This window comes from Mastacembelus armatus, chromosome 14 (assembly GCF_900324485.2).
Source record: "Mastacembelus armatus chromosome 14, fMasArm1.2, whole genome shotgun sequence".
NCBI classification, from domain to species: Eukaryota; Metazoa; Chordata; class Actinopteri; order Synbranchiformes; family Mastacembelidae; genus Mastacembelus; species Mastacembelus armatus.
In genome coordinates, this window is record NC_046646.1 from 20,981,395 (window position 1) to 21,053,483 (window position 72,089).

The window sequence follows — 72,089 nt, forward strand, 5'->3', positions numbered from 1 at the left end:
CCTTTCAGTCTTTATTTGTAATCACTCAGTATTTCACCATTGGAATGAAAAGCGAATTTAGAAATGTTATTAACTAAATGACCAATATAAGGTTCAGAGGAAGTTCCAGTTTTGAGCCACCTACACAGTATCTGTTCTGTAAAAGTTGGTCTTCTTTGTATAAATAGCTGATATCCCTTAAAGGCCACTTGGAATGGCGTCAAGTGTTGGTCTCACTACGTTCCAGTAGCTCTTGAGCTTTGAAACCTGCAGGTGGCATGGTGGAACGATGACGCCAGGGGCCAATAACTGTGTCATCATCCTGGTCACAGTCTATATAATCACTTCTGATGCCAAGGCTCCAAAAGAGGGGCTTTTGGCAGAAGTCATCAGATAATCCACCTATCCTTCCCTCCTCCCACGACTCCCTCCATCCTTCCACCCGTTCCAACTGTGGCTAAATCTGACACTCACCCTGGACTCCTGTCAGCAGTTCTGGCAGTGATGACCAACTTCTGTCAGGGGCAGAGTAAAAGAGAGAGATAAAGACAGCATTGGTGGCAGTAGCCAAGGAATTTGCTGTCTATCTGCTGTTTTGGTGCTAGCTAGGCATGGAAGGACATTGCGACCTTGAAGAGGTAGCAGGTGGCACCTCCTCTGGTAGAGTGAGGCTAATGAGGCATAAAGGTTGGCTGATGGACTTCGTTTGTCCTGCTTATCTACATTACAGAGGTTAAAACCATCACTATGATATTTTGGCTGCAACAGGTAAAGATCCTGGCCAGGTAGCCTTCTGGGGTTGCCAGGGCCTGAGTAGAAACCCTGCAGTTAGAGAAACCTCCAGGGCCATTTCAAAGTAATGGTGTTGGGCTATTTTACCTTCAGCTGAAGTGAACAGTGATGCAACCACTGTAAATAGTGTGAACTGTGACATTAGATGACATTTATATCACATTTTACATCTAGGAAAAATGTATGCCAAATTTTCTGAATTTTTGTATTTAATGGTGTTTTTTAACTTTAACTTTGAATGTTGTTTATTTGAATATTTAATGTTCTCCAGAAAGATTTTTAAGATTTGAAACCAAATTTTCATGGGCTTTAAAGGAAAACTACAGTTTATTACAACTTGGGTTTTTACTTCCAACACTGTGATTCTCTAGCTTATAAAAATGACTTTCCAAAGACAGATCTCAGAATGCATCAAAAATTATCCAATGGATGAACAGTCAGACATGTAAACTAAGAAAGAGAAAAAAAATATGAGGTAACTGATTAGTTATTTACGTGAGGTTGTGAATACAATTGTCTCATTGTAATTGTTACTGAGTCAAGGAGCTGAATATTTCCTTCACCACTGCATAACTGTAAGGAAGTAATTGGGTGTTTTTTTCTGTCCATAAAAAAAGTACTTTGAGCAAAACCTTCCACTGAATCAATTCATTCCCAATAACACTACACGTTACTGGCCACTGTTTTTTTTTTTTTCATTTATTTATTTATTGACTGATTGATTTATCCGTTCTACTTGTATCATTGACCTAAATACTTACCTTGTCAATAATTAGAAGGCCATCATTTAAATGTGCCTTCCACAGGCCTCTAATAGCGCTCTCCTGCTGAGTTAAGGATGTCTAATCAGCGATGTCAATGCAGTAATTGCAGTACACATAAAAGAGAAATACAGAGAGGTGTTTTAATTACAGGGAGAGGCAGAGTGCAATTTTCATCTCTGGCAGACAAATTGTGTTTGATTATGCTATAACTGGTATGTATGTTAACTGTTGAAGCTTATACTGTTGCTGGACAACTTCAGGAGTTCTTTTTTAGCAAACTCTGAAAGATGGATAGACAGACAGACAGACAGTCATGGCATTAAGTGGATAAAATGATCCCACTGTATGTTTTGGCCGTGTGTTTTGGCATATTACTGCTCCAGCACTGCAGGGCTGGATTGATATCAGATAGTTTATCAATGGGAGGCATTACCTGCTGAGAAGAGACCAGGTGCACACTCCACAAGCTGTAGAGGTTTATTAAGCACTACATTGTATTCTACCTTTTTCCCTTTCCACCCTCCCTCTAGACAGGTCTGAAATGTTTGAATAAATAAAAGTTGATTGCGCTAGCTTTATTAGTTTGCCAGTATTTTGTGAGGTTTAACAATAGCTTTCACAAGATTTCAGTGAGGAAACACTCTTAAATGAGATGCAGTCGGGTGAGATAAAATTATAAGTGCAACACTTATACCTAATAAACGCCAAATAATAATATTTATGAACCTGTTCCTTAAATTGCTTTTTTTAATACATGTGTAATTAGAAAAGAGGAATCAAAACTTTCACATAATCTCTCAGACAAGCTTATACAGAGGAGATCCACTAGAGTTCATTAAGAACTATTTTCAGAGGACCAGGAGTCCTGCAGCAGATTTTATTTTGCAGTCTTCAGGATACTTTATAGAGTTTTTGAAAATGTTCTTCGACAGGGACAGGGAAAGCTGGTCACCCCAAGATTAAATCAAGTGCGTGTATGTGTGCACATGAATATCAAGAACTTTCAGACTTTAAATCTTATGCCCAACTAAACAACATCTGACAGTTTATGTCAGTATTTGCGTTTTTTTTCATCCAATTGTTTACTACAAAAATATGAATCAATGTCATGGCAAACAATAGACTGTCATGTGTTATCTGTGTACTCAGGCACAAGCAAACACATACATGCACAGGGCTTGGGGGGGACACTCACAAGCTGGTTCTCCACGCATTTTTCATCATCTTGCCAAGATGCCAAAAACCAAACCTCTTTGTGGTGACATGCAACAACAGGAACAGCTTTTTTTTAAAAAAAACTCATTGTGAATATTCTTTTTATTCATCAGTACTGGACATCCTGAATACTCCACTGGCCTAAATGTATGGTGTTTCACTGAGGGTCACTGAAAGGCAGTAATTATGTTCCTCTTAGTGCAAAGATGCAGAAAGACATAGATGGAGTGAGAAAAGAGGAAACTAAAGCCCTTTTGGGAATGTTAAACAATGCAGTAATTCGGGCAAGAACAGCGGAGCAGGTCAAAATGTTTGTTTGCTCGTCTTAGTGCCAGTTTCTAAGGGATCTGAACATCCGCCCACTCACATTGAAGGGTTATGGTACAACATAGTCCTTTTTTAATATGCATAATGATTGGTGAAGTGCTTTATGGTTCCACCATCTGTTTGCTCTCTAATGAAATAGTGAAATATGAAATGCGTGCTCCAAGAGGTCATGATGTGTAAACCCTTGACCATGATCATGTCCTTCATGTACCACACAAACAAACTGACATATTACTTATATAAATCTACTTGCTATTCATCACAGCCACTAAAATGTGTGCATGCATAAAAACATACAATATTAAGTTTGATAGCACCTTTTTTTTTTTTTTTGGTTCATTACAGAATTGATATAAAGTTGATGTGAGACATGGTGGCAGACCCATTAGGAAATAATGTACCAAACGCTATGAATGCACCGGCTCAGGAACACACCTTAGTGTCCCTACCAGAGGGTAACCAGGTGTCACAACAACCAGTCACCAGAATAACTCTGGTTATCACCATCATTTGCTTGTGTGCAAATTTGTGCTTTTTCTACAGATCACTTGGTTATGAAAACCTCTTCACACAACATGGCAGTTTATTAAAGCTCAGATAGCTTATCACTGAGTTCAAATGCATGAATTCAGTTTTGCAGTTCATATTTCTTCATTATTCTGTATTCTCTCATATCCCAGTTCAGACCTTTGTCATATTTATCAGTGATTATAGAGGCAGAGTTAAAATACAGTTTCAGAGTGAACTACTTTCAACAAATTCTAAATTATATTTGTCAGTCCATGCTAGTTACCAGTGGGAATGGTAATACAGTGGACAGAGATGTGAAAAATATTCCTCTTCACTAGTAGATAACAAAGTGCTATTTAAAAAGTGCTTCAGCTGTCAAAGAATTATTCACAGTCTCAAACGCTGCTACAGAGGTGAAGGACTTTCTGTGCCATTGACCCTCGTATAATCGATAAACAATACCAGACTACGTATTTACCATTCGGACCATGCAATAACTATGCAAAGTTAGTGACATGTGTGGGCTTATATAGTGAAATCAAAACCAGGAAATGCAGCTATCAGACTAATCTTTGCATCTCAGCAGTTTTGTATCGATCACCTACAGATAACACTAAATGACCTAAATTTGTGTAGTGGGGCTGCTGGAAATAAAACACTGATTACTACCCAATTCAGTTTGTGTTCAATGTGACTTAAATTCTTCTTAGTTTACAGTTTAGTCACAGTTTCCCCATCAGGTAATGTATACATACATATGGATGCTTTAGGAACGCTGCAGACTACACTTGTTGGTACCTTGTATTGCATGTATATTTTATTATGATGTTTTAGTTATATGTTCATATATAAACACACACACACACACACACACACACACACATATATATATATATATATATAATGTCGATAACAATATCAACACGAGTCATTTCACAACAGCCTACATGTAGTTAACATTTTTATGACTTTCCTGGTAGGACCACTTCTGTTCCCTTCCTGTATCAGGCAGTGCAGCTCCTACACGGGGCTCACTACTCCAACATCTGCCTCTGATCCAACTATATCCATGACGACTCTGGTCCGAGTTCATGCAGTAGCCCATATCCCTTTTACCAGTGCGTGGAGCCACAAGCGTGCATGTAGGCTTGCACGCTGCTCTGCTCCATGCATGCCGCTTCCAACCCCTTCGCACTGCGCTGGCACCGCGCCTCTCACGGTCTCACGCTTCTACTTTTCATCAGAGGCCCGGATGCGTGGAGATTAATGTGTGAGCAAGTGTTGGTGCATTTGAAGTGTGTGGAGAGAGGGGAGTACGTTCAGCACCACGGATAGTTACCTACTGATAGTGAGCCAGTGGTCAGTCTGGTCCCTCAGCTGACAGTGTTCATATAGTAAAATAGTCAAATCTTTCATGTATGTAAAGTGCCTCGACATGATCTTATTGTGATTTGGCGCTGTAAAAATGAATTGAATTTCTCGCTCGGGCTCCCGGTTCCCGGACACTCGCGGGGCTCTGATCTCAGTGATCAATATTTTGCAATAACCACAAAATAATTGACAAAACGCTCTTGAGTCCTCTCATCATCGTCTCATTGGTTAATCAATATCACAAAGTGCTGGCCAACTCGGAAACCTGTTAGTTCATGCAAGTAAGGTGAAGGGAAATTCTCTTTCCAGCTCTGCTTTACGCTCTGGAAGTTACATTTATTTACACTAGGACGCTTCCAGTCCACACGCCCAGCTGGGAATCCACCAGCAGCTCTGCCTGCCAAGTGTCTTACCCAGGGACATCCAGATGAGTTGGTTGACGGCTGTCTAAAGATCGAAAAGGGAGAGACACCCCCACCCACACTTTCCACTTCTCCCTGGCGGCTTCCAGCTCCCGAGTCTCCCATCACAGTTAGCGCATAACAAACAGTCACACTGCGTAGAAAGAAACCAGGGAGACCCCTGTGTGTCCCCGAGTAACTTGTAGTCTTGATTCTCCTTTAAATTCCTTCCCTGGCTTGGTAGTACCGCTGCCACTACCATCAGCAGCAGCAACGCTGCTTCTTGATGTTGTGGTCGAGAATACGCATGCGCCCGGCATTGGAATTACTGCACAGGCAAGAGTAAGTTGGACATCGCCTGTCTTGATTAACAGAAAATAAAACATAACTATGGCAGTGTTCAGAATAAGAAGCATGAGGTGGCTTTGCGTCTGGTTGTTCCCCCTCGTTGTGGCCGTGGTTCGCGCTCAGAGGTAAGTGAAAGGGTCTGGGGAGGCTCAATTCATTTCTTCTAAGTGTGACAGTGTTACAGACGGCATGGAAAATACTTGGACACTTTATGGTTCAAGAATATCTGGTGTTTAAACCTGCTGCTTTTCTCCCCTTTTTCACCCACAGTGCCAGTGTCAGTGACCCGAGCAATATGTCTCTGGTTAAAGAAACTGTGGATAGACTGTTGAAAGGTTATGATATACGATTGAGGCCAGATTTCGGAGGTAAATGAACTCGTATTATCAGCAACTCTCTCCGAGTTTGCGCCTTGTCAGCCTGTATAATGGTGCGGTATTTAAATTACTACGACAACCGCGGATAACCTAATTAGCGTTTCAGTTTCGGAAAGTAAAAGAGCCATTTATTTTCGGCGTCTGCAGGTGCCACAGTCTGGCATTTAATATGATACATTCGAGGCAAAACGTGTCAAAACAAGCAGAGAACCGAAATTATGGGGGGACAGATGAGTTATGTGGTTCAAGGATGCATGAGGACGGTAAAGCAGCTACAGCAGCTCATTTATTTCAATGAAAAATCACTTGGCTTCAGGAAAAAAGGAAAAAAAAGGAGGGGGGTGGTGTCAACTCCTAGTGCGCGACTGTTTGCGTTTTTATGCAAACAGATGACCATTCTTTTAATATCCATGTTCCGTTTCAGGGCTCGACTGCGAGCGAAATATGCCCAGAGCTCGATGATTTAATGCCAACAACTTTTAGAGGAATTACCAGCACTTTAACCACAGCTCAGCGCATCTAATCCACCCAGAAACGAACACTGCAAACTATTATCCGGCTGACAACAGCTAAACTCACAAGTGTTAATCTCTGTTCCCATCACGCACAAATGATTAGGATGACCCTTACTCGTAAATACAGGCTGCATCGGATGCAGGAGGCTGTTTCTGTTGCTTACTGGTGTTTCTGGTCTGTCCCAGGTCGTCCGGTTGGAGTGGGGATGAATATAGACATAGCCAGCATAGACATGGTATCAGAAGTCAATATGGTAAGTAGGCCATTATCGTTTCTGCCTTTGACAGTAGGTCCCCATACTGTACTAATGACTCCTGCTACACAACCTACCAGGGGAAATACCCCTCAGAGCCACCTGGGAAAGCCCTTCTAATGCAGGTCTATGTAAATCAGTCCTTTTCTCCGATACCTCGCATCGACTTGTTTGGTTTGAGAGGCCGAAGCAGTCATCGCATTGCTTGAGGATTGATGACATGAATTGAAAACTCTGGGGTTTTGAAATTGATTGACATAGATGGACGATTTGGTTTTGCTCACATAAGCAGATTGTCGCTTAATTTGTCGAGCGGATGATTAAACAGCCAAGCAGTGGTAAGTTGACAAATCAGTGGTTTAGGAAAATAAAAGATAAACCTACTATGTACTTTGTAAAGAAGAGGGTGTATATGTTAATATAGCAGTGGTCCAGTAGCAACACATGGGCCCATATGTTGTTTCATGAGAAATGTTTGGGAATAATGTCACAGCTGGTTTGTCAGTGCTTTGCTAGAAATAGTGACAGTGGAAGAACTTGAGAGCTGTGGAAATGAGAAGTGGAGATTAAGTTTTGCTTCATACAAGTGCGCCTCCTAGTGATGAGATGTTAGAACTACACCTCGGTTTTCAGAGAAACACAAGGCTGCGTTTTATCGTCATGGTGTGTCACTTTTGACACTAACGATACAGTTGACAAGGTGAGCAAACATTTATGTTTATGCTAATATTCATTGTCGTCAGTTTATTGTTTATTTGTTTGTTTGTTTTTTTGCTGACACTGTCACTTTATGTTGTTGACCACTACACTGCTGGAGTTGACTTATTTTTATTTTGTATTTACACTTTGTCCAGATGTGTACTGCAGCTGCAGTTGTTATGGTGCTCACTGATATGAGTCATGTTGGGAATATTTTGGGCAGCAGCACCCAAAGGCTGTTTCTGATGTTGTTATCTTTGTGCTGCTGCTAATATGTTGATGGGTAGAGATGACGTAAGAAAACAAATGACGCCCTGTCTATTTGCAAGCACCTACACAGAAAAGCTGCTCTACCATAAGTACTCACATACACACACCTTCACATGTTTCCACAGTGGGTTTGAATTCTTAATTAAAGGCACTTTCTCCTATGTAACCAATGCAAGAGCTTGAAACCTGCTTTTGTTTGTGCACATGTATCTGTTTGTCTGCAAGTTTCGCGTCTATATTGCAAGTATGAATTTTTGGTGTTTCCAGGAATCAAACAGGTATTATGTAAGATATGATTCTACTTCCTAATCGCCTAATGCATAAGAGATATGTCATCCCATTAATACACAGCTTTTCTAAACAAAATGAAAAATAATCATTTTTTCTGCTAAATGAACACACACACCTGTGTTAAGCAAGGAATTCATCAATGAGTAAAAACAGCACACATTGTTACAAGTACATTATCTGACAGAAAACATTGCATTTTCTGCACTGCCATCATGCCAGCTGGTCTACAGCTTTCTGGAAAAAAAAAATGTAGTGTCTCCCTCAGAGGTATGTCAGGTTTATATTCACACATACACATGGCCAAACAAACAAAAAAAAAACAAAACAAAAACCCTGCGCTCCATCCGAACACAAAGCCTGTGCCGTGCAGCTTCTTTGATCATCCCACTCCTTTGTCGGGTTTGGCCCACTAAACACCCTCTAATGTAAAAGGGGAGTCATTAACACCTGACCCATTGGCATCTCATCAAAAGAAGAGGCCACATGTGTGCCTAATGGTTTCGGCATCTTTGATCTGTTCCGTCTCCTATAAATGTAACCATTTTTCAGGATAGCAGCTGGTGTACAAGCACTTTTCTTTCTTCCACCCCCCCACACTCCCCATCTGGCTCCCTGTCTGCCACTTATTTTGGTGCAGGGATAGAACAACCCTCTGTACTTTATTCAGAGAACAGATAAGGCACAGGGTTGAGGGTAATGGATAGATGTCACTGAGGAGTGTATCCAGCAGTGCCCTATTAGCCATTATGCAAAGCAGGACATTCATACTTTGGTGTGTATTAACAATTAACAATTTCTTTCTATCACTCACTACTGCTCTCTGTTGAAGGCCTCTCATTAAATGCAGACGCCAGAATGGGTGATAACATAATATATATGTTTGATTTTTCCAGAGGGGCCATTAAAATAAGGAACTGCAAAGAGGCTTGTCTTAAACCATCTGTTTTAGCACTTTGTTACCAATGTCACAGTGCAGAAACCCATTTAGAAACAACACAGGGTTCTAACTCACTTTAGATGAGTCACCAAACTAAGTATGCAAGCCTTGATGCATAAGTGGCCCAGAGGACATGAAGTCTTCTCTGGTATTTGTCATGTCAGGATTTCTTACAGTATGTACAAATGCATAGGCTGATTTCAAGCATTTGCATGTTAAAGAGCCGCCCCTTATTGATAACCACTTAGTTGTTGTTAAAACTGTGTATCAAATATGTGGCTCTCATCAGTCATAAATAAGACTACATTAAATGTCACTTAGGCTCGGAGCCAGACATAGAACAAGGAGGCTGTCCAGTGTTAATTACATTTCCATGAAAGGTCAGTAGCTCCCTGGTGTCAGAGCCAAAGTCTCAATCCTCTGAGAGGGAAAAGGAATAGGATATGGCTGTAAGACCTTGTGGTCAAATTTCTCACCTTTCTGTATGTGACAGAAAGAGACAGACCAAGACAGATAGGAGGGAGAGCTCTGACATTAACAAGTTGCCATGTGGAGAGCCAACGGTGCTTCTAGTGTTGGAGGGAAGGTCATGTACCTAGTGTTACTGAGGGGTCATTCTTCATGACTCAGAGGTGGACGTACAGAGAGACACACACACACTGAATACCAATGTCGTGTTCAACATTCAACCCCAGGCAAGTGGTCTGGAAAGCCTTAATTCATGCATTGGGCAAAAGAAGAATGAAAAATATGTACATATGTAAAGGTACTGGTTGATTTATTTTTCTTTTCTCCCAGCAATTCTCTTCTGGGCATTTTCTACACTGCTGCTTAAGTCTCAATATTTGGTTCTAGTTGAGCTCCTGAGCACTTGAATCCTAAGCCAACAGTTTTCACAGGGGAAGAAATACTCCTGTCTGAAGATGAACTAAAGTTTTTATCTTCATCCAAAAAGCAGAAATACCATTATTGATGCACATAAAGGTCAAGAGGAGCTTATTGATTGCTGGAGTGGGATTGTGAAATTCAGAGCCCCCATTTTAGTACCCTGTTATTTCCACTTCTCAGCAGAAGATATCCCTGATAGAACGTGTGCAGTAAATGCATCAAGCTTGCACTAAAAACTAGGCCTATACTACGTATTATATAGATGTCATACCTCATAATGGATGCTGGCTGAAAGGCAAGCAATAATTGCTTGTTATATGATAATAAACGGAAGAAAGATTGTGGAGGCACTTATGCGGTATTGTGCAATACCTCATCCAGACCTGAGAGCTTTATTAAGTCTGTGTCTGTTCAGCGGCTGCTTTCAATATTATGAAGTTTGTGTGACCTGTAAATTGATGAGTGGTTGACATCAGCCCAAGAGTTGACTTTGAATAAGTGAATAGATTTAACTAGGTTTTTATGATGGATTTAAATATTTAACACTGAGTATCTAATGGCAGTGATGAAGAAAACATCGGCCTCATCATCTCATTGTAATGTGGACCATGTAATGTTAATCATAAATGACACAATTACTGACACTGTTGTCATTTCTTCACTGCCAAAACGCTTTTGTCTGGCCAAGTTTCACCAGAATTAAACATAGGTCGATCACTGCTGTGTCTGTCGGGACTCAAATTATCTCCATGCTATGCTCCATGATTGGTTGCATAGTAACTAATTCGAGTATAGAGGCAACGTGTGAAGAGTCACAGACTGAAAACACACTCCAATTGTGGTGGGAAGTAAATTAAAAGAAATGTGCTAAACTCAATTAAATGTGTCAGTTTATGTGGATGCTATATTTTTTTGTCCTATTCTAAAATTAACTCTCATATCAAAATACTCTGCACACTACATTCATCATTCGTAACAAGCTCATGAGCAAACGGGGATTGACCTCAGTCTCCATATGTAATCCGGTGTGATAAAGTTTTAATAGACAAGTACAGCTCAGAGTATTAATGTAGCATGAAACCAAGAGCTGTAGTTGGTTGGTCTTACATTGTCACATAAAGAAAAGCTGAATCATAACAAATTCCCAATGTGGCTGTGAAGTTTAATTACAATAATCAAAACTAGTCCGCTGAAACTTTTATTTACTGAATGGGCTTTGAAGTGACTTCTGCAGTGGAAGTATCTGCTTCTTATCCACAGCCTATATCAGGCGCACCAGCATTTAGGTCTATAAATATATAATAAATAATTTAAATATTAATTGTAATCACAGAACATACTCCATAAGATTTCAGGCGGCGCTGTTTTAACTTTGGTGTGAGAGCAGTCCGCTTTATTTTGAACAATGTCAAAATGGTTATATGCAATTTTAATACCTTTGGATTTACAGAGGCCAAAGGCAACAGTTGTGAGGCAAATGAGGAATTTACCAGCAACACCCAGAAGAAATAATCCAGGTTAACCTTAGCATTGACTCTGGTGTTGTTAGCATCACACCTGCCGAAGGGTTAGTCACATTTCCTGCTTTTGGAGGAATAACTAAACCTAAGCCAAATAGCAACTCATTAGCAGATGCCTGTGAACAGTCTTTGCTATCTGCTTAAAGGTATGATGATTTCATATTCAGTTTAATATTTCTTTTAAAATTAAATTTTCTTTGTTGTTTTTGAGAAATGTTAGAGTTTGTTTACACAGCCACCAGGTGCCCAGGGCTGTGCTGCAGCGCTAAATGCCTGTAATGAATGTAATGTCTCCACATCTGCCATGTTGCCAGATGTTGGTTTTTGGATGAGAGCGGTGAGCTGCTTTCGTATTGTATTGTTCCACTGTGTATGTTTACTGTGTGCATTTGGTACCAAAGTAGTTTGATGTTGTTAGTTATTTTTGGCAGTGTTATCAAGCATGGTATGTGTGAACTGGAGGACAATAGCTATTGGCACAGAGCATGTGTTAAAATGCGGATAAGGCAGCTGTCTATACATTTACTTCTATGTACAATATCCTCTTTGTGTTTCAGGGAATACTTTGTCCAATAGTTTGCAAATACCCCCGTGTGAGATCTCCCTCCCACAAAAGCAAAAATGCAATTCCACTTATTTTTCTCAATATAGGTGGCACATAAAAAGACACCATCATATGGAAAGTTGAAGATGGGATTGAAGAAATCAATCGACATAAAGGATACAATTTATTTTTTATTGTTTTTTATTTTTCAATAAAATAGCTAGTTATACATATCATTTGTGTTAGCAATTTTGTCATCAGTGTACTATAGGATAATACATTAGGACGGTAACTTGAAATTATTTTTCTACTCTAAAGTATTGAAGTGCACCCACTGTGCAATGCAATATCCCTAATTTCGGTTCACTCAGAGGTCAGCAGAACAAATAGCAGACCTGACACCAACTATCTAGGGATTCTGCTCAGTAATATTAGTATTTTTAGGGAACATTTATGATGTTTCAAACTTCTTTTAAAGAAGCTACTTTGCTTAATAGGCTTTGATGCGTGGTGATCCAATGTTTTCATCCCACTTATTTCATTTTTATGAGCCTTTAATTATCTTTTCCCCACCTCACTGCCTTTTTCCACCTGAAAAACCTGGTAGTGACCTGCTACGTTTACCACCAGATAATAGAAAAACATATAAGACACACTGAAGCTGTGTGCATTATATACAGACATAGAAAACACAACGTGCAAAAAGAAGTCACAAGGGATGGTGAAGGGGGTGAATGAATCATGTGAGCGGAGTGCTGAAACAACCATGTTCCAACTTGCATTATTCATGCTGGTGCGTTTAGATACACATGCCTCCCTGCAGAGTTTTAGTAATCCATTTAGATCCCACTCATATGCCACCTGAATGTAGTCAAAAGGACATTTACTGTTTTGTTTGTATACTGAAAAGAGGATTTTTAAGTCACCGGTGACAATATGTAACATATGGGTAGGTGTTTGCTCATTAGCAAAGCCAATTAACCTACGGTAAATAATGATGACAGTGGTGCTTGTATTCCTGGGATAATGATGGTGAAATGGATCCTGATGATAGAAAAAAGGGTTTTTATATTCCGCTTTTATGGCAGATTGACAAATGTGAAAAATAAACTGATAAAATTATATGAAAGCAACAATAAAGCACTCTCTAACACGAGTAGAACTGCACAACACATATTAAATTAGTGTGAGCACCTGTCTGTACCACTGAAAAGTCCCGTTACAACAATCTACAATACCCACGTTAACAGACAGTAAATCAGAAGACAGGTAGATTGTTATGTAAACAGGTGGAGACAATGAGAACAGAATGAAAGCTGGAACAATAAGACAAGACAACAGGCTGTGCATGTGAGCTGTCCTTTGAATATATTGGACCTAATTGCAAATGAGGTGCAACTGGGTGAGCAGGTGACTAGTTTGGGTGGTAAGCAGGAGTGGGAAAAGTGAAGCACAACTGCTAATGGGCAGGTTACTATTAAGAATACAGAGAATAGTGAAAGGAACTAAAGGCAGAGGAGGGAGGAGAGGTAGACGGAGCAGCTGTCGCCATGACAAGATTAGCACAGGTTTTTGTGCAGTCAAAATCTCATAAGCTGTGTGTACAGAGATGTCTGAGTAAATGGTGACTGAAGTGTTAGACCACGATTATTTCTATTCTCACTGTCGGTATCTTTTTAAATCTCATGCTGTCCCAAACCTTGGCTTTTTTATTCTTTTATGTTGCTTTCTTGCTGCACTCCTGTTCTTATATTTGTATTTTTATTTCTCATTCTTTGCTTTGCTTTATTCATCTATGCTCATCTATGTTCATGTCTTTATTGATGATTCTCTGCCTTTTATTATTCCCTCTAACAATGATTATCTCCAGAATTATTAGGTGGATTTCCATCAAATATGTGTTTTCAAGAGGCTGAAAATCTAATATCTTTGTTAATCATTTCACTTGTCATCTAGCTCCATCAACAAGTCAGAAATTCACTTTGTTTAATGAGCAAATGCAAAATAACTAAAAATGTTCATGTTAATCTCAGCTGTATGTTGTGTTTAGTGCTAAATACCCAATGTCAGTGTAGTAAACTAGGATGGTGAACATGTTAGCAAGTTACTGTCATTCACATTAGCATTCCCGTATAGTATAGGCACACCGTGCTGTTAGCATAGCTTAATTTAGCAGCCATGAACGGTGTAGAAACACAATGTGGGAAAAACAACTAAAATCAATAAAGCTGAAACTGATCCGATGCCCCAGCCTTGGTTTTGTAGTAAATGTCATTTCTTAGTTCTCTTTTGCTAGATAAGCTTTTAAAAAGCTTTATAAGTGACTCCATTAGGCCATACTGAAAACCCTGCAGCTACACTTGCTGTGCATGATGTAATTCATTTGTTTGATCAGGGTCATTTATTACTGCTCTTTGTGTCTTATTAAACAGCTTAATTTCTGATGTCTTTTGAACATAGGGTAATCTGAAACATCTAACATTGATAAATGGAGTGACATGCACCCATCACAGTCATAAACCACCAAAGATGGACAGCTTAGATCATTATTATTGTTACAGACATCGCTTGTAGTACAATTAGTAACACAGCTCTAAATGTCATGGGAAAGAAGGCGTGTAATCAATTCCCCGAGGTTAAACAAGCTCACTAGTTAGGCATCTGATTCACTGTTGTCTGTGACAGTGAATGATGGGGTGGATGTTTAGTCGACAGACGACAGCCTATTCCCTGCAGCTGTAGGTCTAGCTGTTAAACAGCACCATCTTGTTTTTTGTTGGTGGGTAGAGCATAGGAAATTGACAGCATACTGTCATTGTGCCATTTGCATGTTGCAGGGCAATAATTTCCACACCTGTCCTGTATCAGTCTGATGTTACTCTGTCTCTGGTCTCAATCTCACCTTTGCTTCTCAGTGTCTGATAAAGACATGAGGCTGGGGCCCTGCTGCAGGGTGCATTAGACAGAATTACAAATGGATATGGGTTAATCAGCTGGCCTGTCATTTCAGGAGGCATCTCTCAGTTCACTGGTCCCACTGCTCTATTTGTTTGTGTGCTGCTGCTCTAAGTTCAGGTTTAGTTTTATTGGTGTCACATTTCAGTGTAAACCGGCTAAATGCATGGAGACCTCTTAACATGTTTTGATATTCTAATCTTTGTTGAATTTTGTAAACATGTGGAAATAATAATTGCATATATGTTTGTCCAGTGTGGAGTAAACCGATCCATTGAAGAGGGCACAGGTTGAAAATATTTATTTGGAACATTTGTTTGAAACCACAGGTAAAGGTGTTCAGTACTTAACAAAAAAGTGTGGCCATACTACAACTATTTAAACTGAACCTTAAACTGAACTTACGTACAATAAATCCTAAGTACTTAAAATTACTAATTGTCTTAAACTAAAGGCTTACCATCTATGTAAACAGAATAATTTACAGTGTTATTCAGCGTTAAACATTCACTGCACTACTACTATTGGTTTTGCCAAAACTGGTGAGATTAAATACAATGACTAACTTCCTGTAAACTCCAAAATATTGTTTGCAGCATGTTTAAATGTTCCACCACTCCTGCCTGGAGTGTGTAAGCATCTGTGCTCAGTGTTGTGTAGAGGGGCATAACACTCATCACTGTGTGGGAACTATTTTTAGACTGTTAATCAAGGTAACATGCTCAGACTGAAACACTCAGTATGATATCCCATAAAGTGTGAGTAGAGTGTGATTACTTCATTTCAGCTCATCCACTCTCGGTGACCTAACAAAGGTCAAAACGAGCTGTGTGTGTTCAGTGTGTGAATGTGCATACAGGTTTGTGTAAGCAACAAAATAGTCCTTCACCCTAAAAGCCTACCATAGGGTTCTAATCTGTATTCATGTGTGCAACTGTATACTCTGTTTGTTTAAATAAAATATCTGTATTCCAATTCTGTTTCACAATTTACTCCAAAAAGGGAATAAATTAGTCTGATTTTAATTCAAATAAAAGACATGTAACTCATAGTGGTCCACCAAGTTAGAATAACCCAGGAGTAGAAGGCCTGGATAATAATAATAATGTGCTATAGTGTTTACATCTCTCATTTGTTAAGGACTAGTGAATAATAACTGGTCTGAATAAACACTGTAGAGATTTGGAGCTTTGTTAACAGTGCTGCTATGATTGAATCACTCATTTGTGTATTATGAAAGTTGAAAATCATGCAGTCATTTTAAATACCCTCCCATCCACCCCATCATTCACTGTCACTGTAGTGGAAAGAAATTTAAAAAGCTCGAGGAGAGGGTTTTGATAATGCTAGATTGGTTTTTTTTTTTTAAAAAACCCAAAGCGAATAGAAATGGCACAATTTGAAAAGTCTTTGTATTTGATTTGTGTAAGATAAATGTGTTTTTGAGTTAATTGTATTGATCCATCTGTTTCTTACAGGCAGAATAGTCCACATAGTTCTGCTGCCGTGTCTTGCCATAACAGACTTGTGGTCGGTGTATGTGTCACTGGGATTGGGCTCATGTCTGGCATTAATACACAATGTCTGGAAACTGTCAATATAGCATTATTCACTGTTAGATGTAGGACAGAATTGAAGGAAAACATAAATAAAGAAGAAAACCTGGATGAGTGCTTAGTGGAAGTGCTTTCAAATGCTTTTACTAAAATTTCTTCCTCTTGTGCATCACCCACTCAGTGTCCATCCTTTTGTGTTTATGTATGTGCTGTACACTGATGCTCTTAGGATTTGTGTGTTGTATATGCCTGGCCATCGCAGCATTAATCATTTTATTGTCTGTTAAGTATAGTGGGAGAGCTCGCTGTCCAAGCTAAGTTGTGTTTTTAGTGCAATGTGTAGCCAGATCAGTGGTTGATCAATATAAAAGTTTAAGAAAGGATTTTGAAAACATCTGTTGTTGTTGTGTTTTATTGATAGTTTTTATTTCCAGAAGTTGAAAAGCTGCAAGCAGAATTGGGATTGTAGATTTTTTTTGGCCCAGACAATGAAATGACAAACAAGTCTATAATTTTTATCTCTCAGCAGTCAAAGGGGTCAGTTAGGATGAGATGAGGATGGGAACAAGTCCCTGGGGAAACAAATAACATTGTGAGGATTAGTGTTGACCATGATGTATGTGCAAGTTTGTGTGCGATGCTCTTTCATTCTGGAGTGCTACAGTATAGTATTAAGGCTTCTTGCTCATAGCAAGTTATTATTACTCATTGTTGCATGTTAGAAACCAAATATATCAAGCTTTTTATTATGTCAAGTTTTAAAATGCAATCAGAGAGGCTTAGTCTTTGAAGTAGGGCAAATATATGAAAATAGTATTGTCACAATTGAAAGAACTGAGAGTACCACAATAAACACATTTTATACATGTTGTGTAAAGGTTACCATGCAGTCTGAGCAGGAGATTTTGCCAAGACTCCATTGTAGAGGGGCTAAGTGCAATTTGATTTCTGGTGTTTAAAAAGCTGCAAAGTGACATTTGAAAAACTGTAAATGTCAAACGCTGCTACAGATATTCCACAGACCTCAATGTCAACTTCTTTTTCAGTAGGATTATTCCTCCTCTGTAAAATATTCAAACTTTCCAATTAAGGTTTACCAGGTTAAATCTGTCCATTATGATTGTATCACACTTGTAACCCTGTGACTACATCTTTACCCCATGGTGTTATAGGTAGTTACAAAAATATGTATTTAGAGATTCAGGTGATTGTCATTTAAACCATTTGAATGTAAGTGTTAAAATTAAGTTTCCTGCCTTTAAAGAAGAAGAAAAAATATTGTTTTGCTTATATTGAAGAATTGCTTTACAGCTAGCCAGTCATTCTATGCCACATGTTTTGTGTAGCGGTTTGTAAAGATGGAGCTAGTCACTTTCCACAGTATTGCCACACTCTAGCAAAGTTGTGGTTCAATCATTTCAAAGGACATCCACTTGATTTACATTAATTTGCTGGAGATTTACCTTAACGCGTCATAATTACAACTTGACTGTGTAAAGAGATTTATGTCTCCACTACACAAATGCTGAAGCTGACACCCTCCTAAAGCACCCCTGCATCTCTTGTAGGTCAGTCCAGCTGTGAGAGGATATTGCTTCTTCGAGGGTGTCCTTGCTCAAGGAGACATTGTATGCAGGTCATCAAATTTGGACACATACAACTCAACGGCAAAGAACAACCCACACCCACTCAGACACACACAAGAATCAACTGGATTTGTGGTTGAGATACTGATAGTTTTCTGTACTCACACTTTGTATTTACTATCGATCCACACGTGTGTGTATATATACATATATATATATATGTATATATATATATGTATATATATATATGTATATATGTATATATATATATATATATATATATATATATATATTACTATATCTCTTTGTTGACAATGTTAAGATATGGTATGGCTTCTTGGTACTCTGAATAGCAATCAGCTTCTTTCTCAGGTCCCCAGATCTGCCTAGCATAGCATGGGTCTCCTCCAGTGGATTTGTGGATTTGTATGTGTGTGGTGCATGTTGGGTAGTTACAGGATAGCAGCCTTGAGCTTTAGCAACATCATAAGGCAAACATCTGGCAGGTTGGCTGTAAAACAGGCATAAAATTACACATCTTTAGCAGAACAACGGCTCACACACATGCATATGCAATGTTTGTGCATCCATGCCCCCCAACCCCCACACACACAGTCTCCTTCAGCAACAGAAGCAGTAAGTGGGACAAATGACGTGCAAAGAGACAGACTTATTTTTCCCCTCATCTCTTTGGCCATCTGACTTTCTGTCTCGTGTGAATGACAGCTTGAAACCAGATTGAAACCTTCATCAGTTTCCCCCCTCTGTTTTCCAGTGTGATTCAAAAGCACCCTAATAATCCACGTCCTGCTCTGTCCTCTCCTTCTTCCCCCATCTGCCCAAACACCCCCACTCCCTCCACCCCACCTCTGAATTGCCACTCCACTCTGCTCCTCTCCAGGGGCACAAAAGGGCCTCCAGATGTGCCAATCGACCCTAATAAATTGTATGTAGTCAGTTAAGCTGCACAACTGCCAACTGGCAGGGCTATGAAGCTCTGCTTTGGGAAAGCTCTGAGGAAGAAAGGTTCCTCTAAATTTGATTCACCTTCAGCAGCAAGCTCTCTTGAAAGCTATGCCCAGGCCAGAGTAAATGATGAAAGACTATGGAGGGAAAAGGGGGATATATGTACAGACAGAACGGGGCAGGGCACACCGAGAAAGAGAGAGAGAGAAGCACTGTGATGGAAAGTAAGGCTAAGCGAAGTACACAGTCTGGCCTTTACTGACATCCGTCATCTAGTTTCTAACACGCCAGAAACTACAGAAGTGGTAGTGGGAGAAAAATACAAAAAGTACAAAAAATACAACAAAAAAAAAAATACAGAGCTTAAAAGCTTTGGGCAGAGTAATGGCTTTATGGGATTTCAGTCATGAGACAAAAATGCACAAACTTACTAAGTGATCAGCATTATTTGCTGTAATCCCAAAACCCTTACCAACATCTACATATGTATTTCTTTCTTGTTTACTTATGATTATTACTGATGAAATGTCAAAGTTAAATAAGTCTGGCAGCAATAGACAATAAATCAATATAAATCATAAATCGTTTATTTTCCAAAAGGAACCTTGTAAGCATCCTCTGGATCTGGATATTGGAATATTTTTGTTATAGCTATTTTCTTGTTATATCTATTTTAATCCACACTTAGATTTTTTTTAAAGCTGTCAGTCTGACGGATGGGTTAAAAAATATCAACCATGTTTATTCAGGAGCAGAAGGGCCAAATGAAACCCCTGCAGCAGCCTCTGTATGCTTTCCTGTTACAGATTTACTACACGCAGTGCACAAGCTGTTCCAGATACTGAGCAGAATCCTAAGGACTCCATACACAGATCTCCAGAGACTGGGAAATATATGCCACTCAGCTCTGCAGGGATCAGCATGTTTATTATTAGACCTCTTTGGAAATGCTGTGCCCTGTGCCAGGTTTCTCACACCCTGTCGCTGATGGCATGAGGGCCATGTGAGACAGGAAATTGAAAGCCACTTGTTGTTGTAGGGCGTTTCAGAGGAAGTGGGTGGATAATAGAGTGGGGTGTGGACATATCACTGAGTGATGGAGGGATCACATTTCCTCCCCATTGAAGTTTCAAAAAGGAGGCGAGAGCAAGACATAAAGGATGCAGGCAGAGTGGGATTCAGAAGTAGGCTGTTTTAGGATTCAGTGCCACTCTCCAAGGTCACTCCACCATAGTGAAACTTTAAAGCAACAAACCCTCTTTCAGTTTTACCATCTTTCCAAAAACAATATTATTCATGATCAGATGTACTGTATTTGTGGATTGTTTTTCCACTCTATCCATTTATACCATCAGTTGTTTGTTTGATCACATGCCCTTTTCCTGAATACATAATATGCCATTTTTGGAAATGAATGCGCACAAACTTCATGTGTACAAGCTCGGAGGAGGAGATTTTCAGAAATGAAAATCTTCAGAGGCCAGCTAGCACCTAAGAGGCTGATCCAACACCTGTCATGTTCTCTAGACAGCTCTCTCGGCTGTGTCTGTTTAGTGGAAATGATCTAAGCCATTCACACTCTCCTCCATTGTGATCCCACTTCCTGTTTTCCTCTGTTGCATGCAAATAGGGTCAACAGGAGCTCCTCTGAGACTGAGATGGATAGATGAAGAGGGAATATATGCTAGAGGGGAGACTATAGGCGTAAGAACATAAGAGGAAATTTGTGTAAAGGGTAAATGAGAGATGAAATAGAAAAAAAACATGAAAGAGATGAAAAAATGATGGGGTGGCTGACGAGAGGGATAAAAGAGGAAAGGAGAGAAAACAGTGGAGGGAGGTCAGTGCTAGTGCTGAAATCAGAGACTGGAAGTGAAGAGCTGTGAGAATAAAAGCAATTTGCATCACTGCTCCGCTGAGCTTTCCAGTGCCTTTCATTTACCCCCTCTCTAAAACCCTCCCACACACTCCCATCCCTTCCAGCAAACTCACCTCACATTTCCACAGCTCCCAAATGGAAAACTGGCTTGAAGGGTAGTGGGAAGATAGAGCTTTATAACCAGAACTTGCTATTTAGTCACTCTCATTCTGATCGCTCATTATTTTCCCTGTGGACTGAATTCTCCTTTATCAAACCTCATCACTTCTCAACACTTTATTAACTTTTCTTTTCTCCCTGTTTTTAACTCAGTATCTTTCTGCTTCACCACTTTATCTCCCACCTCTTGTTTGTCCTCTGACTCCATTCTACCTTATCAAGACACATTTAAACAGCATCGGTCATTTGTTCAGTGGCCTAATATGACCCACAGATGGGTGTGAAATTAAAAGATAAACCTGAATGCTCCGATAAGGTACGGTAAGGGGGTTCAGTGGTGCTGTTTGTTGGCATGGCTCAGGCCCACTTGTCCCCTCACAAAGAAGGGTCACTGCAAATCATTTCGAAGTTGTTCTGAGTGATCCCCTTTATCCTGTGATGAACCACTTCTGTCCTGATGGGATGGGTCTCTTCCAGGGTGACAGTGCCCCCATCCATAGGGCTTGAGGGGTTCACTGAATGGTTTGATGACTGTGAAAATTATGTAAATCAGCCTTTGCAGCTACAAGGTGCAAACTTTACCTGTCTGCAGTTTGGCTCTGGGCAGGTAGCATGCAGGCAATTTCAGGGTTTTTTGCTGAAAACAGCTTCCTGCTCTGACACGGTTGTAGCAATACATTTGTGGGAATTCAAATTAAAGTAGAACAAACTGAAAAGTGCTATAAAACTCCATTTATAGTTTCAGAAAATTGTTGGGTGACATTCTCTGTGGGGTTGTCACTATAAGCAACATCATTTACACTAGATATAGAGCTTTGAAAGGATTTTAAAATCAAAGTGTTGATGGCAGCAGATTGTGATAGCTTGTTTTTGTATGTAAACCTAGCCAAACTGCAGTGCACTTTACGACGGTGCCGCAGGTGGCTGCATTGGTGTATGGGTATGCACAGCTTTGTCTAGTCATAGTAGTGCGGTAAACGCTTGTGTAATTTTCACAGGATTCAGATTATAGTTAGGGTTTGTACTTTAACACAGGTCCAACAAAAATTCTTCAATTATTAGTTTGTTGTGTTGTTCCCAGAAAGAAGCCACATGGTGCTGTAGTGAGGATGAGAACGTGAAGGACGTGAGCTTTTTTTTTCCAGTTGTTTTTTGTTGTCCACAAGATCAAACTGATCTTTGCTGATATGTTTGGAAAAAAAAAAAACATTTCTATAATACTACTCAGGTCTGTCCCTAAGCAACCATACAGTATTATGTACTGCATATAGATAACTAAACTACAAAAGGAAATGTATTTTGCAGGAAACACGAACACTTGGGTTATGTTGGACTCATCTCTGTGTTTTTGAATGAATAGAGACAAGATTGCAGCAGATTTGTCAGGATGCTGTTGCGGTGGATGCTGCTTATAGAGGCTGCGTAACTGTCACACCAGGGACTAAGGGTCACATCCACTACCCCATCTGTGTTCAGGTTTTACGTACTTTAAGACGTACTTTAGGTGAGGCCAGAGAAAGATCATGATTTGGTTAAATCTAAAACAAGTAACTATAGTCACTGCAGAGTTTGCTCAACTTGTTAAATTAGGATTTTAAAGAAACCAAACAAGCAGATCTACCAGCACTGCACCTACTTGCAACTCTTGTTTTTTATAGTTTCATTCATGGCATGAACTTAATTGTATATAATGGTTATTTCTTGCTGTCAAGTCAAATGAGGCTCCAGCTATAATATCCTTGGCATGAAACACCAATATGTGAGTTTGTACAATTTTTGCAGCCTGAAGGTCTGACTGAACAAGCATTTAAAGGAAATATAGCATTGCCTGGATTTTTTGTTCATGCTTAAAAGATCTGCCACAGTGACTCTGGCTGTAACATGTGCCCTCTCAGTGATGCAACACAAACCTGGAGTTTGGAGGACTACTTCAGGGAGCACAGAATCTGGATGGGACTGTAGAGTGTGGGCTGGGACCTGCACAGATTATGTGCTCAGTTAAAAAAAACATAGAGCTCAGAATGTGCATGCAGACAGGGACATGAAGTCATTCATACGGCCAAGATCAGATGATCAGTTTGACTCCCTGAGTGCCAACTCCCACCCAGGCCAGGCCGGGCCAGGCCAGGCCAGGCCAGTTTAAACGCCTGAACCTTCGACATTTGTTCATTTCTGGCCACTGCCGCATTGCAAGCTGAAATTTTTCAGCCTGTCCAAACTGTTTTCCTGAATATTAATTTGCCAAATTTAAAAGAGCTGTTTTTCCTAACTAAACTTGAAAGGTGCTAGATTGAAGAATGTTTGCGTTTTATCATCCCTCATCAAGCTATGTGATTTAATTCTCAAAAAGGAGGCAGAATCAGGAAGCAGCAGATGTGTCCTGATTTTAACCCAAACAAATTTTAAAAGATATTTTGTCTTAAATATCAGTTACTTTAGACAGTACTACTCAATACTGGAATAGAAATACTCTATATTACTGCACCATGGTGTGGTGGGAAAAACCACTAAAGACAATCAAAATTTTACATTTGTATTAGAAAACAAAAACACTCGAATAAGCAGCATGTTTAATTCTCTATAGCTGCCCGAATTAGCCTTCACTCAGCGTTGTACATACTGGCTGTTTTCCAATCATTGTAAACACCAACTTCCACACACACACACTCATTCAGCGCAGATTGCCTTCATATCAGAAGGGACCTTGGTCATTACAACTACTTGAGGCTTGTCTGCTTGTTGTAACATGGGGGAAAATGACTCGTGATGCCAAGCAGCTCACAGTAATTATTTCAATATGTGCCGCTCCAAACTGTAGCCTGTTCCATTGGCCTTTCACTTGCTGACAAAAAGCTGTAGCACGGCGGCTAAGACAATACAACAGCGTATGCCAATGCTGGGCCAGGTGAGCAGAATCAGCACATCATGTTAAAATAACACACACTCTCCCCTGACAGCAGAGTACACCCATTCAGACTTTTGATGATGATGTAGGATCAACACTTTCCTGAGCAGCTTTATTACAAAATAAAAGTAACTGTAAAAATGAAGACAATGTTGGGGTTTTATGTGATGGATAGGACATATTTCTTAAAAACCTGGATTGTTTTTACAGAACTGTCCTCTATATTTTCCTTGTCATAGAAGGAGATGTTTCATTCTGTATATTATACACATGCTTTGAAAGGTTTCAGGACAGGAAAACAAGCAACACTGAGAAAACACATTTCGACGTGTGCTGTGGAAGTCGATATTAGTTATTAGTTATAATTGAGTCTCACATTCTGCTGTAGCTTCGAGTGTGAGACTGTAATGATCACTTTGTATTGTCCTGTCTTTGGCAGCTTGGCAGCACAGTGTACATTACACTCATAAATTCAGTATGATTCTCTTGTATCACTCTCTGTCTCCTTTCCATTCCCTTTCCATTCCTTTCGCTCCCCAGCATAGTTTATGTACTGATGCTCATTATGACTGTTGTTGTGACAGCCTCCCTTGCACTTACATGCACACAGCTGCTGCAGTTATTCTGGTGATTTACAACCTCCTCCTCCTACAGAGAGGCACATTATACAGTAGATGTCTTTGAGGAGAGCTTTATGTTCACAGTAAAATGGCCACAGTGGCACCTTCACTGGGTCCACCCCACAAAGCAAACCACTACTTCCTCAGTAGATAGGTTCCAAATAATAGGCTCTCAGGGATGACAATGGAAACATTCACTCAGCTTAATGACTGTGCCTTATGTGACATACCACCCTACTTACTCCAACATGTCTGTCACTGTTCATGGCTACTTAGGAGTACTTGAGGTTTAAAAAGTGGACTGGGCAGTGGGAAGGTGCATATGACAGAATGGCTGATGGATTTACTAATGTTATTGTTACTTATTGTGAGTGCTAGAGCAATGATCAATGTTATCTAGTCCCAGCAGTTACATATTGCTAAGGACTCCCTGACAATGAGAACACTTGTACAATCCTTAGTTCCAGGTGACAATCACAGCAGATTTGTTTTCCTCTATCCCTGTTCAGGCTGTGATCATTGAAGCACTACAGAACAGAAACACACGCAGCACAAGTGTTTGCAGGCTGACGTTCACAAAATGCAATGATGAACACCTACACAGTCATACACAGGAGGCAGTCATGTTGTTAAGCTCTGTATTGCATATCTGGTTGTGCTGTGTCTATAGAAGTGAGGAACTAAGTGCAGATGTACAGTTCTTTTCAACATCCACATTTCTGATTAGACATAAAGAGATGGTGCGTGTGTGTGTGTGTGTGTATTTGTATTTGTGTAGGTGCGTGTGTGCATGTGCCAGAAAGAGAGGTAAAGAAACCCGCTTGATGTGTCATACATGACAGTAAACCCTCTTGTTTGATGGGGTGTATTGATGAGTGCAAAGAAGATAGTTTTAGGAGGATGACATAGCAACAAGCAGCTCTCACGTGCTGTGATGCACAGCCTGCCAGATAGAGCGGAGCGTGAGCTGTTACATAACCAACGGCCTGGGATGGAAGTGTTGGGAAGGCAGCACGTGCAGCCAAGAATCCACTGGCACACGTATAAAGCCACCCAGATATTTGAGCTCTGCAGCTATTTGTTGGGTGATCTGTCTAAAAGTGAGAAACAACACTGCCCTAAAATCATCACAGATATTTTGCTATTGTATGCAGGAGCCTAGTGCCTCATTTTTGCATATTCCAACATCTAATTAAGCCTCTGCTTTCCCCTCCAGATGTTTTTTTTTTTCAAATCATCCTTAGTACAGCATTTTAGTTCCATATATATGAAAAAGGGCTGTCAAAATGAAAGTTTCAACAATTCCACGCTGTCACTGGATTTACACAAATTATTCTATTCCTCTTCTAAATCCAATTACTGCACAGTGCTGAATGTTAGAAGTGCCACTATACTATTTAGGTCTTTGAAAAACCCAATTCTCAAACTCTTGGTTGTCAGCACCCCAAGTCAAATAAGGTGCAAATAACAACAATGTGACAAAACCTATTTAAGTCAAACAAGGACTTCACTGTGAAAATCTGCTCCTGTTTCCCCGACTCCATCCAGTCAATATCCAAGCCTCCAGTCCCCAAGGTGCTGCAGGATGCCATATCCGTAGCCAGCGGGCATATTCAAAAATGCATGTTCAGCCTCTTCACCAGGAAGTGGAAGTGCCAGTCATAAGAAAAAGTTCCCTGAGACAGCAAGTTTATTTAAGTTGGTTTTTCTGGATGATTGGTAGGCTTCTTCTGTGAGCTACATGAGCATCTGACTGCTGCCTTGATTCTTTCATCGTGTCCTAGATTTATCATCAGGGAACTTTTACTGCAAGTTTCATTCTGCCCTTCGTTTCTAAAATCTCTACTGTACGTTTTTTTTTTTTCAGTTTTTTGTGTCTGCATGCATTAAAAATGGAAAACGTATCCTCTCTTCCAACCCTCCAACATACTCCAACCCTGAATTTTTTCATAATAAACGATCTAAATGTTTTGAATTGTATGACTACAGCTCATTTACTGGCCTATATATCACGATTTTGTTTGTTTGTTTTGTGCATTTCTATATTTCTTCAAACTATGTGTATTTTTTAGGTCTAAAAAATGCATGTACGTCTTCATAAAATATTTGCAACACTGATGTTTTTAATATTGTGAAACCTGCATTGTTTATATTACAATTTTATATTTGTATTTGTATTACTGTTAGCTAGTTAGCCGTCTTTCTTGGCACATTAGCGCCACCAACTGCTGAACAGTGAATTTGCATGAAACCATAAGCAGACATGTATATCTCCGAGCACTGGGCACCTTTAAGTGTCTAAATAAAAAATTATACTCAAATAAATATGCACAGTAACACAACTGCATGACATCAATATGCCTCAAAAACGTTCGTTTCTCATGTTGAAAGAGACCTTTTCCACCATTTCACATGAAAATATTAAGAAACATGCTTCACACTGTATGTCCAACACAGTTTGATGTCTGACCCTGCTCTGTAAAGTAGACATGTTCTGTCGCTTAAAGGTTTTGTGCCGTCTGTGCACAACTTGATGTGATGTGAGCGGATAGTCTACCATTCTACTTCTGGGAGGAATGAACAGAAGTAAATGGATGACTATGTTATGCAAGTACAACATACTGAGCCCGTTTCACAAACAGTGCTTCATTTCAGAAAGACAGCTACTGTCAAAGCAAATAGAGCATATAGGGGATATTTTGTAAAGCAGATTCTTGAGCTTGCTTGAAGGTTATTTTCATTTGTCTGGAACATGTGGTCTCTCTTGTTCTATCTTTCTCTCTCTCCCTTCTGTATGAATACACACAAAAGCACTCATACACACAACAACACATGCAATAAACCAACCAAGCAAGTCATACACATATGCTACACCCCTTTATCATATATTAGCAGACCCAAACTGACACACACACACACACACAAACACCAAACCCTAGCCATCTGTCTCTGTCTGTCTTTCTCTGACACATACACACCCTCTCACACTGGCTGTCTTAACCTCATGTTTCTATGAACAGAAGGAATTCCCCATTGCTTTGTACTGAGAGCTTTTTGGCCTGTACTGCAACTGTTCCATTTGCTTTTAAGTGAACTTCATCCAATATTGAAGCTTAGTGTGGTCTAACCTAGAGCTTGCATTGGTAAAGAATTACTGAACAGCTGTGTAAAATGCTCCTTTTTCAGAGTAACCATCCTTCCCTCCTTTCTCTCCATCTCTCCTTTTTTTTTGTGTGTCTCTCTTCCTCCTTCTCTCGTTTCCCACTTTTGTCTCTTCGCCTTCCTTCCCCCTCTCTGTCCTCCTTCGCTCCCTCTCTCTGCACTTACAGGACTACACTTTGACAATGTACTTCCAGCAGGCCTGGCGAGACAAGCGGCTGTCCTACTCTGAAATCCCTCTCAACCTGACCTTAGATAACCGGGTGGCTGACCAGCTCTGGGTCCCTGACACCTACTTCCTCAATGACAAGAAATCATTTGTCCACGGTGTCACAGTGAAAAACAGGATGATCCGACTTCACCCGGACGGTACTGTGCTGTATGGTCTAAGGTGAGATTTAATGTAATGAAATAAGAGTTCAGTGCACAAGATATCTAGGCTTAAATAAACATCTGTATTGCATGCTGCACAGGTACAGCACCCCATTGACAGACTACACTGAACAAGCCTTCAAAATTTTCACTTCATGTTGTGAAACACTTCAGGCTTAAATTTTAGTCACGGTATTTTCTATTTTTTGAAACGAACCAACCTGGGAGAAAAAAATTCTAAATATTACCAACTTTACTATAACAATGAGTCAACAATTGCTGTGTTGGACTCAGTAATTAGCTCATTAGAGGCAGATGAAGAAAATTACTGATGGTGCAACATGCCCTTGAATGGAGATTATAATGTTGATGGAGTGACCTACTTGTGTCCTCATTTATAGGTCATGTGCACATCACAAACTAAATGCTTTTGTAGCACTTAAGTCAACTCTGCATAATTTAAATCATCCACCCAGGTTAGTGTTGTTTCCCTGAATGTGAAACCAAACCAATATATACCAAGGAAGGCTACGTGGTTAACATCAGATTGCAGGCAGGATAGTTTCAAAATTCTCTTGTAAATGAAATTTTAGATTTGGTTTAGTTTAAATGATGGTTTAATTTATAGCTTCACTTTTTCTTCCATTTCCCTTCTGTTCCCTGACAGAGAAGGATTGTTTTTGAGATCCTCAAAGATCTTTTTCCTTCCTCTAAATAATTCAAAGTTGACATTAACATATATTTTGACTCCAAATCTGGATTACTTGTGAGTTTTATGGCCTTTGAATGTAGTTGTGTCACATGACTGAGACATTTTAATCGTGCTTTCTACCAAAGAACAATTAAAAAGCAGATGGTTGCGATTTTTACAGTCCAAATTAGTGTGATGGACGAGTTTTTTTAGACAATGAAAGTTTTTTGATGCCTTCATAGCTACAAAGACTAGAGGGCAACTTTAACAAAACATCATCTTTTTTCAATTCTTTTATTCTTCAGGTAAGCCGCTTTACTTGATATACTCAGTATTTCCACCAGCTGAGATGTTTGTATATTTGATATGTTAATATGACAAGTCCCACCTGTTTTCCAGCCTCTCAAAGTTAACATGATGAGAGTGCACTTCTCACACCTCACTGATGTCTCATCAGTTCATTTTGCAAATAGGCCTCTGATGAAAAAACTCTATAAAAAGTTATTGAAACCCATAACATCTTAATGGCCGTCATGGCAGCACATTGGCACTGCTGTGGGAGAGGGAAATTAAACAGAGCGAACAAGAGACAGTGAGACTAAGAAGAAGAGAGAGGGCGTGAAGGTGGAATTAGAAAGAACAAAGAACATTAAGCATTAGAAAGAAATCTTGCCAGTATTGTCCTCTTTAGACATCTTCATCAGTTTTGTCTGTCTGCATTACTCACCCACTTTGTACTGTTCCTTTTTATGTTCATTAATGCTTTTTAGTGCCCTCAGATTAAATGAGAAATCTTTTGGTAAAACCTGAGTTCTGCTGTCACACATAATGACTCTTCCTGGATCATAACTGGTTTTAATCAAATTTGCATATGTTGTACTTGATTTGAAAAAAAAAAAAAAAGCAGCGCATAACACCTCAGACTCCTACACACACAGTAAACACAAAATCAAGCTAAGTGCTTGTTGGGTATTGACGTAGTTTGATGATTTATTTTTTTTAATCTTCTGAGGTTTATTGTAGTGTGGGAGGTAGAAGAAATATTCAAAATAATCATATTCCTGGACATACTGTACCCTGAATACTTTCCCCTCCATGCATCACTGTGACATATAGTAATAAAGCAATATCTGATGTTTATTTTATAAGAATGGTGCTTCAATATTGTGTTTAAGTGCATCTCTCTGACTTTAGTGCCAATATGCTCGTTGTCTGGAACATCAAAAGTGGACAAACACAAACAGAAAAAAGCAGAATGAAAAAAGATGGTGACATTTAGATTATATATATAAAAAGAACTAAAATAGCACAAATCTTGCTCGTGCCAGGTCATTTGAGTTAAAACAGATTTGTATATTGGATTCAGTGGTATGAAACCAACCACTGTATCCAATATGCAAATGAAAAATCCATAATCACTTGGAATATGGATTTGTACATTTCCCATGCACAGCAGAAGTTATGACACAAATATTACTTTGGATGAAGTGGGATTAGATTCAAACTGGGAGAAGAAATCCATCACCCTTGACACTCAATATCATGTAAGTCGGATGACCAGATTTTTACAAATCCTAAATTGGGTCATGGGGTCTTGCACATGTCAACAACTGCTCATAAATCCACCCAGCACATGCAGATACAGCATATTACTGTCCCCTGAAAGCCTAATAAAATTATTTACTTATAAAATTAATTTGTACAAAAATGATTAGACATGCAACTTCAAAGGTTCTTGTGATGACATGTGGGACATTTCAGTATTAAACCCATACACAAAAAATAAATTAAATAAAATGAACACTAAGGCTAATGATAATTGAATGGTAACTATCTGAAACAAAATACATCATAGTGAATATAAATCTAAATCTTAATTCAGGGACAAAGTCATTGATGTAGTTTGCCACTAGAATATAGAGGTGGGCAGATTAGCTTGGAATATAGACTGGTAGTAGGGACAAACAGCTAGTGTCTCTCTGTCCAAAGCTCATAAAAACAATGTAAAAACAATTTGTTTTTTTCACTGACAGCTACACTCTGTCCCTGTGAGGTTGCCAGATAGACATTTATTACAAAATAGCTACAGCACATAACTAAGTGCATGACAGCCATGAAGTCACCTTTAAGAAAAGTTGGTAAGATGTGGAAGCCTATGTGAAAAATATGACACAGTATAAAGTACATTATCAGACTTTGCAGACAGCTTTTGGTCTTCAGATAGTAACAATAGTTATTTTTTAACTATCATGGCAAAAATTAAAAAGTGAGTAGGTTAAGAAAAAAGGAACAGTCTTCACAACCACAGTCCCTGACCTGCGCCTGTAGTGATCCTAATAGTCATCTGTGCATTGCAATTAATAGTTAATTTGCTACAGAAACACAATATACATACTTTAATAAGGAAGCAGTGGCTGCATTATCAGAATACATGAACAGCATCTGCTCTGTGAAAAGGAGCTTATCTTTGAGGCTGTTTATTGGAAATGTAATTGGATGCCGTGAGACCATAAGAGAAAGCCACACACAGAGAATTTGTAAATAGCTGATGAATATTCACACACACACCTACTGTATTTGCCACTCAGCTGCTGATTCATCCCATGGACTCATTACGGTGGTTAAAAGGCAAATATCACCAAGTCTTTTTCAGGATGGATATGAATTCACTTGCACACAGCTTTGACAGGCAAACTAGTGTTCCTTTATCACACAACACCTACACTGATCTTCAAAACTAAATTCGCCATTTCAAAGATTCTTCTAGCTCTGACTGCAAAACAGCAAATAGCAGAAATTTTGACTCCAGACTTCAGGAAGTATAATAATAGTGTTAAATGATGGCAAACAACAAGCGTGTATCTCTGTAGTTGTCAGACAGATTAGGCAGAGAATACACATCTAAAAACCTTAGTTTTTTTTTATCAAGCTTTTTGGGCTGAATATATTTTGTTGAACTGACTGTAGCTAGACTACATCATTTTTCTGACAAAGAGAGAAATATGTTTTTTATGCAGCTTTTTAATTAAAGTTGCCTGGTTTTCTGCAGTAAGTGGTCAAAACATGTGATTTTCCTTTAGGTCTATTATTCAAGTACAGGGAGTAGAGCCCATTATATTGTAGAGAGACACACAAAGTGTTGTGAGAGTTATTGAACAAACCCATTATACATTCACATTGCTGGTGGAAGAACTAAGTGAATCGTTGGATTTAATAACAGGTGGAGGCAGTAACCTCAAACGAGACGTTTCTGTAGCTGCAGATCAGACCTGACCCCTTTCTTCTTTTTTCAGCTCAGCCATATTCACTTTTTTGCTAGTCAAAATTTACATTAGGTTGTTTTTGTTCCTAATTATAAGGTAGATAAAGATCTGATAATATTTTAAGACACATTTACACATTAAATGCATACATACAACGTTAAACAGAAGTGACTTTCTGTTAAACCAGTGTTTGGTGTGATTTGTTTCCATGAGCATCCTACTCCCTGTGTTTCATTGGTAGGCTGGAGGTGGGAAGCAGCTGGCTATGGGAGATTAGTGCTCTCTAAATGCTATCATTATCTTAAATATCAAATAATGCAGCACTGGCGCACAGCACATTTTCTGTTTTTGGCTGAAACTCACACGACTCTGCGGGCAAAGGAAGAGAAGCATTCAGATCTTTTTCCAAATTAAAAGTGCCTACACTGCAATGTGAAAAACAGAAAGAAAGGAAAGAACGGCCCCATTAAAGATGTTCTGTTATCGATGAAGTGATTCATATTTTGTTTGTTATGATGCCAATTTGAAAAGATAATCTCTGTTCTGTGTATGTGACCAACAGACAACATATTCATTTGTCCTCAGTCCCAGTGTCTGCTGGAAACCCTTAAAACTACTTGTCCCTGATTTGACCTCACAAGTTTGATCCCTCCAGAAACAGAGTCTTAGAGAGCACCGTCTGGTAAATGTGGATGGGCTCTGCAGGTGAAGCAACATATGGGGCTCGGTTGGTGTGGTTGGCAGTCCTTAGGCAGCAACCAAGCAACTGAGGACTATACCAGGACTGAGCGAAAAACGTGGCTGTGCCCCATTTAATGGATGGGACAAGCGGGAAAGAATGAGAGAGTAAATAGAGAACCAGACAGCTGCAAACAAACACACATTCCACCGAGTGCCAGCAGCAACAACAACAATACACACATAACCCCACATGTATAACCTTTACTTTTCCCACATAGTTTTCTTAAAGGTTCTGCCATAGACTTTTTGATCTCAGTTCTACACCACTGGCTCCATCTTGACTCAGAGATCAGAAAGTTGCTGGCAATTTACTCCTTGGTTGAACACTAAGCTACAGAGCCTCATCACCAGTAGCAAAGCAAAAAGAAATAAACACTGACAAAGACTGGGGACAAGAGAAAACGAAAAGGAGAATCCATCTTAACCACTTAGGCTCAAACAACCTTTGCTTCTCTCTGTGGGAAAGGAAATCCCTGAGGTGTGTAATATGAAACAACATGTTAATGCTAGAGCTTTTCCTTTAGTACTCCTTTATTGCTATTAAAGGTGCTGTCATAATAGTCACCTCTCTGTGTCACCTGACATCCTCCATCCTCACATTTCCTCTCATCTTTCTTTCATTGCTTCACTTCTGTGATATGTGGACACCACAAAAGTCCTTTTTCAAAGAGGCAGGAGCTACACAGAGTGAATTAAACACTCAGACGCAATGATGAAAGTTTATCCTGATATTTATGTGGAAGCGCACTGTTTAGCAAATCTAAATTCTTCCATTTATAATCTCTAGTAAAATGTATGATGTAGTTAATATTGACTGCTGCTGAATCATCTGTCCTCAAAATATGTATGATTTGCTGCATCACTCATTCCACTGTACTCCAAGAGGAAGATGGTTAGCCTTTCATTGAAGACTCAACACTTTTTATTCTTTTTGTAACACTAAACTCTGGTAAGGTCTGTTTTTGGGGAGGAGATCAGCAGGGACCAGAGCTACTTAACTACGTCTTTGTTAGATAGACAAATGTAGAAACATCTGTCCTTGAAGGTGAGAAGATAGTATGAAATGTTTCTGGTAAATTACGTTGCTCCCGACCTTTAAACAAAAATTCAAGCGCTGTGAAATAACACATCTTTTTATTTGCCTGTTCTTGTTGATTTTGGTTTGACCACAAGGACACTGCTTGGTTTGGATAGGCATGGTCCCATCTGTCCACCACATGGCACCCGTGGTGAATTTGGACATCAATACAAATGACAAACAAACAAAACTGGATGCTTCTCCATATTAAAAAGTTAGAAAACTGCCTACAAGAACACTATGACACTACTGTCATTTTGCGGCATCATGATTTCAAAAGCTTACTACCAACCATATCACATACAGTATTTTGACTTGTCAGATATGCAATTGCATAAATATTGAAGGGCTTAGATTTTAGAAATACACAAATTACGAGATGCAAAAGATTGGAACTGCAGCAGCTCCTGCTCTGAATGATGAAACAGTGAGAGTAAAGAGGAACAGAGGAAAAGAAGCAGAGAGAAACAAGGGTGATTATCTCTGCTGTGTAGCACAGAGGATTGGACTCAAGATGAGCCTCTCCTCTGGCACAAATTTATCTATGTTGTCAGGTGTGCTTAGACGATTACCAACCATGCTGTGCTGCTCTGTGGCAACTCCCTCAGTAGGAGTCAAATTCTAACACAAGACCAGAGCCAGGGAAAGAATGGCAGCCTATTACTCACAGCCTCGTCCTTATGTTCCCCTCACAAGTCTGATGGACAGCATAACCTTATCTACTGACTCATGGTTGGCTGCTGCTATTATCCTTTATTATCCATCCCTATTTGTTTTAATAGCCATTGAAAGGCAATATATATGAGGGGCAAGAAAGCAGGAGACTGTCGCTCCTTGGCCACTGCTGTTTGCAGCTGTGGCCAAAAGACCCACTCTAGAACATTTGGTTTAGCATAGTAGATTGGGTTTAAGAGTGATTGTGCTATAAATAATCCACATAAACTGCTTTCTTTCATTTGTAGTTAATTTCTTACAATCAATATGTTTGGTTTAAAAATAGATCATGAGTTAGAATTTCAAGTAGAACTAAAGAACGTGGGATTGATGGTTCTCAAAAAATTCTGTTAAGTGTCTGAAGCGACTCTTAATAAATGGGCTGAGTGACAATAAAAATGACTCTGAATTCATTTGTATCAACAACTTTGCCAGTTTGCAGATATATATTTCTCACTAAAGTAAGTAGCTATTAAATAAGTAAGTTATTGCCTGTCATCACAGACTATTGAAATTGGGTTTACCACAGCCTGATTGGTAACATGTTTTTAATGTCAAAATTGGACTGTGCCAGAGAAAATAAACTAGAAAAGCTTCTAGTAGATAACGTCTTTAGGTGTCAGATTTACCCTCCACCGTCCCTGTGGCCTCAGAGCACTTGTGTCTGTCTTTACACTCTCCCTTGAGGCCATTCCACTTGAAATGAAGATAATAATCTAAAGCCTTACTGATTTTTTTTTTTTTTTTTTATCAAAATGCACCATAAACATAGGTAGTGTTGATTTGTACTTCAGAGGCTAGAGATGAACACTAGAGCTCTTTGCAGGCTGCTACAGGATAATAAGATTTATATTTGTCATTTAAAGTATTTCCTTAGATGGAACTTGTTAGCTGGATGATAACACAGAGACCTTTTGTTAATGAACAGTGTCTGGATGAAATAGACATCAGTGTGTTAGGGGCCTATTGCATTGGTCCCATGTTATAAACAATAAAAACAGCTCCCCTGATTTACACAATGTTCAGAGAGGATCATTCACTGGCTTGTTTGTGTGTATGATAGATAATATATTCTCTGAATGCTATAGTCATTAGGTTTAATTGGTGTCTTGAGATGCAATAGGAAGATAATTTTATTAGCCAAAAGATCAACACCTCACGATAAATCACATCTTAAATTTCCAGTGTTCTTGCGGCATTGTGCCAGTACCACTTCCCCCTGAAGTGACACTTGAAAAACACTTTGATTTTAAGTGAAAGCAAACATAAAACAACCACCCACAATCTCTTTTATGCTTGTTTATTTGTACAACTTTTCACACTCACCAACGGTGTTCGCAAAGCAAAGCACTGTCAATCAGCAGAGGGGGCGATAGACAACTGTGCCAGAAGTTTCCGCAGAAAAAAAATACTTGCCAAACACACACTTAAATAAGGCTCTGAGATGCAGGATAGAGGAAACATAAGACTGAGAAGTGACCTCATGTATTTTACAATACAGTACAATAAAAATGAGTAGACCATTAGGCAGGATTGAATCTGTCATCAGAAAAGACAGATGTGCATCTGATATATCACAAAAATAAAAGAAAGGAAGCAGATTAATGGAGGTTGTACAGACTTTTGTTGCAGAATGTTTCTAAATATGGACCTTTCATTATAATTTAATTAGTCACATTAATTGGCTTCATTCTTCTTGAGCTTTGACTAAAAGCTTATTAAATAGATTTATAAATACTTAACATTTTACTGGTATTGACCAGGCGTGTACTCACATTTGCTGAATACTGGATTTAGCGTATTTGTTATAACAGGTATTTTTCAGAATAATAAATGTTTTTAAAAAGTAATTTCATCTAGAAATATAATTTAAAATAAGCAATCTCAGCAGTCTTTACTTGAAATGTCAAGACATCAGCAGGTTGTAATACAAAAACTAGCACTGTTATCACTTCCCTATTGCTGTCACAACTGAGTTTGATCCTTGCAGTGACTCACATACCCCCTAACGTAGGACCCACAGGATTGTCCAAACAATGGTAAAACTGGGACATGAGGATTAGCTTTCACTCTGCAATCCTTATTGGACTTCCCACCACCACAAACAACCCAAACCCTCAAACTCATTTACCTGAAAAGAGTTTGAAGATTTGAACTTGCTTGGTTACTCATGGTTAGTTTCGTGCTTTAAAGATATCATTCACAGTTTAGCTTTTATCATGGCCCCCAGTGCACACTGTAGAGGTATGAGTAGACACATGCAGGGACAAGTGACAAAGACCACATAGCTAAACAGCTGTCAGCATATCAAATAAGAGCTCAAGGGATCACCAAACATCTATTTATCTTGCTATCAAGTGAAGACTTTCCATCATCACATTATCAGGAGATATGCTGTTACATTTGTCTACATACACAAACAAGAAAAACACTGGAGGTTCTTGTTATTCTCCTTCTGCAAACACCCACTTTCCAACACAGTCCAGGGAAATGAAAATACCATTGTCGTGTCTTTTCAGGATTACTACTACTGCTGCTTGTATGATGGATCTAAGAAGATATCCACTGGATGAGCAAAACTGCACGCTTGAGATTGAAAGTTGTGAGTAATTCTTTGTTTTATTCATTATTTATTATCTCTGATTGATCATTGTTTTTGTTTCCTTTCATTGCTGAATTGTAAAAATCTCTTCTATGTAAATCTTGGTTTTGTATAGTTTGCTGGAATTTGAACTACTGGCTTATATCAGTCTGCACCAACACCTGTGTATACTGTATATAACTAACTAACCACAGAGCTTTTAGGAACTGTGTGAAACTGCCCCCACGCTAGGTCCCAACAATTGGTGCTTTATTGTACAAGGATATACTTAATTATGTTCAACCTAATACTTCCCATCCAATATATTGTATTTCCCTTGGTAAAAGTAGAAACCTCCTTCCTGTCGTAAATTCATATAGAAAATACACCCTTGGTTGAGTTTGCTCCTCTAGTTTGAATCTGTATTGCATCAGGTCAGATAAACATTAGAGATGTGTTTGTTGTACATTTTGTTCAGTTACACTGATGTGGCACTCTTGGTAAATCTAAGCAAGGTAGCTTTAATATATGGTCACTGTCCATAGGGCTGAAGTGATAAAGGAGTGTTAGTGCTGTCCAAAGCTTACAGCTAGTTCCAAAAGAACCTTATTGGGTGTCATTGGGGTGGCATCCCTAAGGCACCTATCATTTTTAACACTTTTTTCAGCATTTCTACTTTTTCATCAGTAACAGCATTAAATAAATGCATAAAAAGATAAGATACTCTAGTGGTATTATTAGTAGAAGCTAAAGTAGAAGGTTCAAATTTGTCAAATAAATGTTCTGCCATTACAAGTTTACTTATGGCATGTTGTCCAACATAGCTGACAGCCCTGAGTCAAACTGGTTCTCTAGTGCCAAAAAAGCTACTGCCAATTGCCAATTGCCAGCACACTACACAGAGATAGTGGTAGTGATACGGTCCATGGACTGTTTATGCCATTCATCTAATACAACAGGAAATTTTTTAATTTGCAAATTTAGTTGGTAAAACTTAAACACGTCAGAACTCGACTGGATAATTGGAAATACGTCTGGATGTGTGCAACATAAACATATGGCTAAGGGGTGTTTCATAAAATTGTGCAAGGGAGCTGGAAGGTGCACACCTGGTGTACAAATGGGCAAAGAGCATAAGGAGCAAAGGAGGCGGTTTGAGAGTTTTTGGGGAATTCAAGTTCTCACTGTACAGAAAATGAAACAGTGAAGTTTAGCAGAGGCCCGACACTCCCATCAGTGCACTTGAGAGTTTTCAGATGCCACTGGTGTTATATGTACTATCTACATGACTACCTTTCTGCATTGATTTTCTCTGTTCTCTAAATGTCAGAATGAAATCTGGAACTTTTTGTATCCAAGGTTAAAGGTACACACAGCTTCATAACCCCTTTATAAAATGTTCTGTACACAGACAGAGACTATTTGTCCATCAGCAGTGTGTTAGAAATAGTTCAGTGTTGTTACAGGAAGGAATGAAGACTCCACTGTAAAGTAGTCAGCTAAATGTGTTTTGCTTGGTGCATGGCATACACAGAGAGGCTCACCTGCACTGCGTATTTCATGGAAATTATACAATTTTATGTAAACTGTTTGTTGTATCAAACACTGAGTCACACTAATATCAGTTCTGAATAGGAAACATTGGGACCTTCTGCAGCCAACATAGGTAGGTTGGTAGCAGAAACGTCCAGAGACACAGAAAAGGAAAACTCAGGAAGTAGAGGACACCAACAGAGAGAGAATTGAAATCAAGCTGTGATAGATTAGTGTGAAAGCAACACAGAATAGGGTGAGAAACATTTTTGTGTTTGAAATTTTTGGCCAAGTGGTTGAAGGGATCCAGCAGGGAGCAATCCAATTAAACCTGCAGTTTGACAAGGTGGCCACAAGCCAGCTTCACAGGCTTCTCTCTCTGTTACTGGTGACAGTATCCTTGGCATCAGTTACTTATCAAATCCAACCTGTCCATCAAAGATGCAACATCAGTGCCCTTAGCTGTGATCCAGGCTGTCCACCTGCCACTTCTTAGCATGCTCTTAAGAATACAAGATTAAAAGTCTTTAGGAGCAACTTTTCAAAGCTTCCTAGTGAGCCTGAAACTATAGGGACCACGGTCCCTGAGGACCTATTACAGTGATCACTTCTATGTGCTGTAGGTCGCATTATCCTTGGACATTAATTCAGTTGTCAGTGCAGATTAAAAACTGTACACTTGCTTTAAATATGTGTTTACAGTGCAGTATTTTTACATTTTGTCTTCTGAAGGGAGATAACAAAGAGACATTTGTGCATCATTTTCTGCCTGTCACATTTAGAAACATCAGTGCTGCACATAAGGTGACTTGGGAAAGTACTGAAGCTGCAGTGTGCTCATATGAGAGAGGATCACTTTAATGCTGACACTACTATACATGAGAATACTAGCTTATCCATAGTTTGCAAAGCAAAAATGCCTTAAGCTAACCTAATTGGCAACCTGGTACACCTCTGGTAAGATATGGTAGAACCTGTAACTGCAAATGGCACCTCATACTGTGCAGTGTGTCCATTTAAAGTACTTGTTTGAGTGAGTGATAGTGGGCTATTCAGAAGCAGGCAGAGAGGGACACTGGCTGTTTAGAAATTAGTGTGCCACACAAAATGGCTGCTCATCAGCACCCAGTGCATATCCTTCTCTTTTAATTTGGTGACAGGCTTTTTCCACCAACTTTAAACCATGCTGGCTGGGGAGTAGTCAACATGGCTGTGTGTGTATGTGTGTGCATGCATGCATAGATATGGGTGTTAATGGGTGTGCACATCCCAAACACTTGACAGTATTATCTGCCTGGCAGACAAATTGGAAATTTAAAACAAATGCAGTTTGTACATATACATTCTCCATTGTATTTTAGAGGAGCCCTTAGAGTTGGAGGGCTCATGAAGCAGCAGTTTGAAGGAGATTTCTGCTGATTTGGACAGTTGTAGATCGTATCTTAGCTTATCTTACCTGCTTACATCGCACAACAAAATTCAATAACGTATTAAATCATTTTGAAATTGTTCTTGTTTCCCACAGTTCTGTCATTTCTATTTTAAATTGTATTGTTCACCATACACGATCACAATTCCTCACTGTACAGGTTCATTCACATTTATGATTTTCTGTCCTGGATTACATCAGGGTGTAACACATGGACAAGGATCAAATCATACAGCTTATTGTTTGTAGAATATTTTACATGAATGGGAGGTTTCCTAGAGGGAGATAAAACTGAAAAACTCATGCTTCTAGCAGAAAAGGTGGAGAGATTTACATGATTCATCCTGGATGACCTAGAAACTTTTAATGTCCTGTGGGCAGTGACTGAAGGTTTGGGGTATTCTCAGATTTGCCTCCCATACTCTGGAATGTGAGACATGTGAGATAAATAGACTTTCTGTGTTGTCACACTTGCAGTATTTCATAGTACAGTACATGTTGACTGTCATTCCAAAGCAGCCTTATTTAGATTTTGTATTCTTAATGTTAGCCACAGGCTCATCTACATACAGGACTCACAGATCCCTTCATACTGTGGGCGTGCTGTTTGTTAAATGAGTAAAGTAACATATGATATAATGGATTGCTTTTTGTTATGAGTTAATAGCAACATAATTAGTTTTCCAGTGACTGCAGTGTAAGGAGTAATTATCTATTGTTTTTACAATTTTTAAGTCGCTCAAAGCTGCTCATTGTTCTGTGTTGTCTATAAGCGCAGGGCACACCTGAGATAGATACAGTACAAGTGCTAACAATTACTAATCTCTGAATTGATTATATGATCAATTACAGGGCATAGTTCATCAATTAACATTGTTATCTGTAATGCTGTTACTACTCTAAACATCTAATAATAAATACACTGTAGTTACTGTAAACTTGGCTTTAATGCCACAGTACCTCAACCTCATGTTCAGCAATACTGGAGAAGGGCTGGGTTTATAACCTTGTAGGTCAAGTCCTGTCACCCAGTATTCATGTTGTTGTTACTCGCTCGGCATATAATGCAAGTGTAATTCAGGGCTTCAACCAGTGCAAACCACACAAGATTTTACCTCAGTGCCAAAAAAATCCCTGCATTATTCAAAACCGGCAATGTTCTGGGTGAATGCTGTATTAATGCAGTAAAAAAGTACAGTATATGTTCCTCTGTACAGTAGCCCAGCTGCACAGGAAGCTGATTTTAGTACAGGAAGTAAGTAAAGCAGCTGTGCACCTTTTCAATACATCATAACAAGATTACGGTCACTTAGCTGTTCAACAGTGAATTCAGCTCATATGGATCCGTGCTCTGTATAGCAGCTCCAGCATGTGTATGACTGTAAATGGCTCTTTAGGAGACAGAAAATTTGGAAATTTAAGTGTAACAAGAGAAGCAGCAACTCAAATGCAAATAAAAACAAACTCACAATCAGAAATACATTTACATCCTCACACATGCATACCAAAACAGATTAACCCATCCCCTGTTTATTTCTGTATACACTGGGCAGAGAGACGCACATTATGATTTCACACAGTTGTTGTGCACTCGCAGCGAAACTATCATCTCATTACAGCATCTCTACCAGCTAATAGTTATATTTTCTGAACCAGCGATCCACATCATATGGACAGAGCCACTTCCGCTCTCTCTCTCGCTCACTATCTCTGCCCATCACATCCCATTTTTGGAAGCTGCACACATCCTCTGGTGTGTGAATAGCTTCTACACTTGGGCTTGCATAGTTTATTTATTTATCTTATCTTTAGCTAGATATTTCACACCTGTCCAGACTCGCAGTCAGCTGCAGCTTTCTGTGTACTGCACAAATTTGATATTTTTAACTGGACACCAAATATAACATTAAAGTCACTTTGAAGTGTGTGGAATCAAAAATTCATCTGAGAGGTATTTAATAGTGGACTATCCTTCTCAGCTCACAAGGGAGAACTGGGTTGATTTAACTTGCCCGTTTGCATGTGTGTGTGTGTGTGTGTGTGTGTGTGTGTGTGAGGATGTTTGGTGTGTGTCTGGCTAGGTTGTACAATGGCCACTATATATCAGGCATTTCATTATCTACACACACTCCTCTACACTCTTTGTGTGATTTCTGCGTTAATTTAAAGGCTTCTTTGGTGGCGCAGAATCAAATTTTCTCAGTATTATTGTGAATAAATTAGGGAGCTGTGGAAAGTTTTGATTGTACAGTAAGGTGCAGTTTTCTGACAAGGTCTGTAAACATTACCTGCCTAAAAGCCATCTGTTCTTGGTATGAATGTTTAGAAAATTGGGTAAACTTTTTGGTGGTTTTGTCTCTACCATATATGTTGCATTGACAGTTTTTACATATGATAAACTGAGTGCTATTCTCAAAGTTTTATTACAGGTACAGGATGTTTCAATTTAGAAATATAACAAAAGCTTTGTTATCCATGATTATGTTTTGCCCAGATCAATATCAAAGCCAATCTTTTATCTCTCTCCAGAATCCTTCTTTACCCATTAAAACAAATCAGCTGAGACATTATTTCATAAGCCTGATAAAAAAAAGCCCTGGAGTCAGATTTGGTCAGGGAGATATGCTGGAGTTCCAGTTAAAATAGCTTCAGTATTGTATCGCTATCTCCTCTGATGCTATCGTGAACAATTTCATTTATTTTTGGCCTGCCAAATTTTCCAGACTTTGAAATCCATCGGAGAAGCCTTAGTGCTAGTAAAATACATATTGTTGCACTCACTTTTCTTCTTCTTTTTTTTTATAATTGAATGCATGAGTTTCCATCATATGCCACCATAGAGTCAAAGAGGTCATTTCCTTTTCCTCATTTCACCATTTCATATTTAAGAGATTCAGTCTAGTCTGGTCTCTCATGTCCGTCATATGTGCCTGATCATGTCTTCTTTCTCATTTTTCGATTCATTACATGTACTATAGGAATTAGAACAGTATTTCTTTGCTGTATCTGTACTGTCATGTAATAACTTCAATAAGAAGGCACAGTGAGGGAACAGAAGTTAAGGGGAGTAGTTGGACACTCAAATACAGGAGATGAAGTAATTTATTCACACAAACCTATTGGCTTTTATTTATTAGAAGTGTGTGTACATGTGTCTCAGCATAGTTGCTTGATGGCAGTTGCTCACTTGTGTTACCCATCCCTGCAGGGGCTATATGTGCATTACACCTCGCAATACAAAAATGTTGAGTGGAACTAACAAAAGACTGACGGTGTTCCTCTTCTGTTTGAAGCTTGCAGTATATAGTTTGTGCTTGCATATTAGAGGAAAGGAGATAAAGTCATTAAAACTAAATGAATGGGCACAGCAAACTGCTGGGTAAATAAATTATGGCAAAGTTGAAAAGTCAGTGTGAGCCAGTGCAGGAGAAATGTGAACAGTTATTCCAATCAGAAGAATAATGGCTGTAAATTTACCGGCACTTTTTGATGTTACCTGTGTACAATTAGAAAGGTGGCCCTGACGGTGCCACAGAAGGAAAGATCATTGGGGTCACCAATAACATGGACTTTCCTGTGGTGGGGGACGATGCTCTGGGACTGAACACACTGACTCAGATATACATTTTGAATTTCAACTAGTGGAGGTTATTTAGTTGTGGTTTTATCACTTAAGAAATTTATCCAAAATTAAGTTATTCCTGTCTGCCCCTGACCTGCCTTTATTTCATCTCCTCTCAGCTAATATCATTTCAGTATACTCTGCACTTAGTAGTGAAGCACTTAATCGTCTGCAGTTGGTTTAAAATGCTGCTGCCAGGCTTTTTACTGGAAGTGAAAGAAGACACAGACACATTAATCTCATTTTACTATCCCTCCTTTGGCTAATTATTGCCTTTGAAATACATTTTGACATGTTTTTTTTTTCCCCTTTATGTAAAGTGATAATGATCATGATGACATATGTCTACCCAAACAATACTGTACATTAAAATTTTGGAAATACGTTTTTGGAGACAAAAAAAGGACACAGTAGTATATTTGAACGCAGTGAGCAACCAGCTCCACTTTCGCCAAGAGGAAAACGAGATGTCAGAATGTGATGCTGTTGAAAGCAGCCACTGCAGGCTGCTTTAATAATTCAGAGCAACTAAATAGGTCACACAAGTATTAATTAAGGAAAGCATTGGTATGGGGGAGGTAGAAGAAGAGGGACAGTAGAGTGAAAAATACATGGACACAGTAGTTACAACAAAGAAATGATTGAAGAAAAGAAGTGGAATGTAATCAGGTGGAAAAAGTGGCGGAGACTGAAACAGGAGACGAAGAGTGAGGGAGAAAAGGAGACAGGAACAGAAGAAAATGAGAGGGGAAAGGAGGTGTGGTCTATCAGGTGGATTTTTTGCGATAATAAATGAAACAGCATGGATGGGAGTTCCCTCTAAATCAGGGGTGGGCAACTCCAATTCTTGAGGACAACTGTCCTCCTTGTTTTCCAACTATCCCTGCCCTGCCCACTGCTGATTACATGGATCAGTTGTGTTCAGTCAGTCAGAACCTGGAAGATATGAGGTCACTTTGTCTTCCCTCACTCCTCCGTCATCTTCCACATTCTGAATTTCTAAACACACCTGATCCAAGTAATCAGCCGTGGGTGGGGCAGGAATATGGTAGCTGGAGAACGAGCAGGACAGTGGCCCTACAGGACCAGGTTTGCCCACTCCAGTTTTAAATTGCATCTAACATACTTTCATTCATCTTCCAGCCTGGCCCTGTCATCAATGCCCTCCCACACAGACTAAGACTATACATACTCTGCAAATCAAACATGTCAGTTCACGTTGTAGCTACTGAATCACCCCATCATCAACATTGACAAAGTGCAGTCAAATATAACAATAATCACTCAAGCAAACTCAACATGTAAATCCTCACTGCAGCGAACATGCAGCTGTAACAAGCACCGCAACCATAACAAATGATTATTAAGTTGCATGTTGAGATACTAAAAACATTCATGATTATTGTATAATCTCCTGCTGTTACCTAAAATGGAATACTACTGTGCACACTGAGGGAGATTGAATGGTTTTATCGGTTTTATGATTAAAGACTAAGATAGTCACTTGTTTGTCTCAAGGCAGCAAGTCTTGACCTCCTTTTTCACAGCTGAGCAAGTGCACACTTTGATACACCCATCATGATAACGTCTCACAACTCTGAGACACTTGCTATGTGCAAAATATAGCATCCTGTGTTGCACTATAAAAGATTTTCTGTCACTATTCTGTTCAATACTGTTCAAGGGGCCATTTAGGCGCATGCACACAACTTGGTGACAGCAGTGTGTTTATAACTTTTTTTAATATATTACTTGGCAAAAAGTGTGCTAACCCCAACTGTCTCGTGTCTCTCCTTGTCTCCTCATGTCTTTCCTCTCTCCTTCCTCCCTTCTCTCTCTGAGACCAGTGCTCTTATGCCCTGAAGTCAGCAGACATGACAACTGCACCAAAGCAGACAGTAGGCAGTGGATTATGCAAGAGCCACATTTCATGGTCTAATGAAAAATTTCTACTTCTTGCCTTTTTAACCCTTTGCCTTGTCTTCAGCTGTAACTACAGAACACCATGTTACTCAATCACTTATTGCTGCTACCCACTGGCTGCTTCACTGTCCATGTCTGCGCTGATTTGGCCAAAATGAGAGCAAAAGAGGGAGTAGCTTTGTTTGAGATTAAAATTAATAGACTGGGTTCTTGCCCTTTTGCAGAATTTTTAGGATTTTGAAAATAAAGGCCAAGCCTGATTATTTAATCATTCTTGCCTGTGGAGTTATTTATTTAGGGATTCATGGGACAGAATATAATACAAACTATACTATATTGCTATACAAACACATGTTGAATTCAGATTTCATTAAGAATTGCCTTGCTTAAGGGTACCTCAAAAGTGGATGATCAGAAACCTTTGAAAATGTAACCTTTATGGAGCTGCTTTGTCACTTAGTGCGGTTTCACTAGGCAGCTGAATCCAGATCAACGTGTGAGTGCTCATGAATTGAGGTTAAACAAAAATTATTAAATAAAATTGCAACATTTGTCCTGAACATTAAGTGATGCTGAGCTGTTACACGTGAGGGGTCAAGAAGAGTCAAGAGCTCATAAGAGGATAATTTTGATTATAACACAATAGGTGACAAAATTTATGCTGGTACTTGAAAAAGTGTCAGAGCAAAAAAAAATTAAAAAAGATTTTTAACCACCCACATCAATTGAGTAATTACTTGATGTCATGGCGATTAGATGCCAGCTTCACTGACTTTCATTAATTCTCACAAGTCTAGTCCAATTAAGCTAGTGCCTTTCCCTCTGAATATTATGCAAGTAACTGAGAGATGAATGGAATTGACAGTAGCTAAGTCAGTAGCAAAGCAAATGTATTCATACTCTAAATGCATACACAGAGAAATTTAGTATATGCACAGTACATGACAGTTATCCTCCCCTGTGGATTACCATGTATTTTTAGTTAGTGAACCAGCACCAATTACTGTGTGTACATACGATGACAGGCACAAACCTAATCAGGCTAAGTGATTAATTAACTAGACTGTACGGGATCCAGGTAGGGCATGATATTTGAACATATATACAGTTTATTAATGATCCTCAGTAATTCTCTTATCCTCACCCTATACCCCAGATGGTTATACCACAGATGATATTGAGTTCTACTGGCGTGGCGGAGACAACGCTGTGACCGGGGTGGACAAGATTGAGCTGCCCCAGTTCTCCATTGTGGATCACAAGCTCATCTCCAAGAATGTCGTCTTCTCCACAGGTAATGTTCATTAATGAGACAAGTGTCTTTTGTGTTACTGGGAATGTACAGGGTTGAAGACACAGATAGCAACACCTGTACAGTATAATGTAAAAAGAGCTGCTTACAGCTGAAATATATATTATTTTAAAGCGTATGTAATTTTGTACATACATGTACACAGACCTAACTGTTACCACAATGCCTTTACTTCATCATGTTGAAGCAAAGAAGTCATGCAGTTTGATGAGTTCAGCTGTGCTTTTTTGTACAGGACCCAGCATCTACTAATTTTTAGAAATGCTAAAAAAAAAACACAACAGTGTCCTGGGAGACAGAAGACAACATGACTTATTTAACATAAATAAACAAAAACAATGCTGCCTGATAAAATGAAATATTCATGTCTTCAGTATTTTCATATTCATGAATTTGTCATGCAGGAAAGCAGTTGTAATCAGGACAGTGGTTCTCCTTAATACAGTTTCTACTACTCCTACTGTATTGAATTACAGCAAAACATGAATACAGTGAGAAAGTAGAGACCCCAGCAGTGAGAGTTTGTTTTGTCTGCAGGGTCGCACATTCCATACAAACGAATTAGTAAAATATTACTTAGTGATGAATGTTTGTGTGTGTATGTTTGGGTACCATTAACATGCAAGTACTCTTAAGTCAGCCCAAGTGTATCACTGCACTGAGCCTGGTTTTAAATGGTAAATGGACTCATATAATGTTTCTCTGCACACTCAAGAGCACTCAAAGCTCTTTAAAGTCTTTGCCCATTCACCCACACAGTCACAACGATGGCAGCAGACATCCTATGTATTGTGATATGGAATGACGAGCCTGCAGGTCATTCGTTAATGCACCCATCTCTACTAGTGCAGGGGCATATATCGATTACCAGTGCCATGTTTACTCCAGGGATAAGCAATGTCACTGTTGCTCTTATGAATAATAAATATTTGCCATTACCTGTGCTTTTACCCACCTCACAAGCTATTCTCTCACTTCATGATGGAATAATCCTGTGAGTCTCTCTGTGACTCATGCTAACAATAGCTAAGAGATATAGCAGAGATTTTGGGTGCCTTCATTTAAAAGATATAATCCTCCATCCTTGCCCTTCATCTGTTTCTGTGTGACTTTATAATGAGCAATAATTGCACTGTATTCTGGAGTTTCCCCATTCAGTTATAATTTGGTTATTCAGTTCAAACCAAAGCACAACCAATTCCCTGTGGAGAAATATGTGTGTGTTTATTCTGTTTGCCTCCATAAAACCCTGGTGAGCGTTTATTTCAAATACAGCAGAGACAAGCAAAAAAAGAAGACCCTCAACAGACAAACCACAGAAACACATGCAATATTCTGCATAAATTCAGGCAGCAGCGAAGAGGTAATTCTGAAGAGTGCTGATGCTTCAGTGGAGACAACACATATGACTTTTTACAGAGTGCCTCTGCAGTCATATAATTGGGTTGCAGTGGATAACCAAAGGGTATTCAGAGTGGGTCCTAGTAGTGCACACTCTGTCACTGTGTTACAGTCGTTCACAGTACAGAAATCTAATACGTACATGTATAAATAAAAGAAGAACTGTGAGAGTAAGGTTGATGTTTTAGGATACTGGACACCCACCTGGTGCTGAGTCTCAGGCACCATTTAAGACTGTAGCTCTGACAGAAGTAATTTGTATGTTGGTAGTTTTGTCAGTCCATCAAAAATGTATCACTTGCAATGTCAATAATCATCATGTTTGGCAGATGTGCCAAACATTCACTTCTTCCATCTTTTCAAACATAAGGATTTATAACTCTACATTGAATACCTTCTGCTTGGTTGTGTGGAGAAAACAAGTCATTTGAGATTTAGGAGATCAACCCCCAGAATACAGAGAGTTAATATTTATAAAGTATCATAACCTTTTTTCATTTCTATGATTTTTGATCATAATTTTGACATTTGAACCTTATTTTCTTTTAGACATGTTTTGTAAATCAAAGATAAAAAAATAAGTACCTGAAATGTCTGACCTCAACACTGGAAACTGGCGATCTCACACGATCTCCTACTAAGACTCATCAAAACAATCAATCAAAAACAAAGTATAATTTGCCACCTAAATTAACCATAACTGTACCATAGGGATGAGAAATCAGAAACACTTGTTGTTTCAAGACAGATTACCTGTTTTGTTGTGTCAGTACAGTAGCAAAGCTTGATGTCTGAACTTATGACATCTGAGGACATCCCAGTATATACACCGCACAGCACTGTTCCCTCTGTTCATCTCTAAAACAGCATCAGAAAACACAGAGTCCTGGAGACCTGGCATCTATGGCAAAACCTGTCTCCTAACGCTGCCTCTGCTTTCTATTTTTTCTTTCTTGTCCCCTCTCTGCAGGTGCTTACCCTCGGCTGTCCCTGAGTTTTAAGCTGAAAAGAAACATTGGGTACTTCATTCTACAGACATATATGCCTTCTATCCTCATCACTATCCTTTCCTGGGTGTCCTTCTGGATCAACTATGATGCCTCTGCTGCCAGAGTGGCTCTAGGTGAGCCCCCTGCAATACAAATGCAGATAGATACGCAGGACACGTTAAAACGGGGTGGACACTTAAAAGAAGAAATCACTAGTACTGAAATATTCTGACCAGCAAACTCCAGGGGCGTGCTATGTATAGATTTTTTTTCTCATTACATTCCCATCCCTCATTTGAAGGGCAAATAGAGGCACATTGAAGAAACAGTAGGAGGGATTAATTGACCAAAAAGACCATATTTCACATTAAGTCCGATAGGAAAATATGTAATAATTGACTCATAGTGAAGAGGAAGGAAAATGTGTTTTCTTGACCTGCGTCCCATATCAAAAATGTCTCAATAAAAATTCCTTGTGAATAGGGAAACATCTTTCTACAATTTACATTTCCAGAGATGCAACTTTAAGCTCTGTGAAAGCCATGGCCGTAAGATTATGCAGTTATATTTTCTTCTCTTAAATCTGAAACATTATGAAATAATTCATGCTTTACTGTGTTTTATGTTTTTACTACTTCTTTTATAATGACTGTCTCATTCTAAAAGAAGAACAATTGTTGCTTTAGCCCACAGATGTATAATGATGGGTGACCAGGTTGATTTGTTTCCACTCTGGTGTGAGAGACTCTGTGCTGTTCTGGAAGTCACAATTACCCCCCAAATCATCCTTGATTATTTAAACCCTGTGTAGACCTTGTGGTTTGTATTCAGCTTCTAGCCTACTCTGTGTTTATCTAAAGCTCTCTGTCATCGTCATGCAATTCTATCCACCCACCCGCTTTATCCATCCTTCTACCATCTCCCTCACTTTAGTCGACAAGGCAATTTTGCTGATTGACGACTGAGCTGCATTTAGTGATCCAGAGGGAAAGAATACATGGGATTTAGTGGAAAAAGGTAATGCTCCATAATGAAGGCCGGTCAGCAGTGTTGGGAAATGTTTGGTTGCCCCCCCAGTCTACACTAAATTCAGGAACCACTTTACTCTGACCTGGTTTCTGGCATTAAAATGGACCTGTAACGGCTGAATCACATGGCCACTGTGCTGCAACAGTCTTTTGTTGTTATTGTTAAGCTCTCGAAGCAACAGCTTAGGAAAACTGCCTGAATCCTATTTTGAGTGATGGTCACCTGAGGCTCTCATTAGAAATAATTAAATAAAATAAACTAAATTAAATAATTTTGTTTTGTGTGCTTTCAAGGGGGAGTGTACAGGTGCATGTGTGAGCACATTTAATATGTTGCAAAATCAAGGGCATCACAAATAAATGACCACTAGGAAGAGCAAGCTTGTTACATACATTGTGTACAAGCTCAACACATTGGTATGCAAAATCCATATGCCAGTATACTGCCCTCCTCTCTGATTGCTGTGTGAGGCCTTTGAAAACTCTCTACAACTTCTCTCAGCAGGAGTTCTCCACTAATGAGCAAGGCCAAGGTTGTCATTTGAATTTCAAATTGAGGTGCACGTGTTAAGCTTTACTTTCACGGTTTAAAGTCATGGGGGTAGGTCCCCTGGTTTCATTGATCCTGACAGGCTTCATCAAGGCCAGACATGGTATCAGGCTGATTGCAAAGATGTCTGCCAGTCAGGAGGTTTAGAACCATTGGAAATTTGGTCAGAACAGTTCTGTAGGTAAGGGTTTCATATGATGGTGCTGTTGACTTAATACAACAAAAATCCATGACCATTTGCTCCACTTATTTGTGGTTATTGCATTAAAAGTCATCACTTTAACTGCCGATGTAATTTATACTGTAATGAAGATGGTCTTTCTCTACCAGGTATCACCACGGTGCTCACCATGACTACCATTAACACCCACCTCAGAGAAACCCTCCCAAAAATCCCTTATGTCAAGGCCATTGACATGTACCTCATGGGCTGCTTCGTCTTTGTCTTCCTGGCTCTGCTGGAGTATGCACTGGTAAACTACATCTTCTTTGGACGGGGCCCACAGCGCCAGAAAAAGGCAGCTGAGAAGACAGCCATGGCCAACAATGAAAAAATTAGAATCGATCCAAACAAGGTAAGAATGCCTTAGCTTATAAACCTGCGTTATACTCTCTACAGGATGACTGGATTTACACTAATTCAAAAATATTCTTCTCTTCTGTTCTCTTCTCTTGCATATATAAACAAGTTTGTGCTGTAGATATCTTCACATTTTTAAGTGAAAGTGATTTCTCTGCTCTAGATTCTCAGAATGACATATTTTCTTTACTTTGCTGTGGAGTATTAATTTAATTATTCATAAAGCTGTCGAAGGAGCTCAGAATAATTACTAGCAAAGAAAAGAAATGTCACCACTTCAAATGGAGGGTTGACCTAATGTTTCCAACTTCACTGTGCCAAGTAAATCCAGCCTAATAAGCTTGTACTATTCCTGTTTAAAATCCAGATTTGACATATTTCTAGCTAAAACAAAAGGAGGTCTCCGAGTTGCTTGGCTCTTTGTTGGAAACTATTGTGTTCACCTTTCCATTTCGTGCTCCCAGCTGAAATCAGCCAAATGCTTACTAGTTGAGATGCAAAATGCCCATCATAACATGGCTACACAGGGACATCCAATTTGAATACAAAACACTGCATGCAGTACTGTTGCCTTGAGAGCCTGGGACTTAAAATGAAGGGAAAGAAAACTTGACTTCTGGATGCTCTGATATGATTTTGCTTTATTTCACTTCAATTGTATAAAACCTCACGGTCCACACCACATCTACAGTTACCTGGGAATACATTGATTAAATAATTTCATAAAATATATATATAATTATTTTCAATTTATGCCTGCCTACACAAATTCAACCTCTTTCCACTATTTTTCAGTTGCTCAAGTAACCACGGTGATTCTGTTTGCTTGCAGTGGCTGGTGGGGAATGTAGTTGGCAGAGATGATACTCTGTATGCAAGAATGAAGCAGAGGGATCTCGACGGTCACGATTCGATGTGGGAACCAATCTTTGTAGATGACACAACAATTGGACTTGGCGATCAAAAAAATAAGGTATGTCAACACCTGTTTCAAAAATGTTAAACTGGGTGAAACTGCTTCTATGAATTTACAGCATAAACTACTAATAATATTAATTTATACTTGGGGACTGCAGAATAAAATGAGAACATAATGACATATTTTCTCCTTATAGCATTAGCAAACATTTGTATTTTTTAAAATTCAGCAAATACTGTGTATAGCAATAGCATTTTATAGGGGTGTTTATGGCTGCATGGAGCATATACTGTAAGTCCAATATTTACTTTCTCTTAGCTCTGTTTTGGTCTCTACTATCTGTTGAGGAAAATATTCTAAATGCTCTGCTATTTTTACCAGCTGGTTGCTAACTTTGTCTGTGTTCGGTGCTGGGTAAAACAAAAACAACAAGCTGAAAGACACTAAAATACTCCACAGATAATAATTCCATAAGAATATATTCTTATGGTCTCCATATATTTGAAATATAATTTGAATACAAATGTTTTATTTAGTTTGATAAAAATGTGATTAAGGGAAAAAAGTACTTTATTTTAATACAGTAGAAAAATTTAACTCTTTTGCTTGGGCAGATGGACCCACATGAAAATATCCTTTTGGGCACCTTAGACATCAAGAACGACATGGGCGTTACAGAGCTGGCTCTGGGTCTCAATGACCCACGAAATACCATGTTGACCTACGACAGCTCAGCTCTTCAGTACCGCAAAGCAGGGCTAGCCAGGCACAACTTTGGAAGAAATGCGCTCGAGCGTCACATGACTCAGAAGAAGAGTCGTCTGCGGAGGCGCGCTTCACAGCTAAAGATCACCATCCCAGACTTGACTGACGTAAACTCTATTGACAAATGGTCAAGGATGATCTTCCCAACTGTCTTTTCCTTCTTCAACATTGTTTACTGGCTTTACTATGTCAATTAAAAGAAAAGAAGGACGTCAGTTTGATCAAGAACAAACAGCAAAATATGTTGCTCATTTCTTGTTTGTATCTGGTTTGTTCCATTTTCATGTGATCTTGTAACACTGGACTGAATTTCTTTATTCAGGACTGGATCCATCAAGCCACATTTGGGATACCACGTGAAAATCTAATAGACGAGAGATTACACACATATAAGGTGCCTGTTCCTATGTAATTTAAAATTTTAGATATTTTGTGAATTGTGTATCTTACCATTTTTTTTAAATGATAATTTGTGTAATTTTTTATGTTTTATTATGTTAGATTTACAGTATACATAAAGTCATTGCCAAAATCAGTTAGCTACAAATCAAAAAGCTGGGATTTTCATTTCTGTTACTCAAAATTATTTACTGGTAAACTGAAACTACTTAAAAGTATTGGAGCAAGTTTTATGTTGACAGTTATGTCAAAGGAACAAAATAGATTTCGACAGTACTGTAATTAATTAATTTTACACCAATAATCTAAGGGCCTGAAGTTCATAATGTATAATGTAATGTAATGTGCGCACTAAATATTTTCTCAGTTCATGCGCCATCTTACTAAGGTGGCATTAAGTAATATAACCTAAAAGCATTCCAAAATGTCCATATCTTAAGTCAGATTACATCCAAGAAGCCTGTTGAAGGTAAAAAAAAAAAAAGGGTACAATGTAATGAAGCTAATACAGCCAATTTAAACTTTCATTATTGTTCTCTGTCTGCTTTGTCAAACTGTTATAAAAGAGAGTAAAGAAAAAAGAAGGAGAGAAATTTATGAGGAAGACCATACGTGTCTTTAGCCAAATTAGCTTCATGTAATATATTAATATATGGGATTTGCCCCAAAGTACATATATATACTCTATGGACTTTATATATGGCAAATTCCCTACAAAATTCCTTTTTCAGCTGTTAAATAAATCTGACTTTCTCAGATATACATTTGGCTTAAAACTTACTTTATTAGCTGGGAAAATGCTTTTGTGGTTCAAAGAGAATACAGATAACAAAACAAAAAAGATTCTCTTGGCCCACAGAAAGGCCAGAATGCATATAAAGCACAAAAATCATCAAATACCAGTTTTTGACACAATCATTTTACTATGTATAGTCCTCTGCGGATGATTTTTTGTTTCTGAAATTTATACACTGTATCTGCCTCCCAAGACGGATTATTCTAAAAAGTGTTGATTAAAATGGGCATAGGTAAAACCAAAATGAAGATGTAATTACAGTTTATTGAATAACAATGCTGTGCTTTGGACTGTATGTAAAGTAGATTTTATAAAAAATTTTGCACACAAGTTCTTAAAAGCCATAGAGGCTGTACCATAGTTCATCTGATGCCTGGTGCTTATGGGGCCTGTCTTAAGAGGAACTTTATAAAAATGATTATAATCACATTTAATGTTTCATTTACAACAAGGTTTAAAATGTAGAAATACAACTAGGGCTGCAACACACAAGTGTCGTATCCTCCTCCCTATAGATTTACTGTGTACATGAATGAACTATGAAGAAACCTCTGCTCTGCATATATACCAAATTATTCATCAAAGAGTGAAATGTGAACTGTCACACAGAATTCAAGTTGGAAGAGCTGATATAAAAACTTGAATTGCTATGAAGGACAACGACTTGTATGTGGAATTTACATGAACATTGAAAGGAAGACAGGGTAACTCTACATATCTATGAGAAGCTCACACTAAAATGAGAACTAGGAAAAGGTGCCTGAGTCTCCTTTGTCTCACATGCTTCTCTTGAGTTTACACAAGCAAATCGTTTCTTCTTTGCCATTCATTTTGATTGTGAAGATGTGAGCAAACATAAGATTCTCATTTACTTAAAACGTGGCCACACACAGTTATATCTCTCTGCATCATCATTATTTTTCCTTGCTCTTTAAATTGATTTATTTCATTTGTGCTTTTTTGTTTAATTAACCTTATATACAAATACATATAAATATGATTGCAATTTTATTCAACAGTATGTTGGCTGGTAACACAAATATTGATATTTTACAAATTTGATTATCCAAAAAACATTTATGTAACAGTTGATAATGAATAAAACATGCTGCATTTTAACAAGCACAGCCCAATAGCTGATATGGAAACTTTGAACCATGTGCACAGTTCTAACGTATAATACAGTCCGGTTTGAACCTTGGACTTTCAGCTCACTAGTGTTTACATGTTATTTATGGAAATGAATATTTTTCACACTGTATTGATCCACATGCTGAAAGATGCACACACAGTAGTAAATAAATAGTCATCTTTGGTCTTGGGGGTTTTGATAATTCTTTTCACATTTTTGTTTTTAATACCTGTCAAACATTTGTTTTTGTTTTTGTTTTGTAAGTTTTAAAAACACAGGGATTCAGATCAATGTAGAGATTTATTATAAAACAGATGATTGACATTGTAAATTTTTCTCTAGATGAGGACGAGTTGAACCCAAATTTGGGATCGTATCTAAAAAAAAAAACGTTTAAATAAGTGTGTAATGTATATATCAGACAGTATATTATTAGTAATAAATTGGAACATATTATTCCTGTAAATAAATACCTATAGAAAAGGCGAAACTGACATTTTCAATATCATTTATACTGTAATATTAAGAGAATGCAAAGGCTGATGTGGAACAATGTAAATAGTCTGTTTTACAGTGTCACTTGATCACGTATTCTTTCACTCTGTATGACAGCACATTTTGTTGGTTTTGCCAAAATGTAAACATGTATTCATGAATGTAGTTGAGTTTCTGTTGCAGCATGTATTTGCTGTGATGTGTCAGCAAAAGTAAATCAGTTTCTTGCACCAATCAGATGATCAGATAAATAGAGGTAATGTACACCACCTTTTCACGTGCACATACAGACACAGATAAGTGATAAAGAGGGTAGGGATGTTTTTGTATCAGCCCAAAGTTCACCCATCTCAGGTCAGCAAAACTCACACTAGTTACAACACAACCACAAGCTACAACTTCAAACTCGAGAATTGTAATTAACGAAAGATGCTTTAGTGATCTTGTTTCAGATTTTTTCTGTAATTTTACTTTGTAGTTTTCTTTCTCTGTTTAATACAAGTTCTATCAACCATATACAGTACTACCAGTACTGATGGGTTTGCAGAATCTCAAAACAAAGCATACCTTACAAGTCATTAAGGTCCTAAAACCACAGCCATAGACAGGTTTTAAGCTACCCAATATAAATATATTTCTTAATCTTTAGAATAATACAGTACATCGTTTGACATGGTGTATTTCATAGTGAGAGTGTGTAGTGGGTGTATGTCAGCCAGTCAGCAACGTGCTTCTAAAGCACGCTGGCAGCTGGTAAGAAAGATCTGCTTCCTAAGTTCTACACTTTGGATATGTGTTTGTACCTCGCGGCGCTTTTTTGTTTCATATATTTTTATACTTGTATACTCCTGTGTAAAAATACTGCAAACACTGTTGTATGGCAAATCCTTATAAATCCAATTTTGGCAATTTTCACATTTATACTATACAGAATAATTATATTGACTTGTAGGGGTTCTGAAAACTTAATGACATATATGCTCATGAAATCCTTTAGTAATCCCTTGTATAAAGTTTAAATAATACATCGTTGTAAATGGTTTGAAAATGGCTTTTTCCCCTTAATTTCTGGAAAGTTGGGGTTTTTGAAACACAAGGGTTTCATCAGACAGCAGAGTTTTCTCTGGAGAGCAAAGACAGACTGACAAAGCCTATATGACACATCTTGGTGACAGTGTATGTTTGCACACACTCACAGAAGAAGCCTTAGCCTCCTGCTGCCCTGGAGTTCACTCCAAGCAGCATCAGTCCTTCTTACCCTCTCTACACCCTCCACCTTGAAAAATCCTTGTATGTGCCACTCACAAGAACAGTCCTAGAAACCCTGAACTGTACCCTTCTGAAAGATAAACCCTCTAAAGGTCAGTGTTTGTCTTTACTATGAAAACCTATGGAAATTAATACATTGTCAATAAATACTGTATACTGTTCTAAATCTCTGTTGAGTGTTTATTTGGACTTCATTTGAAGAGACAACTTAGATTGAACAAGATTTTTGTCATATCAGCACAATCCTACTTGATAAGAAAGTTATTCAGAGGCTCTGCATAGGAAAATCCATCTATATATACTACTCATTCTGTACACACTGGACAGCTTATCAGAAGGCTGATGCAAAAAGATACACACATGAGAATTGTCAGAGTCACCAATTAACCTCCTGTTGGAAATACATTGGTAAAAAGGATGCTGAGGTTAGAGCTGCCAGGAAGGAGGCCTAGAGGAAGACCAAAGAGGAGGTTCTTGGATGTAGTGAAGGAGGACATGAGGATAGTTGGTGTGGGTGAGGAGGATACAGAGGATAGGGTTAAATGGAGGCAGATGATTCGCTGTGGCGACCCCTGAAGGGAGCAGCCCAAAGGAAAAGAAAGACCCTTCACTTGCATCCTGAAAGCTCTGACTAGTGGCAACACAGAAATTTGGCCATGATTGTAAAAGAGGAAAATGCTAGGTATTTTGCTTTGTTTGGGAAAGTCTGCATTTCTATGATCATCCTGCTAACCCAAATGTGCTGAAGTAAGGGGGCAGCAAAAACAACAGAACCAGATTAACTAGATAAGCATTACACACGGATGATGAGGATTAACGCAGAGAGATAACAGGATTACGTTTAGCCTGGAGTTTAAAACATCTTTGAAGAAATTTCTCTATTTTCATCTTTTAATGATCATAAATGTAGATTGTTTTCTGAAGAGGTCGCCGCGATGTAAGGACCAATCAAAAGTCAGGATACTACGAGTGGGCGGGGCTGACTTTTAAAACGTTTGTGTGCACTTCACTCGCACCGTCAAATTCTTCATGGGGGGTTCGTTTATTTATCATCAGGCATTTGTTTCTGTTTTACGCTGAAATAAAACAAACGTGGCACCTACTAGGTTAGAAAGTTAACACGTCAAAGCAAATATTCATGGTGAGATGTTTGAAGAAACTACAGCTAGAAGCGGAAGAAGCGCGCAAACCCGGTTGGGATTTGGCTAGCTTAACGCTAACGTTAGCTCTAGCTAACCTAGCTAAAACCGTAAGGTTGGCGTTTAGGACGTTTTTCCACAAACAAGATTAAAACGCGTCTTCTGTCACCTGTGGCCAGCATCGTCTAAACAAGTTTGCTGTCAACAGTCTGTGAACTTATGAAGATTAATTGGATTATATGGGAAAACTCTGTGTTTAAATCCAAACTACCCTGCCTGGGCCGTTTGCTTTAAGGCGCACACATAACATTTGCTCCACCAAACTGTCAGGTAAGTGCTCCTAAAAATAACTTTCAAGGTTTAGTGTTTGTTTTTTTTTACGCTTTCGGTGTACCCTTGATAGATTCATAGCAGGATGATTGTGGAAAATGTATGAAGCTTGGTAAATGCTCCTGACTTAGAAAATACTTTGTGATAATGCTGCCAAATTAGAAGTTGGTCCAAGCAAACGCATAGCCTCATAAGTGCATCCTCCTTTATTAAATACATTTCAGAACAAAATGCTGTTTAATGAAGCATTACCTGCGTTATTATGGCAGTTTGCATAATGTGATGCGGCCCATTTATGAGGTCGTTTACATTTTAGAACTAGAATTTTAGCATTTTTTATACAAAAGTACCTCATTTGGCATTAGCTGTAACTTAAATAATAGTTTTATGTCTCTGTGATAAAACTGAACCATATCTGAAAACTAACACTGCAAAGAAACTAGACCAATATATCACATCCAAACAGGCTGACCATGCAGACTTCAGGGATGAGAGGTTTATGTTATGTTATGTTTGCCAAAACATCCACTCTCCCAGACATGTGGACAATGGGACTTTGTATGACAAATGGGACTTCTCTATAACCATAAACCGTGACTGTATCATGTGTGTTCAGTATCTTGCTGGTCGTGTGGCAGAGGGGAAACGGGCATGCTCAGAATGAAATCCTTCTCCTAGCATTCTGACAGCTATTGAACAGAAGAAGCTGTTAATGAGAGTGTCTGTGGTGTCTTTGAGATGGCTGTCACTATGAACTGGTGATATGAAGCAGAGCCATGAAAGTTCACCTGTTAAAATATCTGAGAGAATGTCACTTCTAAGGAAATGCTTATGAGATTAATGGTGGAAGCTGTTTGTTTGGAAGATGTTTTTCCATGTGTGTGTTCAAAACTCATATATATAGCCAAGTGCAAGCCAAGTTAATCAAAGGAATCTGCATCCCATGGAAACAAAGATGTTTCCGAATTTACATTTCAGTTGTTTACAAACACATTGTGATGCTGAGATTTGAAACCGAGCCACAGTGGTGTAGAAAGCAGGACATGAGTCATGACACAGAACTGTAGGCAGACCTGGCAGTGCAACAAAGACATTAGAGTCTAATTCAAAATACTCCTTTTCATCTTTCACCCACAACACCCATTGTGGTCATCACCCACAGCTTGTGTGTGTGTTTGTGTCTGCACAACCCACGTCATCTCTTTTTTTCTAAATCATTCAGTGTTTCAGATTAAACTGACAAAAGGAAAGAGGTGTTTGTTCAGTCAAGATATTATGGCAGCATAATTGCGAAGGTTGACTCACACATGGAGGATACATGTAATATAAAAGCAGATTTTGTGAGCAATTACATCCCATTTGAAAACCTGCTTTCCTTTGCGCTGTAAATGACTTGAGTGAGTCATGTTTGACACTGCAAGACTTGTTCGAGCAACAGTGTCGCAGCGTGACCGATCAATTAGCATTGTACCTTCAATTGCAGCAGCCTTAGCCACAGCTAGTTTCCAAGGACTCCAGCACAGATACACATGGAAGTCAGTAACAGAACCAGTGGGTTAGTCTGGCAGCGGTGCCTTTAATAGCAAAACATCCAGAGACAAATGGTTTCCTGTGTCCACAAATAATATGTTAAAACCTCTTTGTCTGGGAAACAACTCGTTGTGGCTTCACTTTGAATCTTCTTTTAGTCTTTGCTGGAGCTCTTCTTTCCTATTTGCTGATTTAGATACATCACTCAATGGTGGGTTACAACTGATTTTAATCAATTTACATTACTCTGTACTTCAGTGAAATTAGACAGCATTGGCATATTAAACCAGACTTGCATGGTCCAATTAAAGTTATCATCAGGACTCCATAGCGGAATCTTTCAAATGTACTGTATACTGTTACTCATTAAGAGATACATCTTCTAACCTTTCCTGAAGCTTAATTCCTGAGAACAACTGATAACAGCCATTTCATGAAGTGATAACATTTGAATCAGCTGAGAAGCACCATTGTATTACCATTGTGTCCATTAAAAAAGACTGGCTGGTCCACTGAATCTCTACAGTGATCATAATATTTTATTGTGTAACATTATGTACACTGAACTGTAACAGTGCTGGTAATACTGTGATGGCAGAATTGTCTAGTTTAGTTTGAATGATCATTTTTAACCTTGGCTTCAACATTTTGGTCAGTTGCGTCACAAGATCTGAGTATGGAACATTAGTGATGTGTTCACTGACAAGGGATGTTTTCTGTTGTTTAGTTCAGTAATTTTTCTAGTGAAAGTAACCAGAAGTACAGGGAAACATGGCTGACTTGACTGACTTCAAATGCGTAGCTTGATTGGCTTTTCAGACCAAAGCTGTTCAGCTGAGCTGAGCTGTCTTTTTGTCTCCAAGGCAAACCAAGGGTTGCCAAATTTAAGCTTTACTTTTGATATTCTGCTTTGTTAATGTATTTTTTCATCTTAAGAAACATCTTTAATTTCTCTGACTCTGCCCCTCTCCCTCGTACACGTGTCCCTAGATAATTAGGAGGAATATATGTTAATGCAATGCTGCTTGAAGACTAATTAAGATTCTGATTAAAATGAAGATACTGTCAGCCAGTCCCACTGTGTGTGCCTGTGTGATGTTGAGTGGTTATGTGTGTGTCTTGCTGCTGGCTTGCTTGTCGAGGAAATCACCCCAGCTCCAGCATGTGCTAGATGAACAGATGACACAATGTACTGTATCTGTTTGTTCTCTGGGTTGAAAATGAAATTTATTTGTGGCTTCAGTGGTGAATTAACATCTTTTGAAAAACATAGAGCTTGATTATTTTACTTAGCCAGATAATGTGGTGTTGGATTCATTGAGTAGGAGGTAGTTGTAACCAGGGTGCAAACTCCTGCTTTGGGCTTGCAGAAGACATCAGGCAGAATAGAAGCCAGGAACACAGTGATCTGTCTAATAATGGGTTATTTGTGTGGGGTTGGCAGATGTGTCTTTGCCCCTGTCTCTGTGTCTGTCTCCTTATCATTTGTGACTTTTTATGTCTGTGTGTTTTGCTTTGCTATGTGGCAGAGTTTTGCTTTGAAAATGGTACGCTACAATATGCTGTCAAGCTTTGTTTCTTGATGGAAGAAAATAAAAGATTTTTTTTTCATGTTGTATATCTGCCATAGCAACAGTGTACTGACAAGAGCCAAAAAAGTCATATTAACAATTCCCTTTGTATTTTTCTGTCTTGCCTTCTTTTTTTCTCATGAGTCACACTCATGTTCTGTCTTTATTTCTTCCCCTCCATGCTTCTTTTTAACACCCTTTGTATCCTTGTCTTCCAGCTTTCCTGGTTCAGTAACAATTTTCTAGTTTTAATAGATTTTTTTTTTTTTTTTTTTTAACCTCCACTATTTCCCATGTGTACCATGTGCATTACTGAGATGAAGCAAGAATTGTGTATCTGCAGGTTGTGACACTCATGATGCATTGAGCTCCTCTGCCTAGAGAAAGGAGTCACTATATGCTGCATCATGGGTGATGGGAGTACTGATGTGTGTATTGAAGAAGATGCCATGACTAGATGTAATTTATGATAGGGAGCTATGCTTTGCTTGAATTTACTTTGTACTGAGCTTCAGTAACCACTGAAGAAGGCATGACAGACACTCGTCTTGGATGAGGCATGCCAAGATTATACTTCATGGTCTGTTGTGCAGACAGAGATCATTGTTTGTATTAAACACTGCAATGTGCTCTCTTTCTATTTGTTTTGACATTTATAATGGCTGTCAAGTCTGTGTTGCACTGTTTCATGGTTGGGAGTGAAGATCAGGTGGAGATTAATAAAAACTTTGATTCAAAGTAGGCAGCGGTACTCTAAAACTTTTGTCATGGATTAATGTTGTGACTAGCAGATATTGTGATTTTAAACTATGCATTTAAAGATAATTTTGCGATGAAATCTTGTTATACTGTGGAGTTCAGCAGACAAGAAGTGCAAAATGATTATCAATATGCACCCTATAAAGCATAAACAGTATGTTTCACATAAAAGCAAGGGAAGTTGCACATATATCTATATAGTAGCAACACACATACCATGTACTACTGAGCTTAGAATCTTGTAAGCCCACATATTTAGCCAAATGCGATAGAAATTTTACTCAAATTAAATACTGTTCTTCTTTCTAAATTCTTAGCTATTCACAGCTGCAAAACGTCATATGTGAATAAACGGTTATTTGGCACTTCACACACTATGTGGATGCCATTATTTATGAGCACACCTTTTTCCTACGCTTTAAAGTGCCTTATAGTGCTGTTTGGTGGACGAAAGACAATAGTTCAGTGCAGATCTGCCATAGCTGCTGGTGTCCTTATGTGGGAGGTGGAGAATCAAAATGGGTGAAGATAAAATACCCTAAATTTGTTTAGCCTGCAAAGAGAAAGACATTTTGTTTAATGCATTGCTTTCGTCTTAGATTGAGCATGGCATATTTTAACTGTTAAGCAATTCAAGGCTAAAAGCCATACAAACATTGAAACACCATGAATTTAAAATTGTTACTTTCTGGGAATATATTACATCATGAGTAAAGTCTGACATTAAAAGAAAAAGCTGTTTATAATTGGTAATATTTATGTTTATTATTTTCAAACACTATCTTCAGGACACACACAGGGAGCAATATATATTGTTCCCTGGGCCCATAGTGCTATTTCAGCTGTCTTTTGTATAGTGGAAGGAACATGTAAACTGAAATGTGGAACTTGTGAACAGGAACATATGTTTATGCCATGGACATAGCACAGACCACAAATCTGTCTTGAAACAAATTGATCTTTGAGTGCACAGACAGATCAAGACCAAATCCCAGTCAGACTTGCCCCATACACTGCACTGCTTCATAGTTACTGATACAATCCCCATTGCATTTCACAGCAAGTGGCCATAATACAAAGGGGTGTAGATGAGAAAAACGCCCAGTAAAAATGTCACTTTGCTAGCACAAAGCCTAGCCATCACAAAAACAGAGCCATTTCACACACTGAGCCTAGCCTTCCAGGAAACATTTTCCATCGGCAAGCTAGAAACCTCCTACTGCTTATTCTCTCATCATTATACACCCTCTCCCAACATTACATGCTCACATCACACTGCAACAACACATCTAGTTATTCAATAATGGATTCCATCTGTTTAATTTCACTTAAGAAACAGGGTTGGAGAGATGCTGCCTGTCACCAGGTGGCTATGATTGAATTTCAGTACAAGTAATCTGGTCTGTTTTAATGATTTAGGCAGTAAAAGGCAAGTGAAAAACTAGTTGCTACATGACAAATGTACCAGTCCCTCTTCATCCTTTTGACCAGTGACCACAGCCAAATGCTGTAGTCAACAGCCAGAGAGCATTGTACACCACTACCCACATGGACATATGCATCGGCATATGACAGGACATAATGGTCTTTCCAGTTCACCATTTCCACTTTCTGTGAAATGCAGCACCCCCGTCCCCCCCACACACTTTGCATCTTGAATGTTTATAGTCCTCTACTGTACCAGCATGGTTAATTTATATATGTGCTGCCATCTCTGGAAAATTGTTGTTTAGGGTTTGTGTAAGTAGTGTCTTTGATGAAGAGTGAAATAGTTTCATGTAGTGAAAAAGACAGAAAGATAGTCAATGTCCTCTGATGACTGTCCACAGAAGGACAGTCATGATAGTATTGATTACCATCTCTACATTTAAATGTTTGTTGGCTTTTGGACACTTACACATGGTGGATTTCTCATTGTCTCACTTTCTGTATTGCCTGGCCTAATTATTCTTTAGGCTAAATGTACGTTCTCAGGGTCAGGATGCTGTAGTGCTAATTAGAGAAAGGCACAGTAATTAAAGTCACAAGGTTGATTAGCTGTCTTAAATGTTGAAGAGCAGGGAAAGTAATCATGAATTTTTTTTTTTTTGGTTGGTTCAGTGCTTTTAGTGTACATTAACGAGATTTTATATTCTGTAACAAAATAATGCAATAAAACAATATATTGTGTTTGACAATCATCTCATTCATCATTTTGTAGTTATTTGTATACATATGTTTACAAGGTAGTTTAAAGCACAGTAATTTGGTGCACACATTCTCTACACTGATAGCATTTAGTAAATGCTTATGCACAAGTATTAGAAAGTGACTAATGCAGTAGCACAGATGGAAAATGGCTCACAACCTTCCAAACTTCCCCTGGCACTGCTTTTTAAAACAGACGTCAGTGATGTTATCATTGTTTGTGTACAGTATACAGTATAAATGCCCATGTCGCCATGGGAGAATGAGGTCATCATCTAACACAACCTCCAGTTCCTGTGAGTAGCATGTGCAGAGGAAGAGAGGCACTGTGAAACCCACACTGTGGGCTGCATATGCCAGGTGGATCCAATAGGGTGCCCTAGGTTTGCACAAATGTTGTATAATTACATGTTAATCTGCTTGCATGGATAGGAAAGACACGTGGTGGAAGAAGCTGAATCTAAAAGACTGGACTGTCTGTTAAACACAGGAAAACTAGACATTAGCCACATTAGCACTAAATTATATGGCTCGATTTGTCCGAAATAGTTCTTCTTCCACTTAGCAGAACATGCCTGCTTGGCTGCCTCATTTGCTCAACAGACTACTGACACAATCAAGAAGGGGTATTAGTTACTGAAAAGACAGAACACACAAATTGTGTGGCATTTAACTGTTTGATGATCAGTATCTTTATGAAAGCATCCTTTTGTTAAGCTGCAGTTATAAATAAATCTGCTGATCTTTTGACTGACTGTATGTCATTCTGTACTGCTTTAGAATAAAAACGTTTCATGAACAAATTGGCTTAAATAGGATCATCTACAAATATAGATGTCACACATGCATGCATTTTTGTTTGTCCCTAATCTTTTGATGGTGTTTGATGCCAAGTAAGGGACATACAAACAAGTCCATAATTATAAACTCCTTTTGCGCTGCCAGAAATATGTTTAATAACTAAGGAATTCTGTGCCTGTGATTGATTTCATTTCAAGGATCAGGAGAACAAAAACTGTATTAAATATCAGTGGTTGTGTGGGAGAACAGATCCATAATCTTTGCATTAGCAAAGCATTAGTGTGTTCTGTCTTCTCAATAACTAAATACGTTAAGGAAAACCCAGAGAATCTGTTACCTCAGTTTAGTGAAACATTTTAAATGTAGTTTCAATGTTAATTCTCTAAAACAAATATTTAAAGCAATTCAATACTTGAAAACTAGACCATGTTCTAAGTGCCAGGGATGATGTATGTTTTTTTTTTGTTGTTTTTTTTGTTTTTTAATTGCAACAAACCCACTACATTACACCACCATTTACAAATATACTGATGTCAATATTTAACAGTTGCCTATATATATATAGTTTTTATTCTATTTAGTTTGTCTAGCAGAGTTTTTAATGTTTGACCGTACAGTACAAATTAAAGCATTTAATCTGAGACTGTGCAGTAGGCTTGGACATTAAAGCATGTTATGAATGTTGATGCTTTCATCTTATAGAAAATTAGTTTTGAACATTGCTTTCCATGCACATTCACATACTGTAGCAGTTTTCTGAATGCAGGCATTATCACTTTGAATATGTTTGACAGGTTTTGACAGTATGGGAATTATCTGGGGAAAAAGTGGCTGTGAAATTAAACAATTGGGTTTCTCTTTTGAGATTAATTTCATTCTTTTGATTTGATGCTTTGTGCCTGGGGCTGAATTTTGACATGTGAGATGATATCCTAGGAATTGTTTCCCCTTCTACATGAATCTCAGATTGTTCCAATAAGAGTAACAGATGTAACATGCCAACGCTTCATCATACGAACACAGCCACACGTTCCAGCATGGAAAAAAAGCAATGTAGTGTTGTACCAAACAAGGTGAAAATTAAATTCTGACTCTTCATCAGATGTAGAAATGCATGCACTTTTTAAGCAGCTCTGAATGAAAGCAAGAACACCAATCACTGTCTATGGTTTGGAAAAATACCAATCCTTTTGCAGAGAAGTAGAATGTCTGGAGCAACAAACTATTAACAGTTTCTTAGTTTTCTTCTTTTTTCCTTCCTTTTCTTTTTGAGTGCGGTGTTTGTGCTTCAAAGTCGGTGACCTTTCCCACAATGGGTGTTGTAAATGATCTGAATAATGCTCATTCTGCTGCTGACCTTTAAAAAGGGTATTTAACTAGGGGTTGTTGGTTGTCTACAGACAGGTATTTGTATATTTGACTGTTTTAGTTGTGTATAATAAAATACCAAGATTCAAAGATTTGAGCACGAGAAAGTTTTAAAGTTATTGTTAATGCAACTTAAAAGTTTAAGGAATTTTGTATTTTATCTTGATTTGAACAGAGAACCACACAGTTGGCACTGCCGCACAAAAGATACTTGAAAGTATTTTACTGTCTATGTAAAAACGTTTAAAAAAGGACTTGCATTTCATTTTCATATTCTGAATCTTTTTTTTTTTTTTACATTAAACTTCAATATGAAAGAGTAAGAAAACATTAGATTCAATAAGATAATTGTATATGATGAGCTTTAGTAAATCCAAGCCATCCCTGATGTCACAATGTCAAAAATGTCAGAAATCACTTACATGCACAGGTGCACCAGAAGAATGTTGGCAAATTATTTTTATTTCACATCACTAGAAACCTTCCATCATCATCCAGTGCATACTGATGTGTCTTGCTGAATATTGAGGTATGCCTGGTCTATAGAATGTAAATGCTGAGCTATGTGACAAATGATGTGAACGTTAATGTGGTGTGCATTTCCATAGTCATGTTACTGTGCTTTCTGATTAAACCAAATGGCTGTGCAGGATGAGTCATTTGCTTGGTCAGTTAGTTTGGCTCTTCCCAAAGACCATTTGATTACTGGATTCCTGGCCCTTTCACTGGCCAGTGCTGCAATGGCACCACAGTACAGAAGGGTCCAGCTGAGTGCCACCTTCAAGCTCATCAGTGGCAGTGGGCTCATGTCAGCCTTTCCTTCTGTGCTCACTCTCAGCACGGCTGTGTCCAGCAGGCAGTCGCTGCATTATTCTGGGTTTCGATTATTGGTTATTTCCTATTTATATGGAGATGCAGGCCTTGGCCAGGAATGCTGTGGTGAATGAGTCAGTCTGGATAGCTTATAAATTATCATATGGTAGAAACCCCAGATTCATTGTTATGGTGTTTTTTTTTGTTTGTTTTGTTTTTTGTTAGCCTACAGTGGCTCTGTAATGCAGTTGAAATGGAGCTGAAGGTGTCTTCAGCTGAAATATCTATAATCACTATCATCTCAGAAATATTGCTAAAATCAGATCCATTTTAAATTACAGTGACACTAAAACAATAATTCATGCCCATTTTTTTCCATCTTGATTACTTCAATTGTCTTTTTTTTAATCTCTCTTAGTAGTCCAGAACTCAGCTGCAAGACTCTATTCTAGAACTAGGAGATCTGACCATATCACCACCATTTTAGCTTCTTTACACTGGCTCCCAGTTCAATTTAGAGTGATTTTAAGATTTTACTTATTGCTTTTAACGCTCTCCAAGGCCGGGCTCCGGCATATATTGTAGACCTTTTAACCCTGTATGCACCTTCACATTGTTTGAGATCCTCACATCATGCACTTCTGGTTGTTCCATCTACCCAGCTAAAGAACAAAGGGTGATAGTCTTTGCTGTAAGGGCACCAAGACTCTGGGATGAGTTGGCCTTGGAAATTAGGAAGCCAGAGTCATTGTCTTCTTTTAAGTCTTTGTTAAAATCATATTTTTACTGAATTACCTTTTCTACACTAATAGGATGTTTTACTTTTATTCTCAATCACCAGTCAAAACTAAAATATCCATCAGTGGGAAGCTGTTGCTGGTGTTATCAGCCATACTTGCAGTGACAGCATAATATTTTCTATAGAAGCAAACTCAAGACAACATAACTGAAATAGATGCAGATGAAAGAACCATATACACTGACATAGATGTAGATGAAAGAACCATATTGGAAATTGAAGCATTGCAGCAAAGTTCCCAAATGTGCCCCAAAACGTGATGAAAAAGAGAAATGTTAGTGTCTAGCTTGGATTGTAAAACTATCCTGGCAATATTGTTTGTTCTTCAGGGTGTCATGGGAGTCTGAAATGAGAAGTCAGAGAAAAGCTTTCTTACGTCTTCTGATTTACACAGAGTAAATCCCTCATGTGGATTGTCAGGAAATTGAATCAGAGCCTACATTTGTGAGTTAGCACTATTGAAATATTTCTAAAGCATTCACATTTCTGGCAGCATTTAAAATGCAAAGGGGCCCACAGTTTCAGTTCTTGGAGGGTTGAGGTGGAGAACTACTTATGGATTTTAATGTGATCCATCACATATATCCCAAGATGTTTATATAAGCAGCTTCACAATGGCCTTATTCACCATAACAGCATAACACTTCCTAAAGGCATGTAACAGATGCTTATAGTTGCTCCTTGCCTGACCACGTGTCAGTCATCAGATCTCCCAGATGTCTCAGAAAGTTGAGTTTGTCTCCTGGCAACAGTCTCATGAATGACTTCACATCAAACATCAGCATTATTGGTTGAATGTAAACAAGTATGGCAATGATGACTGATGAAATGACTGAACATTTTTGGAACATAATAAGATCTGAAAAGTTCAATGTCCTGACAACATATCCTTCCCTTGAAAAAGTAATATGACCAGGGTTACACCTCCTCTTGTTCACATATAATGTGGTGATGTGTGCTTTCTGTATTAAAATCTGCCACAACCTCGTCTACTGCAAAGTTCAATGGAGGAAGTAGATCAAAAAGAAAAACTTGAAGAATTGTGAGAAAGTGTTTTTATAATGCATTTCATATTGAAGTCAAAACATAGCTTTAGGAGTTCATTTGTCGTCGCTGGAGCTTTTACCTGTTTGGCTTCCTGTATTCAACCAGGCCAAAAACGAAGCAAGACAATTTTTCTAAACTTATGGGGCTTTATTGTTGTGTAACATTATTATACATTCTATGTTGTCTTCCCTTGACTAGTTGATTTAAAACTTGATCTGTCAGTGCTTGATCTCTCGATTTCAAGAGAGCTATAGCGTGTCATTCTTTTTTTTCTCTCAAGTGCTGAAAAGGAGACACATGATGTCAGTAGACTTGTGAAATCAAAGAATACTTTGTACTTCTGGGCTTTTGTGAACTTTTCACTGAGTAAATCATCTTGAAGGAACGTAAAACATTCTTTTTATACGTAAGTGTTGAGACTTTCAACAGCGGGTACAAATGATTTATTTAGTATTCTTTTTCTCTTTCAGTAAGAAAAACACCATGAAAGACAAGCTAGAATGTTGAATTGAATGACTGAAAATGTGAACAAACCATTAACCCTCTGGGGTCTGAGGGGGTTTTTGGGGCCTGGACAAATTTTGACATGTCCTGACATTTGTGCTTTTTTCAGTGTTTTTTAAACATATTAATGTCTAAAGTCTAATAACACTGTAATCAGCACAAAATTGGCTACAATAATATGTGAGCTTCAAGTTTATACATTATTGTGTTTTTGAGAAAAAAGTGTTTATGCATGGCTAGTGAAAAACTACAATTTTTTACTCACTGAAATAAGACCATAAAACACAAACAGAACATTGGTTCACAAGACTTTGGAGACCAGCATGTTGTAGGCTAAAGTGTTTACTTCAGAGTGCTGTGAATGTCATCTTGTTCACACATTCACAGAAAACAATACACTGATTTAAATTTTCTAAGACACTTTTTGTCCAGAAAGGCCATATGCAAGAGGGTGTGTCTGAGGATGAATAGTCATGTGATTTACCTGAGAACACAAAAGACGCACTGAACGTCCAGACAAAGGCGTGCATAATGAGCCTTTCAGTCAATGTAGATGGGACGGATTAGTGCAGCACAATACAACACAATGAGGAGCCAAACGATCCTCATTTGAGTTAAAATCAGTGTTTTTACTCTGAGGACAAGCTAAACTATTTGTCTCTGTGTGGAATGTAAGGAGCGCCGCTTCACGTGCGTAACGCGCCATCATCCAAACGCGCAGAAAAAGTGAGTAAATTCTATGATGAAGTTTGATATTTTGTGTCATTTCTCGGGGGCGTGCACATACTTACCTGGTTCACCTGAGATTATTTACATGTGAACAGTGGACAGTGTACAAGGCGGGACCGCATTACCTGTAATGAGGTGAGACAGGAAAAAACGGACTTCTCCTTACGTTCATACGGATTAAATCAAAAGTGATGATTTGTTTTTGACTTGAATTGTTTCACTCAAAAGAAAACATTTCAAGCTTTCTAGCCATATAATTCTTATTTTTATGAGCCAAGTATTCGCTGAGATTCTGGTTGTTTTATTTACGCGTCTGTGAAGAGAAATGGCAGAGAAAGAAAAGTCCGAGAGCGCACCCTGTCGGCTTTCTTTATTTAAAAAAAGCACAATGTTTTGTTGTTATTATGATGGTATACCACTAAAACTAGACCCTTTACAGATTTGAATGATATACTTCTTTTATCTGTACGATCAGAATTGACGGAGTAATTTAAGTTTGTTTCGGCCTTATCAGAAAAAGATGCGTCAAAACGCGCCGGTGCGTGCGTCGACCCCAGAGGGTTAAAATTAGTCAAATTTGCAATGCATGATAAGAAGTGGCACTTTTTGGGATTGTTTCTGACCAACCCTATTGGAAAGAAAATGACTTCACAGCAGATCAGTCCTAGTTTAATTTCCTATTGTCACAAGGCTGAAACAACAGGTGACCTTCAGCTTCCTACACTCATCTGTCATTCTGTTCCTAATTTCTCTTACTTATAGATAACTGGTCAGTTTGACAACTAAACACACACTCCAGTGACCAGGTCTAACCTTTTGGGTTTCATAAAAGACCAGATTGGTAGTCTGGGAAATAAAACACAAATCTGCCTTCCCCCTTTGTACAGTCACAGAGGTCATCAGCAAAAATTGCTCAGCTTGAAACAAATTAAAAAGTCATTGCTAGTGTGCCCCTCACACTTTAAAAGAATGTGAGTTTCAAATATTCTACCCCTAATTAGACTTGCCCTGCAGTGTTATTTGTCTGAGTTTATTGGTATATTTTTCTTCTCACTTTACAAGAAAATATATCATTTCCTTCCAGAGTAGAGTTTTGTTTCATCACTGATGCATTCTACAGACAATGTAATGTACGGCTGTTTC

At 38.6% G+C, this 72,089-nt stretch overlaps 1 protein-coding gene across 2 annotated transcripts; it reads left to right on the top strand.

Moving 5' to 3' along the window:
• Window positions 1-5,749: 5,749 nt before the first annotated feature.
• On the top strand, window positions 5,750-53,475 carry gabrb2b (gamma-aminobutyric acid type A receptor subunit beta2b). 2 transcript variants are annotated; one of them, XM_026328344.1, is made up of 10 exons: window positions 5,750-5,832; window positions 5,984-6,075; window positions 6,786-6,853; window positions 27,958-28,178; window positions 37,166-37,248; window positions 46,891-47,028; window positions 49,418-49,570; window positions 51,345-51,589; window positions 52,427-52,567; window positions 53,128-53,475. In XM_026328344.1, exons 1-10 carry the CDS (start codon window positions 5,750-5,752, stop codon window positions 53,473-53,475), a joined length of 1,572 nt encoding a protein of 523 aa, XP_026184129.1. The 2 variants fall into 2 exon arrangements, with proteins under 2 accessions (XP_026184129.1, XP_026184130.1); XM_026328345.1 differs by lacking the exon at window positions 52,427-52,567 and having other exon boundaries at window positions 5,762-5,832.
• The last annotated feature ends 18,614 nt before the right edge of the window (window positions 53,476-72,089 follow it).

Coding starts and splice junctions, on each gene's coding strand:
- gabrb2b (XM_026328344.1), top strand. CDS start 5,750: ATGGCAGTGTTCAGAATAAGAAGCATGAGGTGGCTTTGCGTCTGGTTG. Junction 47,029..49,417: donor GAATGTCGTCTTCTCCACAG/GTAATGTTCATT, acceptor CCCTCTCTGCAG/GTGCTTACCCTCGGCTGTCC. Junction 49,571..51,344: donor TGCTGCCAGAGTGGCTCTAG/GTGAGCCCCCTG, acceptor TTTCTCTACCAG/GTATCACCACGGTGCTCACC.